This window comes from Mustela erminea, chromosome 17, assembly GCF_009829155.1.
Source record: "Mustela erminea isolate mMusErm1 chromosome 17, mMusErm1.Pri, whole genome shotgun sequence".
In the NCBI taxonomy this organism is placed as follows: domain Eukaryota; kingdom Metazoa; phylum Chordata; class Mammalia; order Carnivora; family Mustelidae; genus Mustela; species Mustela erminea.
Window position 1 is genome coordinate 63,630,871 of NC_045630.1, and position 72,089 is coordinate 63,702,959.

Genomic DNA, 72,089 nt, shown 5'->3' on the forward strand with positions numbered 1-72,089 from the left:
TTTAAAACAAATAATTTCAGACAATGGAGAACATTATGAGATTCATCTTTAGTTCTAAATTTAGAGCTTTCCTTACAGATGATGAGGTTGCTATTTATTTTTAGCTTGGACTCATGCCTACCCCTTAGGCATTCGCATTTACATATTAATTTATTAACCCCTTGGGTCCTGATAGGATGAACTGCAAATGAGGTCATTTTTGGTAGAAATAATCCTGGAGTGATATAAGACAGGGAAAGGTGGAAGAGGCAGGCAAGATAAACCTGGCCAAGGATGGGTGACGGTTGCAGGGTCCCTGGAATTATCTGACGTCATTATCAAAGTAGAGAATAATCCCAAGACCAATTACGGAATTAGGGGAACTTGGGGGCATCTCGTGGATAGAATGCCGCAGGGTGTTTTGTCTCCTACATCTCTCATCTCGGGGGTTGTTTCCTCCCCCAAATCTTCTCTGGTGGCCCTTGAAAGCGCTCACACGTCTTGAGCCTGCCTCCATCACTCACTTGCACAGTATTAATAGGATGTTTGGGGGTCTTGGGAGCAGGCAGTACCTTTCCTTGAATTCCCAGCATCCTGCTGAGAGCCTGGCAGCGGGACTCAGCACACATCCCCCGGCCTTTTCTGAATCTCACCTCCAGCACTGTGACACCCAGTTGGGCTAACTGATCTGCGGGGCTTTGCCGTCCAAGCAGGTTATGGTTTTGACAGATCTGGGGCAGCCCAAGGCATGCTGCTCTGTAGCTGACTTACGTTTACACGTTAAAACATGAATGACCCATGCAAGAGGGACCTGCCCTGCCCGGGCAGAATGAGCATCCTCCTGGAGCAGAAGGAAGCCTAAGGCTGCAGAGACAGGAGTCTGGCCTGCAGCTCCCACAGCTGCTGCTGCTGCTGCGTCAAGCCTGCGATTTCCTCTAAGGTCTGGATTGGTCCAGGGAGCAGAGAGGGCTGGCAAAAAGCCTCTATATATTCCTCAGAGGGAGAAGCTGTTCCAGACACTTGGGAAGTTTTCAGAGTCTTGCTCTGCTGTTTAGAATTTGTGCTCAAAACTGAGGAGCTAAGCCACTTGCCAAAATGTGCAAAGGACTTGCGGCTTTGCCCCACTCATGCCTGGAAAGGTGAGAACCAAGTTATTTTGGCTTAAGAGATAGAGATGACCAGAATCTTGGCTGAGGGGCAGGGTGGGTGGATATCCAGGGGTGATGGAGAGCTGTGCTGTTTTTTCTGAAACACCTGTGTGATTGTAGATGGGGCTTGTCTTCTCTCTGCCGACAGCACTGACACTTGTAGGACCTGAGCTGTGGGAGGCAGATCCAACAGGGGCTGTCTCGTGCACCATTTCGTATCCAGATCTCATTTCCTCCAGGGAGATACCGAAGCCATGGGTGCCTGGTCAGGGTCAACAAGTGCATGATTAAGAGAACGGATTCCGACATCATACTGCCTGCCTTTGAATCCTGACTCTACTACCTACTATGTTTTGGGGTTGGGTGATGTATTTACTCTCTCTGCCTTTCAGTTTCCTTCTCTGTGAAACAGAGACGCTGGGAGCATCTACCTCAGGGGCTGGTTATTAGGACTGAATGAATTACTGGATCTTAAACTCCCAGCACACAGTCTGGCACAGCCTAGAACTGTGTAAATGTAGGCCTGTATTACTTGATGCACGTGGATTGAGAGAGGGAGGCCGGTTTGCAGTGAGGAGGGGGGGTTTCTCATTGTTCTTTGTGTCTTGATCCCATTAGATGGTAGTAGTTGGATTCCTGGAGAGAAGAAAGCCCCTGAGGCACAGAGGTTATTTACTGGCTAGTACTCTCCTTTTAAATACGTGGGAAAACACCTTTGAGATTCTCTGGTTATCCGTTAAGCTGGACGATATTCTGGAAGGAATCCTAAGTATCCAGGCTAACAACCCAACAACCCTACCTGACGCAGGGAAGTGGGGATCTTATTTCCTAAGAATGGAGTTGATTACACGTGGTTTGAGTTTTCACCATTTAAAGGAAATAAAGTGACCCTTGTGCAACCCAACTCCATCCCTAAAGACATTGGCAGTGTTTGCCTAAGAAGGTTGTGTTCATTGGGCTGTTTGTGATCTCTCCTGCCTCTCAGAAGCTCAGATCTGACTCCTCTTACTGTTCTATATACCTGATTCACGATCAGCCATAACACTGAATTGCTTTTTGTTACCTTTCAGCGCACAGTGAAATCTTAACGTGCCACGATAAAACTAGTGTTCATGTGAAATTCTTTAGGGTGGCCAAGGAGCAAGCATTTTTTGCCTCGATTGCCTGAAGATTTTAGTTTACTGGCTTGTGGTAGAATCTTGCAATTTTGGTTTCTTATTAATTTTTTTCGTGTTCTGTTTCCACTGCAAAGAGAATCTTCATTCCAATTAAAATGCTGCCTGAGAGGAGTGTTTTGGAGAAATGGGACTGTGGAACTGTGGATCTATCAGCGCACATTCGTGGAAAAATCTGAGACTATCTATCCTGATTTTTCTAGAGAAAAATCTAGACTATCTTTTTATCCTATTCATTCAAGCATGGTGCTTGAACGAATGCATCCAAACTTACCAACCCTGGTCTCCTCTCTGTCTGTCATTTCCCAGCTTGCCAGTGGCCCTCTCTCCAAGTATCTCTACGCTACAGGAGGAACAGAGGTGGACCTCAGTGCTTACTTAGATCAAGATGTTTGAAGAGCCGTATAGCATAAATTAGGATAACGTACATGCTTACAAAATGAATCTGTCTATAATGGAAAGCTCTACCAAAGAGTTGCCTTGGACATAAAATTCAGTTTACAAAAGCCAGATTAATATGTTGTGATCGATTGTAGTGGAGAGAGGACTGGCAAAGGAGTAAGAAGCAGATTCAGTTTTGTCATTATCTAAATTTGGACCCATGAGCAGGTTCTTTCACTTCCCCAGGATTCTCTGTTCTCATGTAATCAATGAGAGTTGGACTGACTGTCTCTCACCTTCTTTCCCACACTGCCGTAGCTTAAATATGTTTAAGACACAGTTTAAATCAGGAGCTATCAAGAGATGCAATTAAAGGGAAATTTATCCGAATGAATTTCTCCCTAAAAGTTTAGGAGCAGAAAAGAGTCAGTTAATGAAAACTCGTCCAGAACCCAGCCCTGTGCTGAAATCATGGCAGTGGCAGAAGCGACCTACTCTAGGATTCTAATGATGATTTACAAGAAAACAAAATTTACTCCATGTGCCAGGAGAGTCAGTCCTAGAAAACAGTCCTTGTTCGATGTGTAGAGAAGCATTAAGCCAGAGTCAACTTTGACATAATCATAGGAACTGTTCTTTCTTTCTTTAGATCTTAAGACTATTGCTTATGAAAACCCAAAGGGGTCCTCACAAATTTTTATATATTCAGAGAGACCAGTAATCCAAACATACAAGCAACAAATGGCCACAACCCCAGACTTCTGCCTCGTGGCATACTGAAACCAGTGCTGTGTTGGTGGCAATGTGACAGTCCTTGGAAAAATTAAAAAGCGGAGTCCATTCAAGTTCGTATTTTTCACCCACAGTCTTCAACTTTGAATGTTAGGCTTCTTCTGAAGATGCATTTTATTTCTGGGTTCTCTGAAATAAACTTCTCTGAACAAGTTTAAGTTTAAAGTAAACATGGCTCTTCCAAAAAAGACAAAAAATTCCAAAATAAAAAGTGTTATTGTGATGATTCCTAAAAAAGTCGTTAGTATATTATAAGGCAGTCAGGGTGATTAATATAATTGTTCTCTTTCAGTGCTGACAAGTCCTGTCACCAAGTTCACAGTCTCTGTTAACCTAAAAAGGAGAATAAGAGAGGAATGAAAACTTAGATACTGACAGAGAGTTCCCCCTGGGATAGTAATGAAGTGTCACAAGCCCTGTATCTCTGTCGGTGTCTGCTGTAGCTCTGATTTCTGTTGAAGGTTATTAAGCTGCTGGTGGTGAAATGTTTTCAGTTCACATGAGAGCATCTGGTCATCTCAAGTTCGTGGCAATGCTGGGAATTTCAGGAACTGTGGAAAGTTAATGAGGAAGGTGACATTCTGTTTTTTTTTTTTTTAATTTATTATTATTTTCACTAGACATTCCATTTTTTCCTCCTCTTCCAATTTATATATAGGTATACGTGGGGGTAATTTAGAGTAGAAAACCACTTAATAAGCAGGGCCACTGACCAACTAATTGTTTAAGGTCGTTAAGCCACATGGAAGCACCTTGCTGAGTGGGCCAGGTTCCTGGGTCTGCAGGGTTAAGTAAATACTGATTTTCCAAAGGTATGAACACATCCTTGGGGCAACTTTGGAGGAAAAAAGGTGGCAATGAACTTGAACAAGTCACAGCTCAGTGAAAATAGGTGAAAGATGACCAAAGAAGCCTACAGAGAGAGTGGCAGTGACTCTAGCTAACTTTAGGATCGTGCTTTCTGGGAATAAGTATGAATGTAAAGCTTGCTGTAGTTCATAGAGAGTCTTCTGATACAACCACCTATATTCCAATGAAACTTTATTATGTTAACAAAGTAAAGGAACTATTTAGTAAAATTGAGGCGTGGTGAGTCACTCAGAAAGACTTGGATTCTTATTGATGAGACAATATTGATCATTTTTCTGGATTGCCTTTCAAAGGTCCATACTTGCCTTAGGCATAGAGACGAAAGACCCTGACCCTGCTCTCAAGGAACTTGCCGGAAGCCCTGTTGGGGAGACTGCTAGCAAGAAATGAGTCCATGATGTTGAGATCCACTGCGAAGGAGTGAAAGCATGGAGTGTAGAAAAGCAGAAGAGTGGGAGGAGTTGGGGTGGGGGCCCAGAGAACTTTTGGTGGTCAGGAAAACTTTGCAAGAAATTACAATAAACGGTACTTCACCCAGGCTCATGAATGAAGCCTCAGGAAGGAGAGTTTACCCGGTCTATGGGAGAAGAGCCGGGAGCCTGTGCAGAGTCAAGGAAGGGAAAGGGCCCAGCGAGCGTGGCTGCTGTTAGCACCTCTTCATCCGCTCTGCATTATCTGTCTGAGGCAAGCAAGGAGGGAACTTTGAATTTCTCATCAGTTCACCTCCGTGCAGCACATCCTGTATCTTGTTTCCTTGGGACTTGTCAATTCCCTCCACTCCTGTCTGTGAAGATGGAAGGGATTTGCTCAGCGGAGAGATATTCTCCCCACCCCCCACCCCTTCACCTAAAGAATTTATTTACTAAATAGACAGTCCGTACTTGGCACCTAGTAGGCACTTAATAAATATTTTGTCAGAAGAATGCATAAATAAGCTTATAACGAGCGAAGAAGACAGGGCTGCTCCCAGTTTGGCTTCGTGTTTCTTCTGCTTGGAGAGGGTCAGGGAAGGACATCAGCAGGGCTATTAGAGGCTAGAATGGGGAGAGAGAGTCTGTTCCAAAACAGACTCCCCAGGGAGCGGAGTCCGGTTGGGAGGGGGAGGAAGGTGGAGAGGAGGCCTTAGGAAAATCTTGTTAAACACGTGAGTCCTTTTGTTTCTGGTGGAAATGGGCCTGGAGCTCTTGGTGAAGCTCCTGGAACCATCACTTCGGCTCCGTCTCCTGCAGTTACTGTCCCAGCTTCTCGCGTTGATCTTATCCCCTGTTCTGAAGAGGGTCTCTTGCTAGTCTTCCGTTCAGTCTGGGCCATGTTGGAACACCAGATCTCAATTCACAATACTTGTGGATCCCAGAATCTTAAGCTTGGGAAGATCCTTGAAAGGTTATGTAATTTTTTCCTTCTTTAGCAAAGACAAGCCACTAATCGGAAACAGCTGATAACTAGGGACCGGGCTACTGTTTCTGTGGCTCAGGGTTACGGCTTTTGTCTGTCCTGCTGGCCAGAAAGCAAAGGAACTAAACTTTAATTAGTTCAGTCCGGATCAATCCTTAGTAACAGGAACCAGACTATGGCTGGAGGCCAGAAGATAGCAGGTTCCTATCTCTTTCTTCCTTTAAAGCCCCCATTCAGGTCCCAGATAACATTGAGCCTGCACTCTATTTTCAAGGCTGAGTCACCCAGAGGAGAAAGACAATGAAAGCCTGTTTTCTACTACCTGAGGAAGTAACTCTTAAGATTACGCGTTTTAGGAATACTTAAGAAAACCCAGGCAAGGTCACAGTCTATCCCCAGCCTTAACATCAGCAGGGAGGTGGGGCAGAAAGCACAGGGTGCTCATAACGCTTCCTCTGTTGCTCCCTAGCTGTGTGAACTGGAGAAAATCACTAAACCTCTCTGAGCTTCATTTCCTCATTTGTAAATGAGGATATTTTTCTTGTTTCGGAGAGATGCTGCACCCCCTATTAAAGAATTAATTTCCTTCCATTCTTTCCCTCTTCATGGGTAGTCAGGAAATCATTTAAATCTCAAGTAGGTGCCAAGATCTTTGATAAAACTTACTTATTTTCATCATTCCTCATCATAACCTTGTCTTTTTAAATAATAAAGATGGATGTGTCAGATAGTACAGTATACGGTTTCAGCCATCATTCTTTCAGTAGGTATCTCCTCTAGAAATATACCAACTTTTTCCAAAACATTAATAGATGTTAATTTTTACTAAACATTAAGAGACATTAAAAACCAAAATCATACTTAAAAATGAATAATTCTTTAGTGTTAGTAAACATCCGGTGAGCATCCCAATATCCTCAGTGGCCTTTTTGCAGTTGGATTGTTTGAACAGGATCAAACCAAGGTCATGCTTATTGTTATTACTGAATTTTATTATTATTAAATAGAAAAGCACTACCCATTGATTTAGCGCTTTTTCTACAATTAACTGAGCTCCGTTATGTAAAAGCACTTCTTATAAATGTCCTTAAGGACACGTGGAGACTGCTTTTACCTGGTAGGGAGTCAGGAGCATCTTCATCTTACTGTGAAGTGATTTGACAGCAGGTGTGGCGAGACAGGGCGCACTGTTCACACTCGGTGACCTGAGGGGCTTGTCTCCAGTTCCCTTTGTCCCACACTCTTCATCTCCCTTCACTGCCGGGAACAGCCTCTCAAAGAGCCTGCCGGTCTTCTCTACTCTACTGAAGGTTGTGCACCATGCCAGGGGCTGGAAGCCTTCTGGGATGCAGATCCTTACTGTGCTACTTTACTTCTGGTGGTGGAGGGGAGCCCCTGCTGAGCTAGCTCACGGCCAGTCACCCTGCCCACCACATCCCGCCTACCGCCCCCCCCCCCCCGACGCCAGGACTGAAGCACAGCCCCAAATCTCCACTCCAGTGCAGAAAACACATAAAACCCAAGCTCACACTTTGGGATTAGTTGAGAGACCCTTAAATCTCTCCTTAGTCAATAGGACTCCTGTCTTGTATTTCTCTTTTCCTTGCCATTATTTGCAGAACACAGTATTTTTACTTTTTTTTTTTTTTTTAAGAGAAGGAGAAAGCACACATGTGCATGGGGTCGGGGAGAAGCAGAGGGAGAGAGAGAGAATCTTAGGAACCCAACACAAGACTTGATTTCAGGACCCTGAGATCATGACCTGAGCCGAAGTCAAGAGTCGGTGCTTAACCGACTGAGCCACCCAGGTGCCCTGTAGAACACAGAATTTTCAGATGCAAGTGTAAAAGGCTACAACACATGGGAAGGGTCCTGGGTGGGGAGTGCAGGTGTCCTGAGCTATAACCTTGGCCTCTGCTAAGTAGCAGAGGGTGAGTCCTCCATCAGGTGCCTCTCCTGGCCTCATCAACCTACTTGTAATGGTGACGAGTCAGTTCTATGATCCTCTCCCCTGCTTCCAGCCTCACTACTTTATTGCCCTTAATTTGGATGCCATGCGTTTTGAGGAAAGATTGTACTTCTATTTGAATTTTGCACCTCATCCCAATCCCACAGGAAGGCCAGGGAACTAACTTCTGGATGTAGCTTGAAAGCAGCAATCACTTAAAAATGGGCAATTTTCTTCCAGCCACTTTGGATCTCAAAGGACTAAATTAAGAACCCCGTATTTCTTAAAAAAAAAAAATAGTTGTGATACATTCAGAATAAACTTTCAGTTTGTCAAAAATACATATGTATGGGCATTGGAATATGACTCCAATTTTGGTGAATTCCATGAAAGGAAAAGATGGTTTCAGTTTCTTATAAATTCGAGGGTAATTTAGGTTCAAAGATCATGGGTTCTAACAGCCTGTGATTTTTGTACTTTGTTTACAGTTAATCTCAAGAGCGTAAGTTCCTGGAGGGCAGGCAGGGCAATGGGAGGTAAGGACACAGACATGCCTGGCCTTGGGGATGGAGTTCCATCGACTGCTTTCACACTAGGTCACTTTTTTCTCCCATGGGAAGAGTGGCCCACTCATGCCCTTCCCAGGGCTGCCCAGAATGAAACTCCCCCTTCGCCGTAGCAGTTTAAGAGTTTCCATCCTCGAGGCCGGAATGAGAAGGGTGAATCAGGATTTCTAGTCCTTTCTGTATGTAAACAGGCTTCATCTACCACCTGAATAGATCCTGGAGTCCCGGCAATTCTCAAAGCAATGTGGGGACCGCACGGATCCATGCCAGGCAATAGTGCACCGTGATTGTAACTTCCACCTACATGAGGTCATGGAGCTTGCCTCCGCTGCAGGCATTAGAAACTGTCTTTCCTGGAAAATCTGAAGGTGTAGCCAACCTACTCACAGGACACATGTGTCATCAACCCACTCATGTGCATGTTACCGGGTTGATTCACTCTGACCAGAGTGCTCCTGGAAAGTGCAGACAGGGCATTTCTTCGCAATGCCTTCTCTTCCGTTGCCATGTGCAGATAACAATAACTTGGCCTGTCCCTGTTTCTCCTTCAAAGAGGAAATGTTCCAGGGTTGAAAGGGTTCACCCAGGCAATCTTTGAATACTTTGGGCAGTAGGTGTTTGATCATCACAGTGGCTCCATGAAGAGCAAACGAGGCTAAGGTCACGTGTCTATAGTTTACACGTTCTGCCTTCTCCTATCTGACTGCTTCCCCGGACACTTCTCAAGCAACACCTAGCCCATCTGGAAAAATCTCACTCAGCTCCCCACAACTCTACATTCTAGAATAATGTTGGAACTACCCTCTTAAAGTCAGAGGAGAATCGGCATGCAGTAAAGTAGTTGAAAAACGTAAAGTGCTCTGCTCTGTAAGTGCTTATTATCAGTAGTGAAGTGTGTGGAGCTGATTTGGTCAAGCTACTACTTTTTGACATTTTCTTGTGCAGAACATCTGTTTCTGGATGAGGCACTTGTCTGAGGGGATTCGGGAAATTTAGAAAGAATCAAGATGTTCCGCAGACAAAGTAGTTTCTTGTGTTTGGCAGCGTATTTGAAGTCCTAGTTTACAAGAGATACCTGAGTTCAAGGCCGCAGGACGGGATGACCCGGGCACTTCGGGACAAGGTCAACAGCGTACGTTATTCTCAAGACTTTCTTGGAAGCACCCATTGTCTAAGGTCTGGTGCTGGTGCTTTCAAAATGACAAGCTACAGAATCTGTTCCTGAATCCCCAAATCTAAAAACATGTATGTCTCTTAAACCTGCGTGCATGTCCGTACTCACACACACACACCCCGGATATTTTTATACCATGGAAAGAAAAGATCTGTTGAAATCAGAGATCCCTGTAAATAAACTGAAAGTGAAGCTGTTCACAGAGATGGATGTAGATTGATGGGGATTTTTTCCTTCTCTGACAAATACGTCTCCTACCCTCGTGGTTAACATTTACCCTTTCTCCTTTAGCTGGCAACATCAAGGGAAAAACCATCTGTGAGTTGGGATTTTCTCAAAATTCTCAGCCAAAGTTTCAGAAGCCTTTTAGATTTTTTTTTTTTTAATTGCCCTCTAGCTTTTATATTCCAGATTCCGTAAGAAGAGCTTCACCTTTGTCTGCCTTCCTGGTGCACACAGCACTCGGAGGTTTGTAATCAGGCCCATGTGAGTGGCAGAGGCCGGCCTGCGGTGAGGGAAGGAACACGGAACTTTCATCGGCCTCTCACGGAGCACATTTTACTAAATGGATCCTGGCTTACAAGCAAGAAAAGGGCAAGAAGAACTAAGACAGCCAATGATTATGACAGTCTAGAAATGAGTGTTGCGCACAGTTTTGACCGCCCAGATGCACGCAGTAAAATCAAATGCCTGGAATGGATGAATTCTGCTCCTTGAGGGGAGATGTGATTTCTTTTTCTTTTTCTCTCCTCTCTCACACCACCAACTCAGAATCACAGACTGAGAATAAGATCAGGGCCCCAGACAGATTCTTCCTTTCACAGGTGAGAAAACAGGTCCAGACCTGTTTGGGTGACTTGTCTAAGATCACCTAGCTGGTTAGAGTTGGAACTAATTCAAGGTCTACAGATTGACTTTCAACCTTTATTTTATTTTATCTGATGGACTTTAATTTATGAATTTGGGGTGTTTTCACTTTTAAAATACTTATTCCTCCATAGACACCATCTTTCAAAAGGTTTCGGTTACCAAACAAACTGTAGTCTTTAGGGAAAGAAAAATTACTATGTACCAGCTGCATAGAGCTGCCAATTAGAATAACTGAACAGCGTAAGACAGGCTCATTACATAGCAGTTAAGAGCCCAGGGGCTGAAATGAGATTAAGTTTGACTCCTGCCATTGTAATTTATCAGATTATTTTGGGCAAATCCCCAAACTTCTCTGTAACTCGTTTTTCTCATTTGCAAGGTAGGGGTAATATTTATGCTTTCTTCATGGGATTGCTATGTGCACTAAATAAGGTTATGCACTAGATGTAGTGAGTAAACCAGTAAGTTGGCTGGATATGCATGATTTCTCTTAGTGCATGGTTTTTCTTAACCATCTTCAACTGGAGAAAACTTTGCAGCCAAATCTCGGAATGGGGCTAAAACAGGGAACTGTAAAGCACCCGAAACCACATGAGACAAGCCCCCTCCCAGCTCCTCTTCCTCATCCGTGCCCGTTTCAATGCCTTGTCGATTGTTTCTCTGACATCCCGAGTAAATACTTCTCAGGGGCAGGCCGTGTCTCAAGGCTTTAACTAGATCGTTTATGCCGTTTAGAAGATATTGCTCTTCCCATCTATGTTCTGTGGCATGTTCCTAGCACCTCCCTGGTCCTCAGGGTTTTTTTTTTCCCTTGTTGTGTGTTATATCTGATGGTCTCCTAAGAGCTGTGACTTGGATCTGCAAGGCATACAGTTACACATGCATTTGTCTCCAATCCCTCCTGCTTTTAGGCTAGAGGAGGGTGCTCAGCCCAGTGACTCCCACTTTTGCATCTTTCTGGTGGCACCTTGGGTGACCATCTGCTTGGTTTCTGGTCTTTGTTTCTATCCTGAGCCCAGATCTCTAACTTAGCAGCTCTCTTCCTATCCCAGCAACCACACAATTTAGGGTGCCCCCACTCTTCAGTTCTTGCTGTGTGAGGACCGCAGGGTGGACAGCATCGCTCCCTGGGAGGAAAGTGAGGGAACGCTGTAGCATACTGGAGAGAAGTGTCCAGGATTATGACCCTGCATCACACTCACAGACTTTGAAAGCTTCTTTAGAATTTTTAGAAAATCGTCTTAGGAAAATGTGGACTTCTGTATTAAACATTGGGAAGGATCTTTGGGGAGCTGGAAGAGATGCAGGAAGAAAACACCTATGTCGGGGAGCAGACTAATTCCCTGCCCTCCGTGGTCATGCAATTTTCCAGCCAAAGCACCCATCCTCAAACATCTACATTTGATGAACACATCAAACACATCCTGAACACATCAAACATTTGGGCAGAGTTTCTCTGCTTTTCCCTTGAGGAGAAGCTAGCCCTCCATCCTCTGAGCTCTCACTCACAGAACTTTTTTCATCTTCCTTCTAGTTCATACCACTTTTTCCCCTACTTTCCTCAGATTCCACTTGGGTTGGGCATTTGACAGTACCTGATTTAATTCTTATCTTAATCCTGCAAGGTAGATGTTATTAACATCCTTGTTTCACCAATGAAAAAGCACGGATAATTTTTTAAATATTTTATTTATTTATGTGTGCAAGCAGGGGATGGGGCAGAGGGAGAAGGAGAGACAGAGAATCCTAAGCTGACTCCTCACTGAGCACAGCCTGATGGGGGCTCGATCCGAGGACCCTGAGATCATGACCCAAGCCGAAATGAAGAGTCGGACGCTTAACCATTTGAGCCACCCAGGTGCCCCAGAAACACAGATAATTTAAATGTCTGGTCAGGAGGTTCACTTGGTGTACATGAATTCCAGTGTGCTAGTTTCAAATCTAGGGGGTAGTCCACTGTACCATAGCTGTATCCCAATAAAACTATGCAGACGTACCTTCTTTGTAAAATGAAAGCTACTTGAGGTGGGAACAGTTTCTTCTTAATTTTGTAAAACACTTTCCTACGTTCTGGTACAGTGCCTGAAAGATGGGGAGGGGTCCTCTATTCAAGTCTGATAAGAGAATGAACCTGGAAATGAGCATATGAATCAGTAACTGGATAGTTCTTGAAAATAGAAATCTTGAGGATGATAAGGGGTTGTTACAATATTTTGGCGGAGGGAGAGAAGAAATGGTATGAAATCAAATCCGTTGCTTCAGACAAGAAATAGTCCTCTTTTTCCTCACACTGGGGTCATTATTTTGCTCAACAAACCCTTTTAATCATTTGGCAAAGAGAAACATTAATCCAGTATTTCTGATTATTTGAGATAATGAGTTTGGATCTGTTACATAAAGTCACAGTGAGAGGACAAATTGCATTCTGGGAGCCATAGTTTTTACTAAGTGATGGGGCACATGTTACTGATGAGGAAGGTCCTCGCACATTTTATTTTGCCTCTCTTTCCTTTCTTCCTTCTTCAATACTCTTTATTGCCTACTTTATGTCCTTCTTTTATAATATATAAAATAAGTTTAAATAAGGTAGGGGCCGTGTACTACTAGAAACTTTTTAGTCTATGAATTCTTCTTTATAATTTCGAGCAGAATGACATGGAGATGTTCAAAGGCTATGAGTCACACCAGTGTAAGAGAAGCCATCGTGGGAATGCCGCTGACCCCTCCACTTTGGGAACTCAAAATAAACCATAAATTTCTGTCTTCCTCAACTGGAGGATGATGTTCCCACTGTTCATTATCTGGCTTCCAAACTGAATTACCAAAAGTCCAGAAATCTTGCCAACAATATTTTGAATAAAACAGGGAATTGAAGGTCAAAGGGAAGAAATCTGCTTCTATCCTGTCTGCTTTGTCCCTCCATGGCCTCTTTCATCACCCCCAATAACCTACTCTTGAGTGATGAATGTGTCAGAGACAGGCCTTGAAAGCATGGGAAATATTTCCATTTCCACAGGAACCCATGGGTAGGGAGTAGCCAATGCCTGGGAAAAACAATACTCTTTTTTTTTTTCATTTTTAAATAGCAGCACAAAAGTGGTGATACTAGAGTGTAGATCTGAGCCACGCCAGGAAGCAACAGGCATCTCCAGATTGGCTTTCTGTGTCTCTCCATAGGAGTGTTTTCCAGCAATGAACCTTCTCTGTGCCCTCAGAATTAGTTGTAATATTCTGTGGTGGAGGCCTTCTGAAAGGAGCTGATCTTGCATGTTAATCAAACAGATCTCTGTTGAACATACTCTGTTCTGTTCCATTTCATTCCATTCCATTCCATCCACCCAATGAACATTTAATAACCAACATCCGTGGGCAAGATGCTGTGCCAGAAATAGTAGAGCAAATGTAATTAAAGGATAATAAGAGCAGGTAACTCTTGCACTACTGGGTATTTACCCCAAAGATACAGATGTAGTGAAAAGAAGGGCCATATGCACCCCAGTGTTCATAGCAGCAATGTCCACAGTAGCCAAACTATGGAAGGACCCAAGATGCCCTTTAACAGACGAATGGATAAAGAAGATGTGGTCCATATATACGATGAAGGGATGAATACCCAACATTTGCATCAACATGGATGGAACTGGAGGAGATTAGGCTGAATGAAATAAGTCAAACAGATAAAAATAATTATCCTATGGTTTCACTTATTTATGGAACATAAGGAATAACATGGAAGACATTGGGAGAAGGAAGGGAAAAATGAAGGGGGGGGGGGTCAGAGAGAGAGATGAACCAGGAGAGACTATGGACTCCAGGAATCAAACAGGATTTTAGGGTTGCCTGGGTGGCTCAGTTGGTTAAGTGTCTGCCTTCGGCTCAGGTCATGATCCCAAGGTTCTGGGATCAAGTCCCGTATCAGGCTCCTTGCTCAGTCCTGATTCTCCCTCTGCCTGCCGCTCCCCCTGCTTGTGCACACACACTCTCTCTCTCTCTCTGACAGATAAATAAATTAAATATGAAAAAAAAAGGGTTTTAGAGGGGAGGAGGGTGGGAGGATGGGTGAGCCCAGCAATGGGTATCAAGGAGGGCACGTACTGCACGGAGCACTGGGTATTATACGCAAACACTGAATCATGGAACACTGCATCAAAAATTAATGATGTGCTGTATGGTGACTAACATAACAAAATAAAAATTATTTTAAAAAATAAGAAGAGGGAGACAAACCATAAGTGACTCTTAATCTCACAAAACAAACTGAGGGTTGCTGGGGGGAGGGGGGTTGGGAAAGAGAGGTAGTTTATGGACATTGGGGAGGGTATGTGCTATGGTGAGTGCTGTGAAGTGTGTAAACGTGGCGATTCACAGACCTGTACCCCTGGGGATAAAAATATATTATATGTTTATAAAAAATTTTTTAAATAAAAGAAAAAAAATAAGAAGAGGTAACTCTTACAGAATATTTACTCTGCTTCAAGTGCTATTCTGAACATTTCAATGCGTTAATTTATTTAGCCTCAGAACATATATATGAGGCAGAAGCTGTATTATCACCATTTTACATAGAAAAATGGAGGCTCAGAATTTAAGTAACTTGCCCAAAGTTACCCAGCTGGTAAGTAAGAGTTGGAATATAAGCTCAAGGAGTGCAGACCTGTGCCCTTACGAGTTATAGCAACTTTAGTGTACTGAGTTAATTTCAAGGTGCTCTGGGAGACCAAGAAAATAAGATATGGTACTCACCTTCAAGAAGATTGCTATCTCACTGGAAGTACAGACATCTGGAGCTCTTAGATCTACACTCATGGGGGCTGAAAGCCATTGTGTGAAAATGTGCTGTCCATGACTATGCAGGAAAAATGTGTTCTATCCCTTGCTCTGTAACTTCTTAGAAATCTTGGAATAAGATCTTGTGAGATCTTGTAAAAACCTTTTAATTTCTATGAACCTCAGTTTTTACTCTTTTAAAGTAAGAGAAGGGCAAATTAAAAGCCCTCTAAGATCCCCTGAGCATGACTCTATTTTGTGATTTTATACTAGAGAAGACAGAAAGCAGTCTAGGCTGGAGTAGTTACCAGGTTTTAGGAAAAGAGAGAAATTTGTTTGGGGCCCAGAGTATTAGAACAGCTTTAAATTGCCGTACAGATGGTGGGAGAGGAAGACAATATGCTTGGGAGATAATGGAGAGACCAGCAGGAATAAGATAGGCGCTTTCCTTCATCGGCACAGGATTTTTAGTAAATCATCATCATCATCCCTGCTATGGGGACATGGTAAATATGCCAGGCATTATCGTAAGTGCTTCATATATAGTAACTCTTTTTACCATCATGAGAACCTGATGAAGTAGGTACCATTATTGTTTCCATCTTACTGATTAGAAAACTGAGGAGAAGTTTAAGCTTTTAAACCTTACCAAAACCTTTTAACATAAGGTTTAAAAACTTGCCAAAAGTCAAATATGTAGTAAGATAAATCTGGATGGTTTGGCTCTGTGCCCTTAACCACTATGCTAGTCTATCTCTTGCCTTTTAGATTTGATATCAATTTGGTTCTGGGTAAGAGCCCAATACTTCACTTTGTTGTCCCTCTAGTTGCTTTATGAACTTTCGCAGTTATGCAACCTGGGAGAGGATTTTGCCGCAGTTGGGAGGTGGACGTTTTCTTTGCCAAGTACGGGGAAGAGATTGAACACAACTCAAGTGTTATTTGTCCCTGTAATAATGGAACTGAGATCTGGAAAGTGTTGTATGAGATCATCCGGTCAGATCCAGGTGGTTCCCTACGACTTAAATTTTCCAAAACAGCTAGTTGCTTGTCTTTTCTTGATGACTTTTTTTTCAGCAATGGAAATTTTGCCACATATAGTTCACTATCCCCATGGTTTCATCACCACATGGTGACTGAGTTCTCCTGAACACTTACTGTTTTAATTTAAGCAATCTTGTGTTTGTGTGGGGACTGCTTTTTCACACATACAGGTGACTAGTTTTGGATAGTTTAAAATGGATACATCATTATTTATGTTCTTTGCTTGAAACTTCACCATGCCTTGAAGCCACTCTTCAGCCCCCTGCTTGGGTCTGGAGATCGTTTTGGATGAAATCAGGAACTCTGGTGCTGAGGGTCAGTTCTTATAGACACTCCTCTCTCTCTCTCTCTCTCTCTCTCTCTCTCTCTCCCTCTGGGGTCCTACCACCTCCCTGGAGTCCTGCAAAGGTGTGTGGTGGGTAAAGGTGGAGATTTGATGAGTTGTAGAACACTGAACTGTAGTCCTCTGACCTTGTCTCAGGAATGCTCTCTTGCCCCTCTCTCTTTCCCTGCTTCTTCCTTTACCACTCATTAAAAGTGGTCCTCTTTTTTGGGAACAAGCCAGCATATCTCCCCAGTGAGTTTAGGGTCTTGGAAAACAAAAGCCAGACATGGAACACTACCTTCCATTAACACCGGCTGTCGCCCTCCCTCAGAGGGCTCCCTCAGAGGTAAGAAAGCACAAAGCCCTAGTTACCTCAGGCATTGTCTCAGAATTGCAATTCAGGGAAAATAGATTCTTGAAAGTAAGAGGAAAGCTCTATGAAGAAGAAAACGTGAATTAATGCTTCAGTAAATTAATATGGTATGCAGAGTATTGTTTCCATAAACATATTGTTACCTTTAAGAATTGCTGCAGATCACCTGCTTTCTGCCTATTTGCTGTGAGGAGTGACTGATGTAGGAAAGACATTAGGGTTCAAAGATGATTGCTGAGAAAGAATTCTTGAGATGTCCTTGGTGCAAAAAGGTGATATTATTGGAGCACAGAGACAAGACCTCTGGGCAGAAAGAACTGCACTGGGGTCATGAGGAGTGAACCATTACATACTTCCAAGTTAAGACGGAGTTAGGGGTAGTGAAGGCCTCCCAGGTATTTTGGAAGCAAGGTTTCTAAGATCCTGAGGAGGCTAGCTATTGTTAGGAAAAGGCCATTTGTTACTGTTTAGCAAAAACTCAGTCATGAGACTCTCAGATGTGTGTCAGTGGGCCATTTTTTAGGTAATGATTGCCAACAGCTATCTTAGGAGGTAGAGATCTAGTTTCCAAAGGAATTTTCTTATGTTAAAGTAGATCTGCGGGATCCTGGGATGAGGCCTACAATTGCCCTTTGCCCTTAGCATCAAGGCGGCTGTGTTCCTAGAGAAATGTCACTCTGCCTGTTTCAAGGACTTGTCAAGGAGCTGTCGGTAGTAAGGAAATTTCATAATTTTTCTTCTGCCTTTGTTTCCTACATCATGATCTCTTGACCAGGCAGAGAGCATGCACCTGGATGTGGGGATTATGTCATTGAAATGAAAGGCCAGTGACCACATCACCTTCCACACTTGGATATGTCAGGGATCTGGGGAGACTAAGTGTTTCTCCCCCAGATGACTGAGGAAGAGGATGTGTCATCAAATAGGACGGGGCTATCTCAACCTGCTTTTGACCAACAGGGAGCAAACAGGGTGCCACAAAGATAAACCTTTCCACACCACCTATAAGCAAGCCAAGCCCTCACTTCTGTTTTTGGTCACTGCTGAGACCCTCCCGGCTTTGTACACCTAGCTTTCCTCCTGTCTTCCCCAGAGTAGGTCCACCAGAAATTATTTCTGATTTTTCCTCATTCTCTCCCTTTGTTATCTTTGCCATTTCACCAACAAAGTCATGTTGAAGGCCTTGTCAACCCTTATCTGGGGTCTCAGAATTGCCACTCAGAAAATACAAGTTCGGGTAGCAAAGCAAACTGCATTGTTTCCATCCCATCCCCTCTCAACCAGGGAACAAAAGTCAGGGATTTTTAAAGACAAAAGGGAATGCTTGTACATGGTGTTTACAAAGAATTTCTATTAGTGTTGGTGGTAGGAAACTAATCTTGCTGAACATAATTGGTTGCTAAGGATAGCACTAAGCAAAAGCTCTTACTCTAGCAAGTCACAGGTGTTCAAGCTGAGTCCTTGGAATATGTGCAGTTTGGCCCAGTTGAAGGTTCATGATAGTATCCTATGAGAATATGTATAAGGCCCGATTCTTTAATGGACTCCTGGCTCCATTTTTAAATCTGTGGACATAAGTAACTCCTTTTCATTTCACCTTTCACAGCGAGAAGTTCTTTCATCCAACCAAGAGAAAATGAGCTTAAAGTGATCAAATACTAATAACCCCAAGGTTAAAGGAAACTGCTACAAACTGTAATGCTAGGTGGTATAAGATGAAGTTTCATAAGTAGGTAATGAAGACCATGGTGATGATGGTGATGACGATGGTGATGGTGATGATGATGATTTTGGTAATGGTGGTGGTGATGATAGTAATGGTGTTGATGATGATAGTGATGATGGTGATGGTGATGATGGTGATGATGGTGATGGTGATGGTGATGATGGTGATGGTGATGATGGTGATGATGGTGATGGTGATGGTGATGATGGTGATGGTGATGATGGTGATGGTGATGATGGTGATGATGGTGATGATGATGATGGTGATGGTGATGATGGTGATGATGGTGATGATGGTGATGATGGTGATGGTGATGATGGTGATGATGGTGATGGTGATGGTGATGATGGTGATGGTAGTGATGGTAATAACGATGGTGATGATGTTGACCACCACCACCATATACTGCAGGCCATTTATGTTCCAGGCACCGTGCTAATTTTTACGTACATTATCTCATGCACCCCTCATAGAAACTTTTTTGCCAAAGGCACTAATGTTATCCTTTTACAACTGCTGATGGAACCAAGAGATATTATATAACTTGTATAAGGTCACACAGATAGTAAGTGGCTGTTGAAAACTAACCTGAATCAATGTATTCATATCCAGCTATCCAGTTCTTCTTGGTAGATAAATGTAGCTATTGATGGCTAGATATAGATGACGGTTGCTTCTTTCTCCACAATTATGCTACTGGCTTATGAAAGCAAGATCACTATACATATAGGGAAAGCCAGTTGGGCCAAACTTATTTAGGCAAATAAGTGTCAAGAAGCTGGTGCACAATGTTTATATAACTTGTCCTCTAATTTCAGTAAAGTCAGTAAAGTCCTCATTCTTTGTGCTCTAGCCACAACTTGTAGGAAAGATTCAGTCAGACAATAATACCCTGAGGTAGGATTCTAATACCCTTGTAGGTAGTATCAGGCAACAAGGAATCTCAGAATCAAGGCTTGAATGTAGGACTCTTCTAGGAATCAAGCTACAGGTGCCATCTTGAAGGATGAAGAGATAATTCCATTTGTATAACCTTTCTGTAAAATAGCTGGGGGTTTCCACAACAGGCCACAAGTCCACATGACTAGAATGCCATTATTGTGACTGGAGAGAGGCCAATGTGTAAAGAACAAACCTCCATGTCAAAACTCATTTCTGGCATATTCTGTTAATTGGCAAAGCATCTGCCATTGATCCCAATCAGTAAGGATAGCCAAGACACCTATAGCAATCACCCTGAAACATTATCTCTCTAGAAAGCTTGCTGACCCCCATTACAATGTGAATTCCTTATTAGGGCATGTGACTGAAGCTAATTCCTACATACATAAGGTTACGCTGTAGTGATTACAACAAGCTGACATTTTTTCATTTCATTGTTTTGGTTCCTTGTTTTGTGTTTAACTTATTCAACTACAATATAAACTCCATGAGAGGATCTTATTTTTTTTGTTCCACTGGGGATTTCAAAAACTTATAATAGAGTATGGTACATGACAAGTGTTTAATAATTTGTTGAATAAATAAGTGAGCAAAAGGAGAAGTCTGCTGAGGCCAGTTTTTTCTGTTTCTGCTATGATCCTATGAAATAAAGTCAGTTTATATAAATAAGTACCCTGGTTGACTCCCTAGTCTTCACTGTGGATTGCCTTGAGGGACCTGCAGATACCAAGTTAATCAGGGGCCATCAAGGTAGGAGCTAGAATGTAAGCAAGGAGTGACTTTTTCTATAGTTCGTATTGAAGTAGGTTAATTCAGGAAAAGTGGATGCGAAACTGATACATTCTCGCTCTACCGTAATGACCCAGCACAGCTTTCTCCCTGCACTTGAAAACTGGTCTTGGCTTTAAAAGACCATGTTCGGAGAATCCTGGGGAGTTGAGAGTTTTTGTACTCTCCAGCCATGGGGACTGGTTGCCAACAAGTGTTTTAGAAACTGTTGTTTATCTTTTCTTGGTATTCATTACACTTCAGGAGCCAGGAAAGGGCATGTCCTTTTTAGACTTGTGGTGTTTCTTCAGAAGGCAGCAGCCTTGGGCACAGAGGTCTGCTCTCAAGGTGAATTCTCCGCCGACGCGCACACCTGTCCATGACCAGCAGGGGGCGTCGGCGACACAGATTTAAGCAGAATTGACTTTAAACTGGATTGTCCTTGAGACGGGACTGGTTGGGACACCTCTTTGGGAAATGTAAAACCCCTGGTCTGTACTTCCCAGAGGTCCTCCATCTTGTGTTTCCTCCTGACTCTTCCCGAGATACGTCTGCAGTCTAGCCCGAAAACTGCCTGTGATGACTGACAGTCTTCCAAGCCACAGGACTGGTCCAGCTTCCTGGCTCTTTCTGTTTCTTTTAAGTCCTGATCCATTATGGTCTCACAGTAGATTCTGATCAGACTGTCAGGGGTTGTCATTGCCTCCCCGCCCCTCTCATGGGAGTATTGCCGGGTCTGGCGTGAGGGATGGAATGTGCATGCTCAGTTTGAGCCTTACCTGCCCCTCCACCTCTTGAACGGAGAACGATTGAATTCAGTTGACTCTGAGGTTGAATTTAGTTACTTGAGAGTCCCTGTCCTCACTCAGTGGCTTTTAACCTCTCCCACCCAGCAATTCAAATTAAAAACAGCCCAGTTCTCAGGGACCTCTTCTGCGCCACACCCCAGTACATCACTTAACCCGCAAGGCAGTTTTAATCTTAACGTAGAAATTCAACTCACTCGTTCGTTTTTTGATTCGTCGATGTACAGAGCAGGTCTTTTTTGAGCACCTGGTAAGTGCCAGGCCCTGAGAAATGTGCTGAGACTGGAACTGATATTGCTGGAGACCTGTCACTTTAATGGGAGAAAGAGACAAGACCCAAATAGACAGAGATGTGTGTGCAAATTGATAAGGGCCATGAAGGAAAAATACAGGCGGCTCTGTGAGCATCGTAGGGACAACTGTGGGACCTATCCTACCATTGCACTGCCTGCACGTTTTCACAGCGACACACACTTGAGCTCATTGAACTTGGGGCCTTCAGTTGTTCTATTCCATCCAGTGTGGTCAGTGCCTAGAAAAATATCGAGCATATAGTTGGCATGTACATGAGGAGACTGAGGAGACAAGGAATCATGATTCACTGTAACCCTTGAAACACCTAGCATAGGACTTTACATACACAGCTGGCTCTCCTATATTCTGCTTGAACAGAACTGTTTTTAAAAATTAAGTTATATTTATTTCCATTTCGGTTGATTGCTTGTACTGTTTTTCATGCCTGTGCACCTTAAGGTAATAACTTGGACTCAATTCACCCATTAGAAGGAAAGACCTAGGTGGCCCAGAGCCTTTTGAAATTTGATTTTCTGGCCACTATACCCACAGAAGGCACAGATTTAAAACTGCAAACTACAATTGCTTCAAGCCTTTCCAGTTTGAAACCACGAATGTGAGTCATCTACAGAGAGAATTATCTTTCTTCCAGCCTCTAATTAAACTTTCACCCAGGTATTTCAATTGATTTTATTTCAAAACAATGTTTTCTTTGTAAAACCAAAGGATGCCGAGATGGGGAAGAGACGGGAAGAGAGGCAAATTGTTTCTTGTTCACTGGCGTTACTGTAACTCAGCCAGGAAACAGGCCGGGTTTATGGTCAAACAGAACCCAAGACCGAGTTGAAATCATCAACGTGTCAGAAAGTTTTCTCCTCCGGACGGGGTTGTTTTTGACATTAAATTCATGTCAGATACACGCAAGTTGATTTTTAAGGGAGGGAGATAACATGATAGGTTTGAGTTTTCGTTTTGTTTGATTTTCCACTTGGTTTATTTTGTTCCCATATGTGTGCGGTGGGAGGGGCTGGGAGGAAGAGGCAGGGGGGATGTTTCCCCGCTTGTTCCAGGAACTCCTGAGGAGAAAAACAAATGTAGTAACACTGTTTATCCTTGCAAACAGAATAAAAGGTTTCAAGTGGTTTCAACTCTAGCATCTGACAACTCCTCATCCTGTAAACTTTGAGTGTTTTAGAAGAAGAGATGCCGTCATATTACTTATTCTCTGTATTCCTGCGAACTCCTAACTAAACCAAATGGCCTGCCCGGCCGCCTGCCTTCCAGACTCTTTAATGTCTGATGTTTGAACATACAGGAAGTTCGGAGTCTGAAGCCATCCCAAGAAGTTTAAGCAAAGCCCCGAACGTCCTTTCTCCTTTATATCCCCAGGGCAAGTATGAGGAAAAGAGTAATCTGATATACTGGTATGTTTGTCTACCCTGAGGAAATGGAATATAATTTTCTATAGACAGTTGAAAATGGCCATTGATTTCTAGATCATCCCAGGAAAAAGTAATTTAATCAGTGATACCAACGAAACCGTACTAGGGTTTGGATTCGTTCTGGTTTTAAAAGGCTTTTCTGTGGGATGTCTTAGCAATTTAACCACCATTGACAGTGTTTTTATGGGAAAACACATCTTGAACGAGTTAACAAAAGAAAAACTTGACACAGATTGAGTTTGTAAGAGAGGATGACACCCGTTTACTCACAGACCATCTTTGAAGCCACTTTTCAATCATTTTACCCCCTTCTTCTTGTTTTCCTACCACAATTGCCCTAGGCTGAGTGCTGTACAGAGGTTCTTCTGTAGCCCCTCTGTTCATCAGGGAGGGCAGGCAGAGCGAGCCCGCGTCTTCTAACAAGACTTTCTGTTCTCTCTAATCACACATTACACTGAAGAAATATAGAAGAACCAGTCCTGTGTATCTTCAAACATTAGGCACATTCCTCTCTTTTTGCCTGGAAGGTCTGTCCTTTTCTTGTCCACCCAACCAACTGCTGCTCCCATTCTGCCTCCTCTGAGAAGCTCTCTGACCTGCCCTTGGGCGCCAGAGCTCTGCTGCTCTCTGGACACCCTCTCCTTGAATCAGTGCTTGGGCTCTCTCACAAATTTGAGGCCACAAACAGCTATCAGGACCTTGAAGGCAAGGACCAAACATTGTGTTTGTGTGTTTACTGCCTACTGCTGACATAGTAAGCATGCTCCAGCAGTAATGGATAAATGAAATTTAATAAAAATACTCCACTCCTTCCTTCTAATTACCCCTTCATGTCCATCCTAGTCTTTGACCAGGGAATCATATACAAATATCTCTCTGCCTTTTACAAAAGCAAATAGCTCAAATGGAGCAAAAGGCGTAAGGAGGGAAGGAAAAAAAAATTAAACAGAAGTTGAAAGGAAAAAAAAAAAGCCAAAACTCCAAAACTTTAATAATCAACCAAACAAAAAACCAAGCATCTGGGACACATTCAAGACATAATCCTTATCTAAACATCAGTGAGTGAACTACTGAGTCAAGGTCGAGGCTCAACACGGTCCCATCATGCAGCCCTCCCCTTAAGGGCAGGGACTGAGGGCAGCTGGGACCAGAAGGAGAGTGTAATGGATGGTCTTCGAGAGCTGGGTGGGATAGTACGACTGGACGGCAAAGATGGACCCGGTGTTTCTGGCAGTCCTACTGGACGCCAGCCAGCAGAGGGCAGCCACAAATATTGCATGCCTTCCCCCCACCCCCTGTCCCTGCCCTAGGAATGTTTTCTTTCTATTCCAGATAAATATGAAATTGGTGGTTCTTGTTTCCAGAGCTAGAATATGGCAGGCGGTGGGAGTAGTAATTCTTAGTAACTTGTGGGAATCTTTTTGGATGTTTTAATCTGGTACTTGAAGCTAGGGAACGCGGGCTGAGCTCAGTTGGAAAAAGGATTATGCAGTTAGAACTAACTTTGAAGAAGCAGTATTATATGCCAAATGCTCTGCTAAGTGATTCACATGATTAGCATATTTAATCATCACGAAAAAGAGGATGTACTATTTTATCAGTCCCGTTTTCTAGGCAAAAAAAAAAAAAATCCAAAACATTAGTTAATTTAAGCAACCTGCTGAGCTTGGATGCAAAATGACACTTATTCTTATTCTCCTGTGTTATGTAAGCTCCCCCGCGGAACTTGCCCGGTTTCAAGCAAAGTGCCGGGCTTGGGTGAGCTTGATCTGCTGGGGTGTGGAATGGACGCAGAAGGAAATGGAAAGAAAAAGACGTTTAGACGTGATCAAATCAAGATCTTACTTTGGAATTTGTATTTATGATACTACAGAAAACTATGATACTGATTCAGTATTTATAGGTTTTTTGGTAAGGTATACAGTCCATTTACTTAACTTTTCCTCTCTTGGTATCCATGATTGTTAATCCCACACATTCTATGTACTTAAATGGTCTCATCCCTGTCTCCATGGGAATGGATGGGGAAAGTCTATTTATAGCAGCAAAGTCCTATCGGGCCACAGGATGAATCCCGTCATAACTCTTGAAGATTTGGGTTCAGATGAGCGTGGGCTTGGAGACACATGTGAGCAGACTTGTGAAGAACAAATTCAAGGTATTTTTAGTTGACTTTGGTGAATGCTTTTGAGTGTTGACGGTGTCACCATGCATTGTGATGCCCCAGAAGGTGAAGGTATTTAGGAATCGATGCCCGCCTTCATGGGGCTCTCACACCCAGCTTGGAAAACACGCATGAATCAGCTATCATGGTGCAACGTGATAAATCCTGTCTTAAGACCTTGTTGTATAAAGTGCTAAAGAAATTATGAAAAAACAGCTTTGGGGGTCTCTCCATCTACAACGGCTTGCCTTACAGGTTAATGTTCACAAGTTGCTTGGTGCTCTTTTGAGTTCAGACTCACCATGAAATGATGGAAGACTTAGAAGGTTAGTTTTGAAACGAGGCATGAAAATGATTGTGTCCTTTGGTAGAGGAAGGCACGGAATTCTGACTCCATCTACTTACCAAAATGTTGAGGGTAGAAAGCAGTGATAAAATGCTTCTATCATCGGTCCTTTGGCAATGAATGCTCATCTCCCAAAGGCTTACTGCAAAAAACATAGGCCAGTAGTCATTATGGAACAAGGGGCAAGCAGTTGGGGGAAAAAAAAAATGAAATCCATCTAAATAAAGAACACTTTTAGGGAAGACATCTTCAGGCAGAATAATTTAATTTTATGGCTGGAGACAGCTGAAGAAAACATCTTGATTAGCTCTGTCACTTTATAGATGAGGGAACTGAGGCCTAGTGCTAAAATATATATATACATATATATATATATATATATATATATATATATATATATGATTTTTTTCAAATAGTCTACATCTAATTAATGGCAGATGTGGGACCAGAGCCCTCAGAAGAGAGGTACGCAGGGGAGTAAGTAGCTCACCTGTGAACTCTGGAGTCAGGTGGTGTGGGCTCCAGTCCCATCTCCACCACAGACTCGCTGGGTTATCTTAGGTAAGTTATTTAAACACTCTGACTTTCAATGTCTTCATCTGTAAAATGGGAATAATACTGTAGTATTCGTCATATATAAAGTGAAAGAATATATGCAAAACAGTACTTAAGATGAAATAATGCATATTAATATTAATACATAATAATAATGCATATTAATCAGGGCCTTAAAAGGAGCTTGATAATTGTTAATTATTAGGATTCATGTGTCCCATTTCTACATTAGTATTCTTCCTGCCACAACAGTAAAAATGGGGCCTTGTTCATTTTTGTTCCTTTGACACAGAAAGAAATCTGAGTTTCAGATCTGTATGCTCGGACGGTGTTCCTATTCCTCCTTATATCTTTTTTTTCAGGGCCAAGGAGATTAAGATCAAGTTGGGAATTCTCCTCCAGAAGCCAGACTCAGCTGTTGACCTTGTCATTCCATACAATGAGAAGCCAGAAAAACCAGCCAAGACCCAGAAGTGAGTCATGAGCATGGATTCCGCCACTTTCCCCAGACGATGGCTGTTTCTCAGATGTATAGCACCATCCCTCCTCTGGGGAGCTCTCCACTCTCCGTTACTCATTGACGATCGTAAGATCCCTCAGATACCTGGTCTGTAAATAAGCATTTTTCTACTCTCCTATGTCAGGACCATAACAAGCAATACCATCAGGTCACTTAACAATAAAGAGAAGGCCCTGCCTTGGGACCCTGTTTGAGAGAAAGCATACTTTATAAAATGGCAACAGCATTTAAATAACTCCCCAGCCACTCACCACACAGAGGCATGACAGAAAAAATACCTGATCACCCGCTGCCTGGGGTTCAGGTAACCGCTCCTGACCCGGTTACTTAAGATCCCTGGATGCTTGGGGCGCCTGGGTGGCTCAGTTGTTAAGCATCTGCCTTTGGCTCAGGCTTAGGTCATGATCCCAGGGTCCTGGGATCGAGACCCACATCAAGCTCCTTCTAGGCAGGAAGCCTGCGTCTCCCTCTCCCACTCCCCCTGCTTGTGTTCCTGCTCTGGCGATCTCTCTCTGTCAAAATAAATAAATATCTTTAAAAAAAAAAAAAAAAAGATCACTGGACGCTCATCCGCTGAGGAAGGACCCAAGGCTGCTTCCTGGGTGGGAGGATAGAAATGGAAACATCTCCCTCAGGAAGATGCTAAGACCAAGGCAGACAATTTAAGCCAAATAGCTTCTTCTCCAAATATGATTCCTTCAGAGGAACAGAAGATTGTTCCTTGACAGAGGAATTAATTCTTGCCTGGTCAGTTCTATGTAATGTATATGGATCACTGTTAACCCCAATCCATGAATTAGTATTCCTGACTGGACTTCCATAGTCCTCTCTCCCTTCTCCCTCACCTTCCCACACATACTTCCACCAATTTAGGCAAGGGGTGAGACTATGTAGGGTTAAGCTGTATGGCATGGGGTGCAGCTCCCCATTGGCATGGACTCTGCCATGACGTGGTAACTCTACCCTGAGCACCACTTGGCTTCCCATCTTCCCCCCAGCCACGCAGCCAGTCCTTCCCCCCGATGCCCTCCATCTTCCCCTTCAAACAGTTTCATGGGCCTGAAAATCAAGAAAGGAGAGCAGGAAGGAGGAAAGCCAAATGTACTCGCATTCCTCTGTTCTGCTATCGGAAAGCTTCGAGGCGATGGCGGAAGGGTGGTAAAAGCACAGGAATCCCTTTTAATCTCCGTTTCTTTTTAAATTTGACATCTGTATAAACTGGTCAATCTTCTCTTGGTCCAGATGACCTTCAACTTAATATAGCTGGATTGGTTGGGAGATAAAAAGACAGGTTCCTCTTTTTAAATCTTTTTCCATCAACCTAAGTGGATGGTTCCATTCCCCTCGTCTTACTTCAAAGTGATCCCCAACCGGAAGTGAGGCATAATTGAGTTTGGTGCATTTAGAAAGGGGAAGCTAATTCAGTGGGGAGTGGCAGGCACCAGGCACTGGAGGGGCATAAGAACCACATTTTGCAACAGCAACAGATCAAAAAAATCTATTTTGAGGTAAACAATGGGGTGGTTATGGATCTGTAGGAATTCACTTTAAAAAGGATGGCTCTACCTTTCCTGCTTTGATTCTCTGCTTTAAGGTTCCACACAGACACTTGAACTATTTGGCTTAAAAGGGATTCGGACAGAAGCAGTTTGGAAGGAAAGCTGGGGTTGATATTTATTGGATATTTTTTTTTCTCTCATCTTCTATTTCTTTTTTCTTCCAGGAGTTTGAATTATTGGGGGTGGGGGGGCCTGCATGTCTCTACTGCACTTGTCAGTGACTACTACAAGGCTTTCCCACCTTCTTCTAAGCCCCTAAACCCGTTCCACCTCCTGGGTTTGGCAGGTATCCGAGCCTTTTAACTAACAGGAAAAGACTGTTTTCTGCATGAGCTCAATCAATCTCTCTTCTCCCCCGCTTAAAACTTCTCTGTATTTTTGTACCCGTGTTCTTCTCTCAGAGAAGAAAATAAACCTTCTCCAGACTGAAGGTATTTTTAACCCTCTCATCTTTAAAAAAAAAAAAAAGCAGTCCCTTTTAAAAAAAAAAAAAAAAGCAAAAAGCATTCTCTGGGATGCCTGGGTGGCTCATTCGGTGAAATGTCCAACTCTTATTTTTGGCTCAGGTCATGATTTCAGGGTGGTGAGATCAAACCCTGTGTCAGGCTCTGTGTCAGGCTCTGTGCAAGGCATGGAGCTTGCCTGAGATTCTCTCCCTCCCTCCCCCTCGACCCCTCTAGCCCCCCTCTCAAAAAAGGCATTTTCTGTTTTTTAAAATGTTTTTATTTTTCTTATTAGAAAAAGAGAAATCTAAAAAAAAACAAAAACAAAAATAACAGGAAAGAGTTGCCTAAATTCCTACCACCCGTAGCCAGTGTCTGTGTTCTTAATTGCTCTTCTCCCTCTGGGACCATGTTCCATTCTGACAAAGAACTCTCTCAGCGCCCCCTTCCTACTCCTTCCCCTTTCTCTTGTGTTCATCAGGTAGTTCTAGAAGCAGGATGTGTCCATCCAGAAGAAGCTGTAATACAACCAAAGCATCTATTTGGGGTCTTAGAGATGGCAATCTAGGAGACACAAAGTCGACTGCAATCGAAGATGTGTTCCCAAGAGCCAGCATGAAGTGCAGGCTTATAAAGGCAAACCACAAGGTTATGTAACTTGCTTTGGAGGACTTGTGACTGACCCTGGCAGACTTCTAACTATCTAATGCAGGATGGTCTGCTCAGCTAGCAGGTGTTACATGATCTCTGTCTCAGTCTGGAGCAGTAGGACGTGCTCCAGGAAGTGGTCCAGGTGCGACCAACAAGACGAGTTTGGAGACGAGCCCTGCTTCCTCAACGTCCGCTTGACTCTATTCTTGACTCTACTCTCAGCCACTCTTGCTTGGTTTTGAATCTCCTTTCACAAAAGCCACTGCTTCCAGGATCTTCTATTCACTCTTGCTTATCTGGTTTAAAACTTATCACCCAAAGGAACCCTCTCTACAGGTGTGCCTTTTCCCCTTTGCCAGAGTTTGCTCAACGGTTGGCCTCCTGAAAACTCTCTTCCTTCACGTCTAACCCCGCCTTCTCTCTCTCTAAGGACTCCCACTTTTGTCCACCCTCTCTGTATGTAAGCATTCCCTAAGGCTATGCTCTAGGTCCTCATCATGAGTAATAAACAAATCAGTACACCACATAAACTTAGTTTGCAATAACTGTTATCATGGCTTGTCATAGAACCAATTGGGAAATGCCCAGGAGCTGATACAGATATTCCTATGGTTTATTTTATATTCTAGATGTTCCTTTTCCCTCTGGCCTATGCCACTATTTTTTTTTTTCTTTTTAAAGATTTTACTTATTTGAGAGAGAGAGAGAGAGAGAGAGAAAAGCACAAGCAGGGGGAGCAGGAGAGGGAGAAGCAGGCTTCCCACTGAGCAGGGAGCCTGACGGGGGGCTCAATCCCAGGACCCTGGAATCATGATCTGAGTCAAAGGCAGGTATCTAACCAACTGAGCCACCCAGGCGCCCCTGCCGCTATTTTTTTTTTTAATTTAATTTATTTATTTGACAGAGACACACACAGAGAGAGAACACAAGCAGGGGGAGTCGGAGGGAGAGAAGCAGACTTCCCGCCAAGCAGGGAGCCAGATGCAGGGCTCGATCCCAGGACCCTGGGATCATGACCTGAGCCAAAGGCAGATGCTTAACTGATTGAGCCACCCAGGTGCCCCGCCACTAATTTTTAACCACATTTTGTTGGTGGCGTTTTACCACTTTATAACTCTAGGATGACCTCCACATATTAGCAGGACCCCCGCCTTGTAGAGGAGAAGAGTTCCCAATTGTTCCCGCACCCTTGCTCTCACTGGGTGGACTGCTGTCTGAGCATCACTGCCAGGAATACAGCTGGATGTACAATGTCTGGCCACAGAGACCACAAAAAGAAGCAGGTGTTTTTCATCTGCATCCCCGTCCTCAGCGCCAGGTCACTGTTGGCCGTGGGGCACGGGCTTAACAAATTTCCATGAATGGACTTGAGCAGAGTCATGACCGTATTGCCCTGTGGGGAAGGAAGGGAGAGCAGAGCAGGCATTAAGGGCCGATAAATAACTGGGATTTCATTTCCCTTGTCAGGAAGAAGAGCACGTGAGAACATTACCAGAAGTGTTTAAATGGGTGCCAGGGGCCGTGTAGATTTAAAATAGAACAAGGAAAGGAAACCAGTGGTGTTGCAAGAGGTTAAAAACTTCCCCATGGTTACAGCTTAGGAAGCGTCAAGAGTTGCCCGCAGTTGGAGTAATGGGTTGCGGGGCTGCCATTTTCGGGTCATTTATGGCTTTCATCAACCAGACTAACTATGGGCCCATGGAACCGTCGTGAATGTTTGCATTCCACGCATGCTTAGTGCATGATTAGTGCTGCAGGTGAGCCGTGGGCCAGGTGGAACAGGCGACATTCTCCATGACCGACAAACTCTACCTTGAGGCAGTGAGTACGTTGTGGCCACGTAAGAGATTCAAAAGCGCACAGGTAAGAGTATAGTAAAGAGAGAGAAAACTTCCATCGAGGTGGCCACTTCCTGGACCAGTTGGCATTTACACTGGGCACTATAAAACACACAGTTAATCATCTCTATAAATGTTTATTTTGCCTTTCATGCGAACTGGCTTCCTCCGCCTCCCCCCCCACACACAGACTCCGTGCCCACTCTCTGTGGTCACCAATGACCTTGCAAACCAGGGCACTTATTGGCCATTTAGATCTGCATCTATCTTGTTTCCAAAGAAGTCAGACTTAATGAGGGCTGGCAAATTCTGAGAATCAGGACAGGATGAACCTCTGCTCCCTCCTAGGCTGGTGATCAGAACACTGGGCTTTATGCAGTGGGGCACGCGTCCTGCTCCACTGTGTCCTTGAATCAATTTGGACTAATTTAACCCCCAGGCGGGCTCAGCACATGTCCTTTTCAGGAATTTAATCTCGGCTGTGATGTACTGCTGCTATTGATCATTAGTCTGGTTCTAACAAGACTGTTTGGGACAAATTGGGTCTGGTAGCACGCTTTAGTGGGGTGCACCTGCTTATGTCATTTCTTCTTCCTGTGCTCCTCTGTATTAACCAGAGGAAAAGAGGGGGAAGGAAGGTGATCTCATTTTATGAGAATATTTATAAAATCAGAAAACGATTCAGAGAATGAGCCCGGCCTTCCTCCTTTCTCTGCTTCTTTTGTCCAACTATTTACTGTCCTGCTATTTCTGTCAACAATCAATAGAACCGTGGCGCATGTCTAGCAGAGCGTTGAACCCCCTGTAGTGAAGAAGTTAAGATGTGTGAGCTCTAATGCTAAGAATGTAGGTATGAAATAATATACACATAGGAAGAGTTATGAAGACGAACCAAAAGGAGGTATGACCTCTAGAAAACAAGTCCTTTTCTGGTTAGAAATAAAATGAGACAGAAGAATTCTTGCAATCCTTTCCTCATGTCATTTCTCTTTCCTGTGCTCCTTTGTACTAACCAGAAGAAAATGGGGTGGGGAGGGAGGGTCGTTCACTTATTAAAAATAAATTTCCGAAGAATTGGTGTGGTGCTCTTAATCGATGACACCTGTGTTTCTAGCCAGGAAAACGGAAACCATGTGAGTTTTTTTTTTTTTTTCCACCGTGTTTAATCTTCAAATAGTAAAAACGTAAAGCTTTATGGAAAGTCAAATAATTAAGACTCCAAATCTGTACATATTCTGCAATGAAGAACACAGAAGTGAAGGCTATATTCACAGCACTTTAGCCAAAAAAAGCTACTGCCATCTTGGACTCCTTACATAAATAAAGTGATGCAATATTTAAGCCAGGACAGCACAATAAAAAGTAGAACTAGCAACTGTCTCGTCAACCTCAGCTGCTAATCTGAATGCTTAAAACCCCAAGATTTTTTTTTTTTTTTTAAGACAAGCAGGAATGTTCCTGTGCTGTCTGAAGAGTAGATTAAAACAAAAACAAAAACAAAAACAAAAAACGAAGTGCTAAGGAAGTTCCAACCTAGGAAGAACACCTTCATTGGCCTTAATATTCCATTTTTTAAAAATTTATTATTTGACAGAGAGAGACACAGCGAGAGGAAACACAAGCAGGGGAAGTGGGAGAGGGAGAAGCAGGCTTCCTGCTGAGCAGAGAGCCCAATGCAGGGCTTGATCCCAGGACCCTGGGATCATGACCTGAGCCAAAGTCAGATGCTTAATGATTGAGCCACTCACTCGCTGGGCCCTAATATTCTAATGCCTGCCTTGTTAGTCTCTTTTGATTTGGCAAGGAAGAACTCACATGACAATGCAGGAGTTGGAGGAGGGGAGCCCCAGGAGGGCAGAGTCAGCCATTTTTCCCAGACAACAGCAGTCTGCCTTGACACAGTCCTGCTGTGAGAGAAGAGCTGGTGGTTTTAACGAGATAACTGCGGGGTTTCTGCATAGATAAATGTTAAAATAAAAACAGCCTAAGGGGAATTATGTGTTGGCTATCACCTTCTCCTTTTGAGTCAGCATCTAAAGCATTTATGTACAACATTCTCATTCATGATGTATAACCAATTTTCTTCTCAGAGAAAATATTTTAAGAATTATTCTCCTATCCTAACTGGGCAGGAAAAATGCATCCTGATTTTTAAAAATGTAGACATACGGTGATCACTTTTCCACCATGAGGCAGCATCCCCACATTTCATCTTCCACCAGCTGTAACAATGGCAATGGGATACAGATGTGGAATCACATGCCCTTTGCTGATTAAATTGGGCAGCTAAAGGGGAGCACTGGTGAGGCACAGAATGTGAGTTCAATCCCTATAATGGGGCCACTGGATTTCATTCCGTTACATTTGGGAAAAAAGGTCACAATTGGGAATACTGTCATGGAATATACAAGAATGCCAAGACACAGCTTCATGACAAATAGACTTTGCTTCTAAAAAGAGAGAGACCTAAACAGATTGTGCAAAAGGAGATGAAAATACACCTCTTAGGTTGCCGGGGTGGTTAAGTGTCTGCCTTTGGCTCAGGTCACAATCCCAGGAACCTTGGGATAGGCGTCCCTGCTCAGTTAGAAGCCTGCTTCTCCCACTTCCTTTGCCTTTCCCCTCCACTCATGCTCTCACTCTCTTGCTCTCTCTCCCAAACAAATAAAAGTCTCAAACAAGGAAGGAAGGAAGGAAGGAAGCAAGGAAGAAAATACACAATATCCATGTGTGAAAGCAAACTCAGCCCACCAAACTTGATTTATTAGAAAGAAAATAACAAACTCCCTTGTCCTGAAGATGGGTCATTGGGTGTATCATTTCTGAGTAAAGCAGGTCTAAGACATCGTCAATGAATGGTTAATTCCTTCTTCTCATGGCTGTTGCCTTTTTCTTTCCCCTAATTCTTGATTTAGACCTACCTTGGATGAGGCCCTGCAGTGGCGTGACTGCCTGGACAAGCTCCTGCAGAACAACTGTGAGTTGGAAATGTCTTTTATAAAAGCTCAGGGCAGGGACAGAGGCAAAATGTTGCCTTTGTACTGTCTGTGTCCTTCTTCTCCAATTCTGACATTTCTTCCATTTTTCAAAGTGGTCTCACAAGGTAAGGATGCCAAGGGAGTGTGGTTATCTAGCTCATAAGAAGAGGAAGATCTACTGCATTGGAAGAGAATGTGAAAATAAAATGTCCTGAGGACTCGGGATTGCATGTTGTTTTCCCATCGTCCTGCTTACCCACGTGGCTTGGCACATGTGCTTCTTAATGTTTTCATCAGGAAAAGAGAGATACTGCCTTTTCCAGCTTAGTGTCATAATGACTTGACAAGGATTGGCTAGAGTAGTGTGCAGACCACTGGATTAGGAAGCACAGGTTGGATAGTATGTCTCAATGAAAGCTGCTATTAACTGTTTTTCTGGCCCAACGTGGGTTATTCTCTCCCCAGACCTTGTTTCCTCTTCTGGTGCTTGCTGGTTGGATGTTTATTCAAGACATGACTAAAGTGCTATTAAGAACCCATTTCCAAGCTAATACCAATACACCTGAGCACTACTTGTCTTTCCCCTAATGCAAATTCTTACCCATTCCCAAGGCCGACAGATTCATTTTCAAGTTTCCAATGTTTAAGCTGCTCCATAATACTTAGATGGCTGGTCTGCAGTCACACTGAAGTGTTCTCCCTCGGGAATTTCTGCATGCAGTCCCTTTGGTTGGAATACTTTGTATTCATATCTCTAGCTGTAGAAATTCTTCCTCCCCTATAAAAGCAAATCCAAACACAAAATGCCTAGTCTTATCCAGACTGATCTCCCTCTGAGCTTCCAGAGCTTCTGCCTGCACAACTTTTCTCCTGCTTAATACATGCTATGGTGTGCTTTTTCATAGGCATCTTCCTCCTATGATAAATTATAAACTCAGTGACAGCCAGGACTCAATCTTCTTTTTTTTTTTAAGTTTTTATTTATTTATTTAAGAGAGAGAGAGAGAGAGAGAGGGAGTACAAGCAGAAATGGAGGAGGGACAGAAGGAGAGGGAGAGGGAGACTTGGGCTCTCCGCTGAGCAAGGAGTCCTACACGGGACTTGATCCCAGGACCCTTAGATCCTGACCTGAGCCAATTACAGATGCCTAACCCCCTGAGCCACCCAGGCACCCCCAGGACTCAATCTTTTGATCTGAATAATCTCCCAATAAGAAGTACACAATATGGGGAGAGTAATTTGTTGAATAGTTAATTTTAAGAACCCATATTTCTACATCTTTACCCCAAGAATGGCATATGAAACTTTGTTATATGCTTTGCAAAAATATAGATTTTAAAAATATTTTTCACAGGAGCATCATGATCAATAGGCCCAGAGCAGAATTATATATGATTTTTTTTTTAAATGTCTTGGTTTTGGTAGGGAAGCTTCTGTTTACCTGAGACAGAATCATTATCTTTGGAGGCAGAACAGCCAAACCTCAACTTTGTAACTTTCTTAATTTTATCCACTTATGATTCTCTTTTTATTGCTTGTGTTAAACGTAATACCCTGCCCCAACATATGTAAAGTGTTCAGTAAATGTTTATTGGCTTAATGTGTGGATGAATGAATTCAATTTGCTTCCCAGATCCAGAAATCCCATGTGATCCACCAAGAGAAAAATATATATGTCTATCAGTTTACTTATTTCTTGTCTTACTTAATGGTTTTGGGGCCAATTGCAATCTCACAGATGATATATTGATACATTATGAATCCCAAGTATCCTGGGTGCAGCTATTTCTTGCTGTAGTCAAGAAACCCTGAGAAGTAATAGAACTATTCTCATGTTTGCAAAACCACTAAGGAGAAGGATATATATTTGTGTGCATATATACAATCCTTTTCAGGTCACACTAATCCTTCAGGCCACACGTTTATATATTTCAGGCTTGTAGGAAACAGGGAGCTATTGATAGAAGAAAGACGGGGGTTGAAGTTAAGTCAGAGACAGTTAGTGTTAACACCTTAGCATTTGTTGAGGGACTGAAGTCTTTCAGGTTGCACATAGACAATGACCATGGTGTGACCTTGAGCCATGAGATTCTCACAGTAATGTGTTCTACTTCTCAGTGTGGAAAATATGTATTCACATGTGTGTTCTTGTGTAACTATCTACATATAATATTCACATTTCACTTAATCATATATATTTAAAAGTTATATATGCATATATATGTGTGTTATACAGTATGGATCTCTGTATGTGTGTGTGTCTATATAATGTCCATATAATCTTTAATACAATGTCCATATAATCTTTTCTTTAAAGATTTATTTGTTTGTTTCAGAGATGGAGAGAGAGAGAAAGTCCAAATAATCCCATATAATTTTAAGTTCCACATAATTATCCTCCTAAGTAATTAACATTTTTAAGACTTGGGCAATTGATTTCCCCAAGTGATAAGTGGAAAAGCATTTGATAGTCATTCAGGTCAAAAATCCTTCCTTTGAAAGGATATCTGTATATTCAAACTAGCTCAAGTGAAAAAGAGAGTTTCTGATATGAATAGAGAGATCTCATGGAAACACAGGAGAGGCACGTCCTCGGAAAGGGGACACCATTAGTAAAAAGACAACCTCTCCCTCTCCAAGTATAGTCCTCTGCTCTTACTATCTCTCTGTCTCTCTCTTCCTTCTTATTTTTCCATTTCCCCTTCTGCCCCTGCTTCTCTCTCTGACTCCCCTTCTTGCTCTGTGTCTCCCTATTGACACATTGTCTTTGATCCCTGCTTCTCACTGTCTACCTGTCCCTACAGAAGGACTAATGGAATGATTGTCACACTCAAATAATTCCACCCTGGCACCATCAACCTTCAGAAGCAACATTTGACCTATTCTTCCAAAAACCAGCTGTCATGCCTTGTGAATATTATTTAAGCCACATTTAAGCAACTCGGTTCTCATGAGATGTTTTTGTTTGACTCTACTAAAACTAATAGTCTATAGTGAGAAATCTCTAACATTAGCTGTGATTGATGCAAAATACGTAGCAAAGAAATACACATTTGAGAAATCCATGCATTTGAAATGTCAGTCTCTTCTCAGATGTTTGATTGGATAAATGAAACCATTTAAACATGGCACCTCCATTGTTTATAAAGAACATTTGGCATTCTGTTCCACTAATGTAGGATATTCACTCACAATTGATATAGTTCCCAAGTATTCCTTAAATCCACATTTTTCTTGAGTGGAAATGAAATCAATTGGTACCTAACCTCTTCAAAATAAGACAGTTAAGGTGCTACTCAATCTTTTCTTCTCCAACTAACAAGATTTCTCTTACTTTTCCTCATTTAAAAAATCATTTTTAATCCTCCAGTGTATTTGACTCTGTTTTGAAAGTATGTCAGTTTCTTACACGTTTTGTATTCAGTTCTGTAGTTGACGCCATCTGTTTTCATTAGGTCCATGGGACAAATAACCAGTGTGTTGTTCATTAAACACAAAAACAGATTGCACATGGGAGCTTAAATAAGACGGTGACATTAAATTTCTCCATGTGACTATCTTTAAGAGCAGAGGAGGAATGAAACACAATCTAATAGAAGAAAGATTTTATGTGAATTCTTTTTTTCCCAGGAGCTCCAAAAGGTCAGCATATTTCCTGAGATACCCTTGAGATATGAACTCCTCCATGGGGAATGGAATTGCCTGTATCTAGCCTTCTTTCCACACCCTTCCCCCTTCTCCTATCTTCACATTCACCTCTTGCTTCTCTCCCCTTGGTTTCCAATATTCTCCCTTCCCTTTTCTGGCTCATCTATGCCCTTGGCTTACTGTCAGTGGCAAATTTCTTTAAAGCAATAATAATAATAATAATAATAATAATAATAATAATAATAATATAAGCACGAGCTTCCTTGTATTATTCACCGTGTACCAGGCACTGTCCAAAGCACTTGCATATATTATTTATTCATTTTTTAAAATATTTTACTTATTTATTTGACAGACATAGATCACAAATATGCAGAGAGGCAGGTAGAGAGAGAGGGGGAAGTAGGCTTTCTGCCGAGCAGAGAGCCCAATGTGGGGCTCAATCCCAGGATCCTGAGATCATGACCTGAGCTGAAGGCAGAGGCTTAACCCACCCAGGTGCCCCTATATTGGTTTATTTAATGAGTGTAATAATTTTAGGACTTAGGTACAATAACAATTTCTATTTTTCAGAAAAGCAAACTGAGGTTAGGTAACTTGCTTAGGAAACAAAACATTAGAGTGTTAGCAGAAAAATTACTTTTCTTCTAAGTTTGTGTTCTTCAGTTCTGTGATTTGGAAACAAATGCTTCCCTTAATGGTCTTTATTCAGTTCAGCACAAATCTATTCAATGTTAAGCACAAGGGTGCCAGGTGGTTTGGCTGGTTAAGCATCCGACTTTTGATTTCAGTTCAGGTCATGATCTCAGGGTCATGAACCCCATGTTGGGCTCCATGCTGAGTGTGGAGCCCATTGGAGATTCTGTCTCTCTTGCTCCCTCTCCCCGTCTCGTGGCCCTCCTCAACCCATTCACACACTCTCTCTCTCTCTCTCTCAAAAAAAAAAAAAAATTAGGACAGGTTTAGACTAGGAAGTGGAATATGAAAGAGAAGCAAAAGTAAATGAAACTCAAACCTTGAACTTAAAGAATTGACAGCCTCTTGGAGAAGACTAGCATGTAAGCGACAGTCCCAACAAAAGAACAAAGCGAGCTTTTCCCTCATCATAATAAAAAATCTTCAAGAGCAAGTAGGAGGGTAGTATCCTCCCATATGAGGTAACATTTGAGTTGGGTTTTAGATGGTGATAAAGATGAATTTTAAATTAGGCATGAATAACAATGATAAAATCCAGTCCTTACTGAGCCAGCTATCATGCTACATGTTCAACACCATTAAAGAGCTTTACATGAACTACCAAATCCTTACAACCTTCTCAGGTGGGTTCCATGATTATACCTGTTCAACAGAAGAGGCAGCGGAGGCTCAGAAAGGGCAGGACACTTGCCCAAATTACCGTGGTTATGTGATGTGCCAAGATCCACCCCAGGCAGCCTTGACTCCAGACCCCATGCTCTGAACCAATAAGCTATGCAATGGAACCTATCAGCTAGCCACACATTAAATTTCACCATCTTTCCTTTAGGAGACGAGATTTATTCTAATCTCGTTTTCAGTATTTTTATTATACCAAACCAACTTGGCTTTGTCTAACACTCCTTTTATTTTATTTTCATAGGAAAATATAGCTGGCTTCATGCTGTTCTTGCATAGGGCTGCTGCACTATTTTGCTTGGATGTCCAAAGGGACACCATTCATGAGGGGCGGCTCTCGGACTGTAATGTGGGTCACAACCCAGATTACTCCCACAAGACCCGAGGTCAGGTGGACTTCCTCTGCTGCCTCAGCAATAGATACCTGGAGAGGTGTGTTGACAAGTATCCCGAGGCTGTGTGCAGGCTCGCCAAGGAGCAGTGTGGGGTTTTGCAGGAATGCATGCTGGGGGATTGACTGGGGTGTGAGGTGGACTGGCAGTGGTGTGGCCCAGAGAAGATGTGTGTGTTCTTTGCAGAATAGAGACATTCCTCCTAGGGTCAGTTTGGCTCTGACCCAAGAGCACTTCCTCAGAGGTTATGGGAATTGAACAGAGAGTATTGGGGAATGGGCCAATAGAAACTCAGAGGCTAAGGAGGAGAAGGTATCTGGAGAGTGATTTGTGGGTCCTATTAAGGGGCCATTCAGAGAACTCTCAAGAGCCAGTTGAGAGAAAGAATAGCTTTAAGGATCTCCTAAACCAATAGAGCAGAAAGCCATTTTATGAGTCTCCGTTCAGAGAGAGTGCATTGATAAAAAGCCTTGAAATAATACTGCGGAATTCAATGAGTGATAGAACCAATACCTAGGAAATGGACTTACTTCACTGGAAAGTTATTTTCCAAGCTGCCCCCATCCCAGATGCCTGGTAAATGTTAACATTGTTCTGGAGTCCTGGCATGTGTTCTCAGGTCATAAATAACAATGCTTGGGAGGACTGGGATTTTATCTATACCTTTAGCTGTGGAATGGGTGATTCAGAATGCCTGATGGGTTGTAGGGCCATGGGCCAGATGAGAATAAATTGGCCACAGACTTATTCTGCGAAGTTATAGTTTCCTCAGTGGTCTTGCGTGGGTGCTCATAAGACTTCATTCCTGCTGTCATTTCCAGGCAGCAAAAAGTGCCTGGGAATCTTTCCATTTCAACAGAGACTATCCACCACCTTTTGTTTAAGAAACAATGAAAACTTTAACCATGACAGAGATCTAGGCCTTCTTTCAGCATATATGTTTACTCCCGTGTCACTAAATTATAACAAACGCTGCTAAAAATACAGTAAATTCCTTAGTTTAAAAAAAAAATATATATATATGTGTATATATATATATATATATATGTGTATATATATATATATATGCAGGGAGAGAGGGAAAACACACCTGATTTTATCCAGGCACACGTAATCGAACAGTTTTGTAGTAATTCTGCTAGGTAGGTTTCTAAGAGAAAATTGTTTATCATATATATCATTGCCCCGAGATGTATTTTTAGATGTTGATCAATTGAAAAAAAAAAAAAAAAGTTGGGGTTCTTTTTTGTTGTTTTTTGTGTTTTTGTTTTTTGTTTTTTGTTTTAGATGAAGTACAAAAAGAGGGCATTAAAATGCAAGTATTTTGTTGAGCCAAAAATTGCTGACAACTCTAATCCAAGTCAATTACCACCTACCATCCTGTTTCTTAGAATTTAATGTGGTTGCAGGGGACTATGAGGGGCATGCAGACTAAACCTATACTGAGGTAAATTGGAAAAAAAACAAAAAGAAGAAGAAGAAGAAGAAGAAGACAGCCAGAAATGCTGGTTTAATCATTACACATGCTGTATGCAGGCCAGATGAAATCCATGCATCCAGTGAAGATGAATGAGTGGAAGCTGAGTCTGTCAGAAGCAGTACGGAGAGGTGGTCAAGGGAGAGGTCGGTTGACCGAAATGAGACCAAAGGAAATGAATTCAGTTCATGCACGTGTTCCCCAAAGAGAATGAATGGCGAGTAAGTCTCTCCTGATGGGGAGTGAGTTAGAGCGACACTGGACCCTGATATGTCCTTACGGAGGACGGTCGTCCTGCTTCTGCCCCAGGAGACAAAGTGATCCGGAGAGCTGGCCAGTGGTTGTGACATTCTTTGCAAAGCTAGAGTTCTTCTCCTCCCCCTTCAGAAATCTAGTTTTCCTAGATACGGACATGGGTTGTCTCTACAGCTAGGCATTTGTTGGACTTTGGGTTTAAAAAATATATATACGTAGGAGCTCCTGGGTGGCTCAGTCATTAAGTGTCTTTCTTCTGTTCAGGTCATGATCCTGGTGTCCTGGAATTGAGTCCAGCATGGGACTCCCTGTTCAGCAGGAAGCCTGCTTCTCCCTTTCCCACTCAGCCTGCTTGTGTTCCCTCTCTGTCAAATAAATAAATAAAATCATATATATATATATATGTATATATATATATATATACCTAGATTTAAAAACAAGGAAAATATTGAACCTACGGAGTGATCTTTCCTTCATTCCTCTCCAGTGCCTTCCTAGACCTTTACCCTTGCCTTCTACTCATCTCTCACTGTGGAGGTTAAGAAAGAAAAAGTAATGCAAAGATCGGACCCAAGAACCCCTAATATACATACTTGTTTATGTATGTATGTATCACATGTATGTAAACATTTTAAAGTAAGCTGAAGTCTGCATGAACCACCGCACACTGAAAACACAATCACAGTAATTGTAATTATATTAAACTTAGTATGTTTTAAATACTGACCTATGATCGGTGGGCAGAGTGAACTGTTTGTCTCATGGCAACTTCACTGGGTCTTTTCCCACACATCCTCACATCTCAAACTAAATAGCCCTTTCATGGGGCCTTCCCTAAAATCAAAACGATCTTAAGAGCCTTCTGTCACTCTGTGACTCTCTTTAATATGGCTTTTGCTTAGTCGTGTCAATGTTTTATGTGTTTCTTCATTTTCTTTCTATTTTCCCAACATCCATAAGCTTCATTGGGGGGGGGAACCATGATAACTTGACTTACCATGCTGACTTATCATAGTGCCCGGAACATATCTGCTCAAATATCATCTGTAGAAAAAAAAAAAAAAAGATTATAAGTCATTTGCGTGTGATAATCAACATCGGTGTTATGCTGCCAGACCAAGTTTCAAATGCATTTTTTTCTTTGTGCTAATTGATAAGTATCTGGGTGGTATTGACGTTCATAGTATGCCTTGATGCTGTGCACGGGTAAGCCTTCATCACCAGATACAGACTGCCTGGATTTGAATCCCGGCACTGCCACTTACCAGCTGGTTAACTACGAGCAAGTCACTTGACTTCTCTTATCTCATTTGTGAAATAGGACATTAATAGCACCTGTCTTTTACGTTTATGGGACTAAATGAGCTAACACTTGTTCTTATGTAAGTGATGGAAATACGTAATAAATGAGCCAAGTCTCTACAGCAGCATACAGTGTTCATAAACAAGCAGCACATGTGTAATAAATGTATAATATGTTTTAGATAAATCTACAATACATGTATTATATATGTAGTATGTATGCATTTATCCATCCAACCAACCTTTCCCCTTGCTAGATGGACTTGCCAGCTTCAAAAGTTTCCTGAAGTCTGAATTCAGTGAGGAGAACCTTGAGTTCTGGCTTGCCTGTGAGGACTACAAGAAGATCAAGTCCCCTGCCAAGATGGCTGAGAAGGCAAAGAAAATTTATGAAGAATTCATCCAAACTGAGGCTCCTAAAGAGGTAGGTCTTGATGGGTAGGTGGGTGAGTGTGCCCACTGTTCTCCGAGCTGGGCAGCAGAGAGGATGGAAACGATGCTCCTGGCACGTCGTGAGCAGTCGGCAAATAGCTGTGAGGTGAGTGGACGTGGACACCCCGATCCCAGGCCTCCCTCCATGTGTGACTTCAGACGGGTCCCTAATTAAAGTCCTCCCATCCTCAGTCTCCTTCGCTGGAAACAGCTCACATACGTGCATGTTTGTGTACCTAGAGCATGTTTAAAACGGAGCTGTCATAACTTTAAAAATTCTCCAAGTCTTGTATTTTGACTGAAAAATTTACCAGTTCATGTTGATGAGTCACAGATGGACCCATGTAACGCACTCGCACAGGCAAGTAGCAACCTCGATTTCCTGTCTCTGAGGCTTTTCACAGCAGGAACTGGTGGAGAAACACAGTGGCAAGAACCAGAACTAAGATTTTGAAGAGAAACGGCCACACATAGTTCAATATGCAGATGATTTGTACATTGCAAGTTGTCATTTGATCATATCTAAAAGTAAGGCAAGAATACGTTCCTAGCTCAGTGAACAGAGGCATGTTTATTGGAATGATTCATTAGAGGAAACCTCTGAGTAGAAAAGTAACAGATAAATAGCAGTTATTAAGAGCCGGATACAATGTGTTGGGAGTTTTAAACACATCCCTTCTTTTTTTTTTTTTTTTTTAAGACTTATTTATTTATTTGAGAGACATACAGAGAGAGAGAGAGAGAGGCAGAGGGAGAGGGAGAGAGGACCTTAAGCAGACTCCCTACTGGGTGTGGAGCCTGACCTTGGGCTCCATCTCATGACCCTGACATCACGACCTGAGCCAAAACCAAGAGTTGGTTGATGAACAAACTGAGCCACCCAAGTCCCCCAAGACATCCCTTCTTTTAAACATTAAGATTGGGAAAGAGCTTTATACTTCTCTGATACTCAATCATTCTGAGTAGTATTACCTACCTAGCTTAGACTATACTCAGTGTAAGAGAAGGAAGAAGCATTGCTTTAGTGTGGCAGGAAGAATAATGGAGTGGGAACAGAGTGGTGCACATCACAGCCTGTCCTTCTGGAGTATTAGTGGGCATGGAACTTGACCCCATGGGGCTTGGAGTCTTCACGTGCAGAGGCAGGCCTCAGATGTCAGCTCTGAGGCTGCTCTGTATCATCTTGCCCCGTCCCTGCAGATAGCACTCTAGCCCCTCTCACCATGGAAAATCTCACCACACTCTCAACTCCTCCATCCTAGACCTTGGAGCACAGTTCATGCCCCCCGTCCAGCCCATTCTGGCCTGGAACTCCCCTATCAGGCTTCTGTCTCTGACTCTGCCTCACCAACATCCTCTGAGTCCAGATGGTTTTTCTCAGCATCAAGGACCTCTAGCAGCCCAGGAGAGACTCAGAATGTTCACCAGTGTTCCAATTCAGAACCACAGGCTGGCTTGGATTCTGTGTCTTTCTCTTCTATAGCCAGATAGCTTAAGGGTTCTTAAAGTACATGAAATGATAAAGAGTGATTTCTCTCAAATCACACTCAGGCACACCCATGCAGGCTGTACACTGCACAAATCCAGGGGACCATTCACAGGGACCTTAATATGAATGGTGTCCCCGGGACTTGTGTGATATGTTGACACCGCACTCAGGACATAGAAGCCACAATGCCTTCCAACCCTGCAGTCTACTGGTTAAAAGCCACATTGCTAAGCTTTTGAGTCCTCTCTCTACCACTGCCGACCTTGAGAAAATAGCTTAACATTCTGCTCCTCACTTGTAAGATGGAAATGTCAGTATCCGCCTCCGAGCTGTGAGGTTAAATGGGTTCACGGGCACAGAGCCTGTTAAAATAACGTTCCCAGCAAGGAGCCTGCACAGATGAAGCACTCAATAAACATTAGCTGCTATTCTTGCTGCTATTCTGTCAAAAGCATCGTTGCCTGGTTTGTTTCAGGAGAGACCAGTCCTTGCTCCTCCAGAGCCATGCACAAGGTCCTGGGTCCTGGCCAGGTTCCTTTCTCCTCTTAGCTCTCTCCGCCAGGCGTGAAACCTGGTGGAAAGCAAGGAAGGTTGAGGGATGAGGCATTAGGACACCTGGATTTGAATTCTGAGTCTTGGATGCAATTTACACGTCTTAGCTTGGTGACCTTGAGAAAGTCACTGATGCCGTGTGTGTGTGTGTGTGTGTATGTATGTGTGTGTGTGTGTGTATATGTATATATGTATATATATATATATATATATATATATATATATATTTCCATTTGTAGGGTTCTCATGAGGATTCGATGCGGTGTGCACATACTAGCTGCCGGTGGAGGGTCTGACCCCCGGCGGTGTCTAACACTGCTTGTGTCTCCATCTGATTCCTGCATGTAGGGGAGCGTCACTTGCCTTACCCCATTGCCTCTAAAACAGAAATGACGTTGCTCACTTTTTAGGATCCTCTGCCCCTCCTGTGTTTTACTGGTGACCAATTCCACTTCCCTCCCCACTTGTCATCAAATCCTGCAACCTGAGCGGACTCGTGACCCTGTTTCCTGGCCCACAGGTAAATATTGACCACTTCACAAAGGACATCACCATGAAGAACCTGGTGGAACCTTCCCTGAGCAGCTTTGATGTGGCCCAGAAGAGAATCTATGCCCTGATGGAAAAGGATTCACTGCCTCGCTTTGTGCGCTCTGAGTTTTACCAGGAATTGATCAAGTAGTAATTCAGTCGGGCTGTGAGAATCACCCTGTGAGTTACTTCCCCCTTAATGCCCTGCGTTTCCCAGCAGCCTGCGCATCTTCCCACAGCAGCTTCATTCAAAGATACCCAAACAGGGAAAACCCCAGGGAGCGCCGCTTACTCTTTCTGTGCACTTTGATGTTTATCTGTCCTTGGAATGCCTTCCTGTCTTGGGGTCTTCTTCCTGTCTCGTTCTTAATTAAGTTCTACTCAGTGTGTTCTTGTCAAAGCTCATCAGAATTGCAGAAACATTCTGCTAAAGGCATGCAAATATAAGACAAGAATATGATATCATTGAATGTAGGTCCATTTGTTTTGGGTAACGAATTCTCCATCTAAACCGGTCTGAAAAGAATGTGGATGTAGAAAGACCAATTTCAATTGATCTCATTTGTTGTTTTAATTCTGACCCGGGGCAACCACTCCTGTATTTCTGATTTCCATTAGTAAAAGGTGAAACGAATTTTATGAAGCAGCCATTATTTGATTTTTTTAAGCAAATACATTATGTAAAATATCAATTTTCCCTTTAGAGGGTCTTTGTGTTGGCTGGAGGTCACTAACAAGAGATATAACCACGAATATTTCAAAAATCAATCTGAACACAATCCATATTGATTCTTTCCTTATATCTCTCTTATACTCCCCACCGCCCGGTTACCATATTCTTTATTAAATCAATGACCTGACAACAGAGTATTTAATAAATGTATATATATGCCTTCAGTATTTAGGAGCAATGTTTCGATTTTCAAATTATTTTAAATCCATGTGAGTATAAAATTCCAAAATTTTCAAGTCCAATCATGTCAAATAAAACAGATGCTGTCCAGCACGATGTCCCTTACCTCAATATCAGGAGAGCTATCTATACACTAAGATGGAAAAATTCTGTCAAGCCTAAAATGGTTAATTACCCTATGATGCCATCTGTTTATTTAGAAAATGATGATTTTCCTCAAAATACCAAATTATCTTTATAATTTGACTACATATGAAGGCTTTCTAAGTAAGACAGAGTTTCAAAGAACCCTGCATTTTGTGAAATGATGTAACTTTTTTTTAGCATCCCATCTTGCCTCCCTACTCTGTTCCCTCCATTAGCAGATCGTATTTATCCTGAAAGTGCACAGTTATGCCCCAATGTACCTTGCACGCAGCTGACTGATAAGCCATGGTATTTTTTAGTAGTTTTTACCTTTTAATTATGTCTTTCATTATTGTTAAGGCTTGCTAGATCTTTTTCATTATCTTTAGTAGATTTGATTAAGCAGTGATTTACGTAATTTAGTAATAAAGAGAATCAAGCTAACCATGTACGAGGCTAACCAAGATGAGGATGTTGAGTTACTTTTGAAAGAAAGTAGCCGTGAAAGGTTGAATAAAGTTCTAAAATTTTGAAGGAGAAGATCACATTGTTCAGTCTTGTATTTCCTCCTTTCACATTCTTTTCTTCTCCACACACTCGTGATTTTCCAAGTTTATGGCCCATTTATTCAATTGTTTCCTAAGAATACTGAAAGCGAAGCAACCATGTTACTGTAGTCTCCAGGCGAACTCTGGTTGTGTTGGCTGGCTCTTCTCTGTGTTTGCTCTTTGGGAGGATAGCGTGCCCTTCTGAACACTTGCCATTTCACATTCTGAGAGTGGGTTGGAGTGAGTGGGTCCACTGCCAACAGTTGCCAGTGTGGTGAGAGTCCATTCATAGTTGGAAACATTGTTTACTTCAGAGATACTCGTCACCAAGCGGTCAACAGCTAGTCCGGATCAACACTATGAGCATCAAGAAGTCCTCCCTGCATACATTTGTGTAGAAGTGACACACAACTCAGAGCAGAACTTCCTGGCACCACCTTGCTCAGCATCTATCTACACTGCCCAAATTGGCATCAAATCTCCAGCCCTTTATTTTCTTATGCAGCTAGAAACATTAAGAACCCAAGGATCTAGGTGAATTATTGTTCTTGGATGCCAAAGCATTTTTAAGCAGAATGTTCATTGAATTGAAAATTCAAAAACTTTTTATTCTCATGATTTCAAAGAGCCAAATGTTTGAAAATACCCAGAAAATGTACTAGATATTACAGAGCTCACCCAGCTGGTTGACCTTACACAGACCCAGATCAACTGTATTCACCAACTGACTACACACCCTATGTCAGTGGGTAGGACTCATGAGTGTAGGGTAAGAAGGGCCTTCCCCTTTTCATAGGCTGAACTCAGGAGGCAAAGGACAGGAAAAGCACCACCACGAAGACAGACAGTGAAGGGAAAAAAAAGCATGAATGCTTTCCAGTCAAATGATGGCATGTAATATATATATTGGTATATATGATTTTAAATTTATAGTTTACACACACATTAGAAACTATTCTAACACATGAAGTGATAAAATTGAAAGGAATACAAGTATGACAACCTAAAACAAGAAAGCAATCATATCAAAATTGCCCCCCAAAAGTTTTTTCTAATCTTTTTAAGGTGCTGTTAAACTTAGGGAAAAGATAGGGGGAGGGTGCGGAGGAAACAGTGTTACTGGAAGTTTCCGTGGTAACACAAAGAAAATAACATTCTTTTAGTTCTGGGAAATTAGAGAAACTGGGATGGTCTTTCCAGGAAGAAAAAGAAATGTGTAACATCTCTTTATCACTCCCTCTCCCTCCCCACTTCCCTCCCCACTTGAGTAAGTTTCTGGGAAAGTGAGAAACTGTATGCAAGAGTCCTGCTGTGCTTGGTGCTCTCATTTTCCTCCCTCGTGGAAATGGAACTACAGTCGTAAGTGATCTGGGATGTAGAGAGGTAGCGGAGCCAAACTGTGGTCAATGGGAAGAGGAGTACACGCTTCTCACTCTTGAAGGAAACCCAAGATGAGGCCGGGGAGTGGCCCACAACCAAAGATTTTCTGCCTGGGTTTGATACAGTTTGGGGTTGACGTCAGTTTAGGGTCCAAAATGGACCGGAGTAAAGAGGTAGACTATTGATTCTAACAAAAATTAAGAGGCTGTGTTTATCTACTAAAGCAGGGCTCGCTCACGTGAACAACACACACACACTCACACACACACACACACACACACACACACCCCTTCTCCCAGACAGACCTTCTGAGATGGAGAACTGAGGCCTTTCAGTTCCTTTGCTTTCACATCAGTAACATCAAATATGGAAACGTTTTGCTCCCCATGCCCTGCAAACTCTCATTCTCTATTGTGTAAATTATACTATCAGTAGAGTTCAGTATTTAGTGCATAATGAGAAAAACTTGGTGAAAGAAATTGTTTTTATTTATAAATCTGTGGATTTTCTTGGTTGATGGGTTCTCTCTCTAGATTCCGTTTCAGCAGGATGGGGTTATTAGTTGTCTCCCCAAGAATAGTAACTGATCGGAAGTTTCAGTAAAAACTCGACCATCACCAAATCAATGGATGCCCTCAGAAGCATCCCCTGCCAGGGCTTTGTCAAATTATCTGTCCCATCACAGGTTTGATCATGAAAATTATTTAAAAGACCATCTGTATTTAGCAGTGCATTCTCCCTGTTTGCTGGGACTTAGCAACTTTGGGAGATAAAGGCTCAGGGGAAGAAAGGGAAGAGAGGACAGAAGGATAGTGGTGAAGAAGAGAGTGCCCACACCTAAGAAGTTAATCCATCTATTAGGAAACATTTAAGAACAGCTCCCTTTGACTGAATATCAGACCACATTTTGCTGTCATCACTGGGATTTGCAAACAAGGCATTCTTTGAGTCACAGTGCAGCTAGATGAGGAAATTCATTTTCAAATCCTAAAGAGTCTTGATTAGAAGGAAAAATAGACGTAGAGGATCAGCTTTCCCCACTTGGGTCACCTGAGCGGGGGAACAGAGAGTGGAGAACTGAGTTTCCAACCGTCTAAACCCAAGAGCCAGGGAACTCTGTGTAGGTTCTGGACGTGAGGTCCTCATGCATCTCAGTATATCCTGACTGACTTGTCATTAGACCTCTCTGGTTTCCGGTCTCCATTCTATTGGATAAACATGTACATGACACTTGGGAGGAGGCTCTTCAGGTAACAATTTACAGCTGTTGCTTGGGTTCAACACACTTTTCCCCAAATAGGGCACGTGGCAGTCCAGAGCAATTGATAGCCAAGGACAGTCCTCCCTCAGTATCAGTGAACCATCGTACAACTGAAAAGATCAGCTCTTCCAACTGAGGAGAAATTTGCAGCTTTGGAAACTCAGAGCAGAGAGTGAAGGGAAAAAAATGTCTTGGAAATATTATCCTCACCTCACAGTTTAATAATAGTTCTCTTATCTTATTTTTCTAGTAGAGAAGCTACACATCAAGCTTATTCAAATCCAGTTTAAGAAGCCTCTTGCAAGTTACTTGTTTTCTCACTTGAGGTATTTTCCCTCCCCACCCCACCCCTATACCCCCCTTTCTCTCTTCCTCCTGCAAGAGGAAACCTTTAAAATAGCAGAGTCTAATCACAGTCACGTCATAATGGAGATATTAAAAGCATTTAACTTCCTGTCTAGGAAAATGTATAAGCTAAGGCATAGACAAAACACAGCGGGAAATGCTGAGACATTTTCCAATGGAAAGAAGTAATCTGGATCATTTTTTGCTAAAAGTTCTTTTTATGTTATATAGTATCAGGATTTGGGAAAACTAAATTTTTTTCCAAATATTGGAACCCACATCTTCAGGAGACACATACCAGAGACAGGAGTAGAAATGAAAGGTTGAAAATCCATCTGTCGGCATTTATCCTGTAAATTTTTCATTTAGAAACAATTGTATTTATCTTCTGATTTTGTAGTCAATATGTTGTGTACTGTGTGACTCATACTTCTTGGTAAATAAAGCACCAAACATGTATCTGTAACCATGATCACGTATATTGTATTAAATATATATCTGTCTAACAACCTCTGTGAGTCCTTCTTCACTCCTGAACGTGCTTGATATGAAACTATGCCCTAAGATAGGCTTCTTTGCTCACTGTGATCCTTACACCACGTGAGCCCTCGATCATTTGGGATGATCTTTATCCTAATAAGCATCAATTACAATATCCCCCTACAGCAGAACTCAAGAAGGGAGATACAAAGTGCCCCAGACTCTCACACTCTGTTGACTACTTTCTCTTGGATTGGAATGGCAAATTACTGACCTCACTGTTGGCTGTTAGAGCTAAGAACATTGTATCATTTGGATCCTGCAATAGTCAGTGAGTATAGTCATTCCTTTCTCCCCTTGCACTGGTGAAAGAGCTGAAATCCTGGTGCTTTTTCAAGCAGCTCACGTCTATGACCTTAGATTTGATGCTCAGAGAGTTTAGGTGATGGGCTGAAATTATCCAACGAGGGCTGGGACTGGGGTTAGGGAAACTTTGTGCACAGAAAGGAGCCTAAGTGGGAGCAGATTTGCAGGGAGAAACAATAATGAGAAACATGTGGGAGAGAGAGAAATTGAAAATAATGTCTATTCTGGTCTCTGACAGTTTATTAGATCCCATTCCAAGTCCCTATGAAACCTAACCATATTTCATGTAGATGCAGTGGTCCTAAATCATTTCATTGCCCCCTATTCACCTCTATTCTCCTCCATAGTTTGGATGAGGGGTGCCTAGTGGCTCAGTTGGTTGAGCATCCAACTCTTGATCTCAGCTCAGGTCTTGATATCAAGGTTGAGAGTTCAAGGTCCACGATGGGCTCCATGCCTACAAAAAAAAAAAAAACAAAACACAACAAAAAACAAAAAACAAACAAAAAAAACACAACCACAACCAAAAAAAACCCTGTATATCTCTATCTTGGAAGAGTTTCTGAGAGTTTCCATTCAAGAAGTGCATGGAACGCGCTGGATCCTGGCCAAAGAAGTGGCGCTTGGAGACCTTGGAGGATTGGAGATTTATTTCACACTGACAGGCTCAGAGGAGAGTGATCTCTCAAGGTCTGAGCTCTGAGCATAAACAAAGGGGGTAGTTTATACACTTTTATTTCTGTATCTGTGTCACTCTTGAAGCTGTGGCAGGTGGGGCTAGGAGAAAACCTGGAATGGCCCTAGGACCAGGACTGGGATTCCCCTACCAGATTGGCTGGCCACCTCAGAACACAGATTTTCCTTATCAGAAGTATTACTAGATAGAAGATCATTGGTACTTTTGTCTTCCCCATGGAGAATTGATGTTCCAAGATCACTACAAATTGGTGGTAGAACAGACTGCCCTCTCAGACTCCTGTTTGTTCCACTAGACCAAAGGAGCCACACGTGATTCCTCAAAGCATTAAGATTACTCCTTCTAACTTGAGTAAAACAGGCTACACCAACACCGCCGAAGCGGGGGTCCATGCTATCATCTGCCGATGATGTAAGCCAAGTTCTCCAAGCCATATGATCTCCAAGGCACAATTTGCTAATTTTGCATTTTCTAAATCAGCAGTATCTGGAAAAATTAATTTGCTCATAATACACTTTGAACATATCTTAACTTTTCAGATGGTTTCCCAGTGCCTCGGTGCATTTTTCATTTGAATTAGTCTCATCTGGAAAATTCCTGGTCCATTTTCCATGCTTTTCTACTTTTAGGTCAAATTCTACCCTCTCAATGTTTTCACTTGTTAACGTGAACGAAAATTTTATTAGAAAGCAAAGCCTATGAGGAAGCAATCATTGTTCAGTCTTTGGCAGCAAAGGGTTCACAGCCAGACAGCCAGATTTCTTTCTATTTCCAAATGACTTTCACTTGGAAGAAGACTGAGCTTGAGGCAAGCAGACCAGGATGGGCATGCCTTCCTACAGGGGAATTTGGAAGCCTTAGCTATGTCTTGAAGATCTGGTGCCTTGTAACCCCCACTGGAAGAAACTGTCTGGGACATGTGGCATGGAGATCCCTGCCTTGCACTGTCCTGCCAAATGCCCAAGACCTCTGTGCTTCCAAGCAGAGTTCTTGGGAAACAGAAGACTTAAGGAAGAATTGGAGCCCAGAGGCTTTAGTGAATAAGGGTAAATGGACCTTGATGTTCCTTTATTTCTTTTAACTGAAAATTTATTTTGGCTGCTTTTTATTTTTTTTTAATATTTTGACTGTTTTTCATTTAGTAATTAAAGCCATAGCTTTCATTTTTCTAAATATTTTATTTATCTGCGAGAGAGAGAGAGAGAGAGCGAGCGCACAAGCAGTGGGGGAGGGGTTAAGGGAGAGGGAGAAGCAGACTCCCCACTGAGCAGGGAGCTCAATGACAGGGTACTCAATCCCAGGACTCTGGGATCCTGATCTGAGCCAAAGGCAAAAGCTTAACCAACTGACCCACTCAGGTGCCCCTAAAGACATAACTTTTATGTCTTCTTGAGTTTCTCCAACAATTGTACTGACAATGAGCTGAGAAGTGATACAGGAAGAATCCAGATTCAGAATATGTCAGCTCTGGAACAGACATGACAAATGTTTTGCACGCAGGGTGAGAGTGCGGTCTTCCTCTGTCCATGAAAATTTTCTTCAGTAGAGATGCCAACAATTGGGGTCAACCCTTGAAAGCAGAGGGAGCACTCTCTTGTCCACCCAGCCGGGCGTGGGAGGTGAACCAGATTGCCCTGGGGCATCAGTCCAGATGTCACACACAAAAAACCACCCTGCCATCCTAAGAAATTATTCTTCCCAATCTTCATTTTAAAGATGAGAAAACTGCAACCCATAGATGTGAAATGGTTTGCCCAAAGCTACACATCTGGATAAATAGCATGATTCACTGATGAACTGATTTCCAATCTGGGGTATTTTTCCTATGGAACAAAGGTCATGGTATGCCTCTCTCACAGATCCACAACCGTGAGTGTTCTCAAAGTTGATATCAAAGAACTGTAAGATGCCAGAGAAATAGTGGGGCTTTTCTGGCCCAGAAAAGCTGTGCTTCCCAAAAATATATGTCTCTCCTCTAACTCTATAAGAATTTCCTCAAACAAATGTCCTTTTGGGTTAACAAAGTACTCCTTTAAAAGTAAAATATCCTGTTAGAAAGTTACCAGTTACTCTACGCTAATGTGAGTACATCCAATAGGATGATACACATCCCCTATTTCTCAAAACCTTCCTGAAGACAGCCAGAGGGAAAGGATATTTTCATTGAGGGGAAGACAGTTTTGGTTGAGGAAGAGAGGTCTATCTTTTATAATCTTATTTTCTGAAATCTGGTCATTCCTCTATGGTCTACATGGCCCAATTCCCTGATGCACCAGATAGTAAGATTTATGGACACAGAACGGTCTTAGACTATGATATTCTGGCAACTGTTATGCATTGTTTTACTCTTTACTGGGATACGAAGAACTAGCAATGTTATCATGCTAAGTTCCCAACTACTATTTGCTATTTATCCCATTTTGTTAAGCATTGTCTGCATTTAAGTGTTCTCCCTCAAATGCAAATTCTCCTAAGAGGAATAACACAGAAAATCTTTAACAGCGTTAATGACCTGGAGAACACAGTTTATCTGATCATGTGATTCCTGCTCAAAATCTTCCAGTGGCTTTTCGTGCTCTTCAGCCTCCCAGAGGCTCCAGAAGGAAGAAAGTTTGTAAAGACTAAATTGTCCCTTCACTATCCATTGATTAACACCTCAAATTTCTGTATATTAATTCCAGTGGTCAAGTCTGAAAAGCAAAATACAATTTTTACTTTAAAAGATTTCTGACTTTCTATTAGTTTCTCATTTCAAATATTTTAAAGTAACAGATAATAATATGACCACTACTCTTCTATGGATGCCCTCAAATATTACTCCTAATCTTAGAAGTTTGTTTTAATGCTAAGATTTTGACTGCCATTATCCTAGAGAATAGCTTCCTAGATCTTTGGCCTAATACAGAAAAGTCTTAAACTAGCCAGCCTTCAGTGATGTCTTGTGGAACTCCAAACGCACCGTCCTATCTCATGCTCTGGGCCTCAGTGAGGCAGTTCCTTTTACTATTTTCCCTGTATCTCACTGAGCTAACACCCATGCATTCTTAAAGAATTAGAACATAGATACCATCTCCCCTGGGGAGACTTTCTTCATACCCATCAGATCCCACCTAACAAAAGTGGGAGACATTCCTCTATCAGTCATGCTTTCTCTAAAGACGTGTCCCTACCAGTTGACTAAGGTAATTGTGTGGAACTCTTAGGGAGTACTCTTCTTTGAAGAGTGTTGGAAAGGCAAAAAGGTCTGGCATTTTAACTTTTGGAAAAGTCTGGACCTGAGAACTTCCAGACACCTCTTTCCTCCCAAGTTCCTAGGATAGGCCCAGGTTTAAGGAGGTTAAATTCTTGTGGCTTGTAACTGTGTCCTTAGGAGACAATATCCATGGAACTTCTTGACTCTGTGGCTTTGCTCCTTTTCTGTACACATAAGTCAGAAACTCCTATGAGGTCTTTATTCTTACACATCCCCAGCTTGCTAACCATCCAAAAATAGTGAAAAGAAATGAATTCTTCTTGATTATTTTACAGCAGGTAGCTCTTGCGACTTTTCATCCTAATACCATTTAATGTTAATATCATTTTTGCTTCATTTTAGCAGCTGGGAAGGTATTGGGGTCTAATCTTATCCCTTTGAAACTGCACTTTACTCCTGTAAAATGGTTTAATGCATTTGGGTGTTGTACGTCTCTCATCTTGACAAAGTCTTCCCAGCCAAGTCCTTCCAGAATTACTAAGAATAGATAAAAGAAGAAAAAGAGGGTATATTTTTAGCTGTGTGAGGCACCTTCTATTTTATTTATCAGCTGTCTATAAAGTGTCTGCAACATGAAGATAAAGGCGTTTGAAATCCCAATGAAAGCATTTATTCAGATCTTAGCTCCTCAATAGGCAACAGGGCTATAAGAGATTTCAAAGATACAGATGGCATATTTTGGTAAAAACTAAATCAATATCCCTTTGAACTGTAAGTGCAGACTTCAGAAAATCATGTGTAGATAATATTAGGCTTTAGAGTTAGGGGGAAATGGCTTTTCTAGTTATAATCATTATTTCTCTCTAGTTGGCTCAGTATATGTGGCTTAGAGTCATAAAATTTGAGCTGTAGGCTAGGTTCTTCCTCTATTCCATCTTAAGCAGTAGAAGTAATTCCCCAAGACTCTGTTTGCTCATCTGCAAAAATGGGGCTACCTTGATTTTCTATCACAGAAATGTGATGAAGAATGAATGAAATCGTATGTAGGAAATGATTTTGCAAAATAAAATCTGTAAAATAAAATCTCAAAACCCCTTTTGGGTCATTTTGCCTCCTGTTATATCTTGCTGACATGAGTCATCAGGAGACTAATCAAAGAAAGTAGACACTTCTTCAAGTATGACCAGGAAAGACAACAATATGTCCTTCATTCTATCCCACTGCCCCTTTCCCCAGGTAATTCTCAACTGTGATATGGAGAAAAGTTGGGGTCATTTTTTAATCTTTGGTGTCTTTATGTCCTGAGAATCTAGAATATTGTAAGGGCCTATTCAGCCAGACCAGCCCCACCCCGGTTGAACCACCATTTTGTTGTAAAACTTAAATTGAGCCCCCACACCCACCACCCAGGGGAACTTACTTCAAAACAAGTCCCAGAAACCAGTCCCAGGTAACAAAGTCCAAGTACAAGGGTGGGTCAGATCAGGTGGAGGTATTTAATCAGAGGGGGCGCATACTGTCTTCTAGCTACCAAGGAGTATGGGCCCCCGCCCTTTGGGAGCCTTGTGGCGCCAATCCTAACCAAGGTGTGATAAGCTGGTTCAAGTGTTTACTAGGGTAAATTGTAACTCAGTTGGTTGCCTAACATCACTGTGAAGTTTCCTGTGTGTGTTACAGTCTCACTGGCCACCTGTGTGCAGCCAGGCCCAATCACATGGCCTTTGCTCTATAAAAGTTAGTCTGGAAAACAGGGAGGGGCCCTCCTTTCTATAGGGGTGGCCCCCACTGGTCTGTTAGATGGTTGGTCTGATTTCTGATGCTTGGCAAGAAATAAAGCTTTGCTTGACCTTCACTTTGTATCAGTCTCGCTCCTTTAATCACGAACCCAATATTGGGGTATCCAATTTTGGGGGCACCCAACAATATAATTTAACCATCTGGCAGAAACAAGATTGGTGAACTAGTCTACCAAATATCTACTTGCGTTATGTGGGTTTCTTCAGCACCATGGTCTTCTCGATGAACTAATAATGAATGTTTGTATAGTTTTTTTCTTACCTTATTTCACTTGATGGTCATCATAACTCCATGAGGTGGTTAAAGTAGATAGGATTAAAATGTTCACTTCAGGAGCATCTGAGTGGCTCAGTAGGTTAAGCATCTGCCTTTGACTCAGGGCATGATCTCAGGGTCCTGGGATTGAGCCCCACAATGGGTTCCCTGCTCAGCGGGGAATTGGCTTCTCCCTCTCCCTCTTTGGCTCTCCCTCTGCCACACTCTCTTGTTTGTGTGCTCTTTCTCTCAAATAAAGAAAGTCTAAAATAAAATAAAATGAAACAAAACAAAACATTCACTTCACATATGTTAAGTCTGAGCCTCATGAAATCTAAAGGACATGACAAGGTCACACAGTTAACATCAGCAGAGCTGAGCTGAGACTCGGGCCTTCTGGTTCTGGTTCTGGAGCTCCTTTTTTTATAGGAGACTGCAGTATGCTGTTAACTCAGCACTGGGACATCTTTTCAGGGTTGGCAAGAGTGAATGACCATGAATAATGTCTATGTGCTCTTTATTGAAGATGCATGGATGAGTGTCAGAAAAATGTGATCCTTCCTTTTAAATTCTTTTCTTCGTTAACACTAATAAAGTCACAGTTCATCTAAGTAGGTAAAAAGAGAAGGATTCAGGAGTGAATACATGAAGATTGTCCTTTAGTCTGTGGTCTGGCTTATTTACAAAGCCTCTGCCTGGTTCCTTTGTTTAAAAAGGTGTTTGATCTCAGATTACAGCCAGATGGGCCATCTGGTACCTTTCCCCAAACCTAGAATTCTTGACTGACGTCTGAGGTTAGACTCTCAGGTCTACTCTGAAAGCCTGAGAGTGGTTCATTCTACTCATGGCTCCATTGCTTTAGTGTTTAGTGACTTCTCACATCTGCAAGTTTCTTTGAAACTTTCAAATCATTTTCACCCATGTGACTCACTAACTTCTCCCTTCCAATTTCTTTTCCCTCAGAGTCTTTGCAGCGACGACTCTGCCTCTGGTGTTGCACTACCCTATTTTGGGATTAGGTTATACCATTTATTCTTGGATTTATTCCTTCCTTTTTAAAAAATTCCTCTTTTTCTCCCTCCTTTGACTCTTCTACTACTTCCTTCTGGTTTTTATTATACAGCTTCCTTCTTACTCCAAATTTAATTTGCTCCATTCTTGGTGGATAAACGCATGATTTTATGACATAGGAATTTTTAGTGCATTTTGTTCTTATGAGGAACTAACACTCCAAGAGAGTCAGTGATGAGCTCAAGGTCATGCAACTAGAAAGGAGCTGAGCAAGTATATAAGGTAGCTATGGATACTGAACTCTATGTTTTCCTTTCCCTCCTTAATTTTCTTTCTTCTGGTCTTAACTTCAATCCAGATAGTTTTACCCTGAAGAAGGCCTGGATTTTCTCTTTTCCTTCTTCAAAGGCATGTAATTCCCATGCACAGAGTGCATTTTCCATGTCCTCTCCCACAGCATGTCCAGTCCGTGTTGATATACCACACCTCTGTGGAAACCCACTGAATCCTACCCAAACTCAATTTTCCCTTAACAACCACAGACCATCACCTAGGGGGTCCCTGAAGAACTCATACTTGTTTAAGCACAAGAAAATAAGAGGCTATGCTGACAGCAACCAGAGGTTTCAGAGATTTTCTAAGACAGCTGCCATTCCAAATACCCTATTTTGTCTTTCCCAAAAGTACACTTGTCATACCATGCCTTCTGGTTTGGGGTTTAGAAAATGTATATACTCTGACTAAACTATAATTCAGTCTTGACAGACCAACTTTTGTCTAACCCTAGTAATGTTAATAAACCAGCTGTAGAAGCATTCCTAAGTGTCTAAGGACAAACAGCTGAATTTTCCAGATCCCAAAGGATCACTGGAACAAGTCACATAGTGCCTAAGACATTTTCTCTTAGAAAATGGTGGTCTAGTAGGATAAACACCAAGATCCTGACCCGACTCTGATTGACATTATTGCTTCTGAAGCTTTTGGCTGCACTTCTGGTGAAGTCAGGGGCTCCCCACTCCTTTGGACATCAATACTTTGTTCTCACCTTGGTACAGCATCTGTCACCTCTGTTCAAGACACATACACTCACTGTGTTCTGTGCACCTGTGCTGGTTAGCAATGTGCACATGAACTAAACCACGTCCCTGTTCTCCAAAAGGTTTGGATCTAGTTGGGGGTGGGGTGGGGTATATTGCATAAATAGGATTCCAAAAGAAGGTGATAAGTGGCACTCTATAGATCATGAATGTGGAATCCTGGAGGGAGCACCAGCTCTGTGTAGCACACAGTGGGGAAAGTCTGATCAGGTATTCAGACCACACTATCCTTTCTTTTCTACCTGGATAAGCTCACCAAGCAGAAGCTGCACTGCAGACCAGCTCACCTGTCCTCATGCCAAGTGCTCCCCCTTCTTCACTGCAGAACCTTGCCTCATTCTTACCCAATGGAGCCTTTAAGAATTAGCTGGAGGGTCATTTATTCATGAAGATGTTCTGACCATATTCCCTTTAAAGTAAGATGGATTCAGGGTGCCAGGGTGGCTCAGTGGGTTAAGCCTCTGCCTTCAGCTCAGGTCATAATCCCAGTGTCCTGGGATTGAGTCCAGCATCGGGCTCTCTGCTCAGCAGGAAACTTGCTTCCCCTTCTCTCTCTGCCTGCCTCTCTGCCTACTTGTGATCTCTGTCTGTCAAATACAAAAATAAAATCTTACAAAAAAAATAAAATAAAGTAAGATGGATTCTTTTGCTTGGTACTTTCCAAAATAATAATAACATAAAAATAATAACATACTTATTTATACTAGATGCTATACATTTTGCCACATAGATTCTGTCCACAGTAACTCCAAGAAATAAACACAGAGTACTTGTTACCACTTCTTTTTGGAAAATGAGAGAAGAGGCTTAGTTTCCTGCCCAGGGTTGCAAGGTATGTTGTATACATCGTATACATCTAGACTTGAGCCTGTGTCTTATTGTATTGTGTAACCCCAGGATGTAGGACAGGACTGCATGTGTGATAAATTATATTCTTAAAGGTATTTATGAGGGGTGCCTGGGTGGCTCAGTGGGTTAAGCCTCTGCCTTCGGCTCAGGTCATGATCTCATGGTCATGGGATCAAGCCCCGCATCAGATTCTCTGCTCAGCAGGGAGCCTGCTTCCCCCTCTCTCTCTCTGCCTGCCTCTCTGCCTACTTGTGGTAGGCAGATAAATAAAATCTTTTAAAAAATATTTAAAAATCTTTTAAAATCTTTTAAAGAAGGTATTTATGAAATGAATGAATGAATGACAAAAGTAAAGCTTACTTGATCTTCACTGCAACTTTGTGAGGCAGGAAAAGCAGATGGAATGATCCCCATTTTAAAAGGTCTCACAAGCAGAAAGGAAAACACATACAAGTCACGATTCCCAGACCAAGACATGTAGGCTTCCATGCCCCCTCCCCACAGCAGCACCTTCTCAGATGCCTTTTCCTGACCCTCCCACATGTCCTGAAGCAGAGTGGAGTTACACTTAGTCATGTCAAAGCTAAAAATCAAGCTGAGTTCCAAGATTTCATTATTTATGATCTCCTCCCTCTAGAACATTGAATTTTGTGTTCATTAATCACAAATATTCAGCAGCCACACACTGCTCGCAATTATGGGTTGTTAAGAAACAGCCCTGTTTCTTAACAACCCATAGAAAAGGATCTCCCTGGTGCAGACCAACTGGCATCTGATCAAAACAACTTTGGGGCCTCCCAGTTTGGACTACGAGGTCACAACTAAAGGAAGGCTTAGAAATACGTTTACTACATTTTATGCACTTTGAAAAGATAATAATCGGCAACTTGCTACTCCCGGACAACCGGCTCCAGAGTTTCTATCATTGTTTACTAATTTTATGGCAAAAGTTTCCCTAACTCAAAGCAATTTCACTGGGTATGGGGAATCCTATTACACAAAAATTCCTATAGAGATTAAAAAGCTCCTGTAAGGGCGCCTGGGTGGCTCAGTCAGTTGAGCGTGTGCCTTGGGCTCAGGTCATGATCCCGGAGTCCTGGGACCAAGCCCTACATCAGGCTCCCTGCTTAGTAGGGAGTCTGCTTCTTCCATTCTCTCTGCTGCTCTAGCTCTCTTTCTGTGAAATAAATAAAAAAAAAAAATCTTTTAAAAAATAAATAAAATGCTCCTGTAATTCAGGAATATGGTTATACCAGTCACTTCCTGAAATTAACACCTCAAATGAGATTCTGTTAGCTTTTTTGTTTGCTTTTTTATTATAATGAGATAAGATATATGGTTCAGAACAGAGGTTTCTATCTTGTTGTTGTATTGAGAATTAGATGTGGGTGTAAAGTGGAGGAGAAGAAAAGCAAGCTGCTCCCACGTGCTTGAGCAAAAATCCACAGGGAGAGATGGAAACCCATGCTTCTGATCCTGGCAGTGCGGGTGTCCTGCAGAAGCCAGGACCTGACTTAGCAAGTGGCGCGAGGCAGAAGGTGAATCTAGAATCCACGGAGCCAAAAGGAAGAACTGAAATAGAAGCATTTCTTTGGGATCTCAGAATTACAATTTGGGGAGCACAGATTTGGGTAGCAACCCAAACCCTGACCCCTAGGGGAAAAAAGCCAGGGTTTTTGCTTGCTTGTTTGTTTGTTTTGTTTAAGACAAAGGGGAATGCTATATGTTGTTTAGAAAGAATTTTGATTGGTGTTGTGTCAGAAAACCAATCTTGGCAAAACATCATTGATCTCTAGTTTTCTCCCTTAAAAAGAAAAAAAAAAAAAAAAATCGGCTACTGGAGCAAGTTATAGATGTCCTGACAGCATTCTTGGAATATTTGCCATTTAGCCCCAAAAGTTTATGGTTCCACCAGGCAAGGACACACATCTCCTTAATTAATGGCCTCTCAGCTCCATGTTAAAATCCCTTGACATAAGTGACTCCATTTTGTTTCATTTGTCACAAGGGTTTAGCATAGCAATTGCAGGGCCAGCTGTTGCTTCAGCCAAAGAAAGCAGAAGGCAGATAAATGACTGTGTAGAAGAGCTCCGCCTCCGCCTTTCCACATAGAATCTCTCCCGCAGCCCCCTCTAACCACAAGCACGCAAGGAAGGGAATTCTGCTAAATGTGGTTCACCTTGACCAAGGTGATCCATTGCAAAACCACTACTTTTCACCCCCTTGTCAGCTTGGCACCCATACACATTTCCTGAAAACCACATTTACTTTCCATACAAAGATGATAAAATCATACTTCTGCGTAAAATCGCAGGACCATCCCTGAATGGTTACCCTTTCCCCAGAAGAGGATACAAAGTTCCTTTTTGTCCTTGAGTGATATTCATTCCTATCCTAGTGGATTCATGTATCCCCTCTAATATCCCATAACTTAAATACAGAGACACAAGTTAATTACCATTAGCACATTTTATGCTGTATGATGAGACCGTGAGAGAGGAGGAGAAAATTTAGAAGTTACATTGCTTGGAATTCCGATGATTAGCAAATTGCCTTTCACCACTGCCCTTCATAGTTGTCCCAGATGGGGCTGCGGGGTGCCAGTGCTCACTTGTGGGTGTTAACTTCTATATGATGCAGAGCCATCTGTAAGCCAGGCTCAAGGTTTTTCTTCTTCAGTCCACTGGTCATGGGTAGAGTCCGCTGGTCATAGTACATCCTCAGATCCAGCTGGAGATAAGAGATGTGGGGTGAGAGAGAGAAGATAATGTAGGAGAGGGACCTTTAGTGGGTACTTCCTTATGTTGCTATTTTGTGCCTTCAGTCTGCTGGAGCCCGATCTCATGTATCACTTCCATCTAAAGATGAAGAGCTGCTGTACACATCTGACTGTATGGGCTGATAGGTCAGATAACTCCCAGGTCATGATGGGATGCTTGATTCCCATGGTCAAGCATTCAGCATCCCCTAAAGTCTAGTAGCAAACTCTAATGTAATTTACAGAAGATGGCATGACCACATCAAAACCCCAAAGGTCTTCTTTGTGGTTAACTCATAAGGACCCAAAAAAAGCTCTCAGCACTATCTCTACCTATCACTGAAATTTCAAGTACCATGAAATCTGCTAGGTCATATGGTCCAAGAGGAGCCCAAGATAGCTAAGATAGTCACATGGTTAGAGTTGGCATTTATAAGTACATTCTTCCACTACCCACTCCACATCTCCACTACCTTCAACAAGCATTTCGGTTGCTTGTGGTTCTTAGCCAGATGGGATGACTCTGAACCTTCATTCCCCAAATTCACAGTAGCCTAGACCTATTACAGGGCCTTCTCTTATTTTAGGCCCCATTCAAAACTACTGATTTGGGGGTTCCTCAACAAAAGGATTTATGTAACATGCCCAAATAAAGTATACATTGCCTTGAAAATTCAAAGAAGCTAATTAGTATAATGCCTTTTTCTTTTTCTTTGAAATTTTACTTGTTTATTTGACAGACAGAGATCACAAGTAGGCAGAGAGGCAGGCAGAGAGAGAGAGAGAGAGGGAAGCAGGCTCCCTGCTGAGCAGAGAGCCCAATGCAGGACTTGATCCCAGGACCCTGAGATCATGAAGTGAGCTGAAGGCAGAGGCCCAGCCCACTGAGCCACCCAGGTGCCTTTTTCTTAATAGTAGAAATTTTATAATTTTAGATTGTTCAGGTCTGAAGTAGGAAGTCAAGATTCATTATGTTCCCCATAAGGATATCCAATTTTTTAAGCAGAATTTGCTGAAAATTTTTTCTTTTTCCCACTGAAATTTCCCACTTTCTTTGATCTCTTCATAAAAAATTACTAACCATAGAGGCATGTATATAATTCTGGATTCTAATTTTACCAATTCTATATGTCACTAGGCTAATAAACCATTCTATTTTGATTACCATAGTTTAAGAATAATTCTTGAATGCAGATAAAATAAACTAAGTCTTCTGAACTTGTTATTTTTGTTTGAATTTGGTTTGATTACTCCAGGGGTTTTGAATATCCATATAAACTTTAGAATCAATATGTCAATTTATATTTTATAAAAATTGTTGTGAATTTAACTGGGATTGTTCTGGATCCTCAGATCCAGCTGGAGAAAAATTACATCTTAATAATAATGAGGTTTCCAGTGATGAAAAAGATGTATGTTCCTTATAATTGATTTTCTTTAATTTCTCTCAGAAATATTTTGGGAGTGCCTGGGCAGCTCAGTCAGTAAAACATCTGCCTTCAACTCAGGTCATGATCCTGGGGTCCTGGATTAAGCCCCACATTAGACTCCCTGCTCAGCAGGGAGTCTGCTTTTCCCTGACCCTCCCCTTCTTGTGCTCTCTCTCTTACTCTCCCTCTCTCAAATAAATAAATAAAATCTTTTTAAAAAAGAAATATTTTGTAATTTTTTGTAATGAGAATTAGTAGGCTTTTAGTTAAATTTATTCTTAAGTATTTTTTAAATTTTTAATTTCTATAGTTTTATTTCTAGTACTTAGAAATATAATTTTTATATTCATTTTGCATCCTGTGATTTTGCATATTTATTTTAGTTTTATTTTATTTTTTTGTAGATTCTTCATGTGTGCACAATGACATTGTCACAAATAGAAATAGTTTAACATGTTCCTTTTCGAGTTATAGATTTCTTCTCTTTCCTTGATTTATTCTGCTGGTTAGGACCTATGAAAAAGTTTTGAATAGAAGTAGAGAGAACAGTCATCCTTCCCCTGTTCCCAGATCTTAATTATAGGATTTTCACAGATGCACTTCATCAGATGAAGAATTTCTTTTTTTTTTTTTTAAGATTTTATTTATTTATTTGACAGACAGAGATCACAAGCAGGCAGAGAGGCAGGCAGAGAGAGAGAGAGGAGGAAGCAGGCTCGCTGCTGAGCAGAGAGCCCGATGCGGGACTCGATCCCAGGACCCTGGGATCATGACCTGAGCCAAAGGCAGAGGCTTAACCCTCTGAGCCACCCAGGCACCCCGAAGAATTTCCCTTCTATTCCTCATTTATAGGGTTTTTGCTATAAAGGGGTTTTTACTTCTGTCAATTTTTCTCTATATTAATTGTGATGGTCAGGGGTGTGTGTGTGTGTGTGTGTGTGTGTGTGTTTTCCTTTATTCTGTTAATTTCATGAATTACATTAAGTTGGAAATCCTCAAGCAATCTTAGATTTCTGGCAAAAGTTCTACCTCGTCCCAATGTATTACCCATTTAAAACATCACTGTTTTGGGGAAGCCTGGGTGGTTCAGTCAGTTGAGCATCGGACTCTTGGTTTCCATCCAAGTCATCCTCTCAAGGTCAAAAGATGGAAACTTACATGGCTCTGAGCTCAGCAAGGAGTCTGCTTGGGATTCTCTCTCTCTCCCTCTGCACCTCCCCCACCATATGCTCACACTGTATCTCTCTTTCAGATAAATAAATGAATCTTTAAAAAAGGTACGTGTCACTATTTCTGAACTGCTACTATTTTATTAGGGATTTTGTAACTGTTGTCATGAGGATATTCTATAATTTTTTTTTCACAATATCCTTGAGTAGTTTGGGGATTAGGGTTATTCTGGTCTGCTAAGTCAGTTGGAAGGTCTATAGTCTTCTATCATCTAATGAGTTATCATGAGATTAGTATTATTTCTTCCCCAAATTCTTGATAGAACTCAATAGTAAAATCATCTGGGGCTGAAGTCTTTTTGACAGAAGGAAGACTATCTATCTTTTCTTTTTGTCCTTTGCTTTTTTTCTTTCCTTTTCCTTTTCCTTTATTTCCTTCCTTCTTGTTTGTTTCTGTAGTTGTTTTGTTGTTTTGATGGCTGATCTTATTTATTTGTTACTCTTAGAACATCTCCTTTTCGACTGGACTCAAACTCAGAGGTGGACGCCATCAAAGAAGACAGACTTTTCTCTTGGCAGTCCGTTCCTGGCATTTTCCTTTGCCCCTTCATTCTCTTGGTCAAAAGTCTAACAAACATACTTTGCAGCCTCTTCCTTATTTTTCTCACCATGCTATTTCTTCAGAGCAATACACCCACGTTTGTGTGGCATGGTGCACAGAATATCAAGATGCTGAATCTGGGCTGCTTTGGTCCCAGGTTCCTTATCTTTTTTGTTTAGGAGTTTGCTCACAACATAACTTATCAACCATTTGAAATTTATTCAAAATTTTGTTCTAGTCCAGCACATGATTTATGCACTGAATATTCTCTGTTGGGCTTGAAAAGAATGGTTTTGGGGTTTTCTGTTCCACAAGTAGTAAGTGGGGTAGGTTGCTTGATAATGTTGGCCATAATTTCCATATTTTTTACAGATCTGTCTGCTTATTCTAATTAGTCAGTGAAGAATGGTAAAACCTCAAACACTATTTGTCTACTTTTTTCTGTCATCTTTTGCTTCATACATTCGAATCTTTATTATTAGGTGTACATACATTTAGGATAACTATGTCTTCTTGAACAAACATTAATTATTATGAAATGTTCCTTTTTTCTTCCAGGGATATTTTTTGTCTTGAAATATACTTTATGTTACATCCTCTCCAGCTTCCTTATAATTAGGGTTGGTATAATTAGGGTTGGTATTCTTTTTCTTCTGTTCACTTTTATATTTGCTCACATATTTATCATTATTGGTGAATGAAAAACACCAAAAATTTATTTAGATGAGTTATTTGAATAATTTGCATTTGCATTTCTTTTAATGGATATTTGTTGGTAATAAGTCTGTCAGCTTTTGTCTTAAAATGTCTTTATTTTGCTTTTACTTTTGATGGATATTTTCTGTGGAAAAAGAACTTGAAATTGAAATGCTTTTTTGCCTTGTCTTTTGGTTTGAATTACCCCTTATAAGATGCCAGCAGTCAATCTTATCTTTGTTCTCTGTATGTAAATTGCCTCTTTTTTCTGTATATCATTAATTTATAGCTATTTTCCCATGATGTTTACTTATCATTGTGAACGTTACATTTTTGATGGTCTGAATTATGTTGTCTTCTTTTTAAGAGTGTTGAGATTTTCCTGGCAGGCAGCTCATTTGACGGCAGACAGACTTTCTTCTGCAGAGGCTTGTTTAAAGCTTTGTTAAGCCTTGACAAGTACTGTTCCTGTTGAGCTAGACGAGGAAAATTCTTCAGTCACAGTCCTTCTGAGGTCTCAGCCATGTAGCCCACATGTTCTGCTAGGATTGTTTGGGTGTTTAGAACTGCAGCAACCCTAGCATCGTGTGGGCTTCCCAGTAGCTGTGCAGATCACAGCTCCCCACTGGCTCTCTTCTGTCAGTCCTGCACTGTGTCTTCTTGTGTAGACAAGTCTGACTAACCGTCCAATGAGACTCCTTTGCAGCTTCCTTGAGCTCCTTCTTTGTACAAGCATTTCTGGAGTACTCCACCAGACCTGCAAATCTCAGCCTGCAAATCTGCAGACATCCGAAACTCTATTTTCTCTCTCTTCCACGTAGCAGAATCACTATTCTGCTTTGATTCTGCTTGACTCAATGGCAGTTTAGAAAATGCTCTTAAGCAGAAAGCTGAGGTAAGCGTGGAGCTCAAACTGTGTATTTCCATTCTACCCAGGATCACAGGGTCACTGTCTGTATCAGATCCCTGAAAATATTTACTTTATACATTTTTGTCCAGTTTTATATTTGCTTGTGACAGCAAAGTAGGGCCAGTACCTGTTCTTCCAGAACAGTGTAAATGGGAAGTTCCCCTATTATGTTTTGTTTTTGTTATTAAACCCTGGGTGGTTTCTTTTCTTAACTGTGCATATAATAAAGTTCACTCTCGTTGCGTTATTTTGTGAGTTTTGAGAAATCTGGCAAATGTCCTCCATCATACAGAGCCGTTTCATCACCCAGAAAACTCTCTGAGGAAGGCCCTTTGTGGTCCAATCTTTCACTCTCTTCCTCCACCCTGGCAACCCCTGGTCCGTTTTCCATTGCTATTGCTTTGCCTTTTCCTGAACATCAAATTCATGAAATCAATCAAAAGTGCGACTTTTGAATCTTGCTTCTTTCGCTTTGCAAAATGAATTAAAGATTTAGTTCTGTTGTTGCGTGAATCAGTCGTTTATTCCTTTTTATTACCAGGCGGTGTTTCATCGCACAGATGTGCCGCCACTAATTTATCTATTCACTTCTTCAAAGTCTTCTTGGTTGTTGACAGTTTCTGAGCAACGATGGGTAAAACTGCTATTTACATTCATGTACAGGACTTAAGTTTTCAATTCGTTTCTGTAAATAGCCAGTAGTGGAATTGTTGGGTCGTATGTCCATGTCTGTTTAACATGTAAGAAAGAGTTTTCCAGAATGGCTGCTCCACTTCGCAATAATGTGAGTTCATGTTCTCCACATGCTTACCAGAACTTTGTGGTGTTAGTATTTGGTTTTGGTTTTGGTATTGACTTTTCAATTTAAGCCATTCTAACAGGTGTAAAGTGGTAATCAATGTTGTTTTAATGTGTGGTTTCTGCCGCTTTTCATAAGCTCATTTGTTGTGAATATATTTTTAATAAAATTGTTTTGAGTGTTACTTCTCTTAATTTTGTTATTTCTTTTAATTTTCCTTAGTTCACTTTAAAATCTAAAAATTAGATGGAGGGGGCAGTCAAAACAAAACGACCAAAATATGAAACAACTATCCTCTTTGACCTACATCCTCCTCCAGATACCTTTGAAAGGGTTTCTGTTCTCCACCAACTGACTTCAGTCTCCTTCAAACCTGCTCCAATCAGGCTTTCATCCATACAGCTTCACTGAAACCATTCTTCCCAGTATCACCCCTTGACTCCCACCGGGCACAGCTATTGGTAAACTTGGGGATATCAACTTCTTCAAAGTCAGCAACATTTGACACCATTGGTCACTTTGTTCACTTGACTTTTAGTTTACATTCCTGTCTTTGTTTCCAGCTGTCTTCCTAGTATCCTTCCTTGATGCTCCTGACTTTCCAGTTAAGGAGTGCCCTAGGGCTCAGTTCTTAGACTCCTTCTATTACCTCTGGGATTTTATCTATTCATGTGGCTTTAGATACAATCCACAGATGGACAGCACCCATCAGTTTGATTTCCAACCTTGATCTCTTCAAGACACACCCATCCAAGTGAGTTCTTGTTATCTCCATTTAGATGATATAATAAGCACCTAAAACTTTAAATAAACTTTAGTTCTTTGGGAACATAAACATTGTATTTCGTTACCATGAACCTATCAAGCTGGATGTCTATGGCTCCAAAGTGAAAGATTTTCTCCCCTTCGATCCTTCAGCCTCTCAGGCCCCCTCTCTTGGGAGTGGTAAGTGTTGTCACTGAAGAAATATACTTCCACAGACAGATTACACATCTATAAACAAATCCATATATTTCCCCTTCCCCATTTATATAAATGCTCACTTGCTATTTTGTACACTTTTTGTACTTACATATACATCATCTTTAACAGTACACTGTGTCAACATGCATCCATATATCTCCTGCTCTCTTAATTACTAGAGCTTTAGACTGTATTTAATAAATTCTAAGATGCACATTTATCTGTTTTATTTTAATGTATATGATGATGGACCCTGACTTATAATCACTGTTGGCCAGGTGGTGGTCATGATATCATTTACTTTTTCTGAGTTGATACAAATTTGGTCACAGACATTTTTATTGTAGTTGTTTATATTGAGTTGTGAGCATTATTACTAATACATGTGTACAATTGCCACTGAAATGTTTTGTTTAAGAAATATGCACCATTATTTGTCATTGAAAGGAAAATTAATTGCATATGAATTCATATGCATCAGACTCTGAAAACAGAGCAGCTGGGCATAAAGTTGGTATTAACAAAGAAATATTCTTGGTTGGAGAAATGACTATAATTTCATATTTTTAAAAAAATATAATACCAAATTGTTGGTAGGAGGCTTGTTTATGAATTAAGATAGCCACAAGTATGCGATGCTGTTTTTCATGTATTTATTGAGATACATGCAAACGTTTTCTTATCACAAACAAAGCAATTCATCTGAAGGCAGGAAAAATGATCTAATTTCAGAATAGATGAAAGAAACTCAAAAGCGATGAGTGGCTGGTATAACTAATTAATGCATTATGTACCTTATAACTAAGTCATTGTTTCATAGTTTAGAATGGCTGTGATTTTTCTTTCTTGATGGCACATAAATAATCGTGTTCCTTCCAACTATGTCATCTCAGATTTGATTAAATAAGGTAACCAGTTTTGATGCCTGATAGAGTAGGCTCCCATTCTTTGGTTTTTCCTTAGAACTGTATTGACTAAGAGTGTACCATATGCACTATGCAGTACTCCAGATCTCTAGGATGCATGTATTACATAACTAAGACCTTGTACCCTTTGACCAATAATCCCCGTTTCCTCCTCTCTCCAGACCACAGCGGCCACATTCTATTGTCTGATTCTATTAGTTCGTCTATTTTAGGTTCCTCAAATCAGTAGTGTCATGCAATACTGGTGTTTCTATGTCTGGTCTATTTCACTTAGCCTAATGCCCTCAAGATCCGTCCATGTTGTTACAAATGGCGGGATTTCCTTCTTTTTCTGAGGTTGAATATTCCATGGTTTATATATACCACATTTTCTTTATCCATTTATCTGTCAATGGACGTTTATGTTGTTTCAATGTCCTGGCCATTGTGGATAATGTTTCAAAGAACACGGGAATGAAGAGAATTTCTTCTTTGAGATATTGATTTCACTTCCTTCAGATATAGATCCATTAACTAACTATATTTTATAATTATATGTAGTCTTCATAAAAATAAAATGTATTAAAATATGTTAGGATTCACTTTATAGCCTTGCACATAATAAATCTTTGCAGATTTTCCAAGATGGCTTTAAAAGAATGTATGTTCCTCCATTTCTGGATTTGATGTTCTAAGCCTGTAAGTGTTCACATGTCTAAATTGTGCTTTTCAAATCACCAAATTTTTACTTATTTGTTATTTGTATGATCAATTAATTACTTGAAGAAGGGCCATTTATACATGATAGCATAACTTGTATCACACTAACTCTTCCTCTAAAAGTAACTATAAAATGTGGGAGAAATAAAAATATTTGTGAGATCATCAAAGAACTCCCAGAAGAGTCAGATATTGAAGGACACAATTCTAGAGTGAAGGAAAATATATTGAGGTTAAGGCCCCTTCGTCCATTGCTCCCTTCTCCTGCCTCTTAGAATCTTCTGATTCCTGGTAAGGCACATACATTCTCAGGAGAGAGTGGTAGCCTAGGGTTTTTAGCAGTGTCACTGGGCTGAGGGATTAAAAATTAGAGGCAGCCAGAATATGAGGGGCCAAGATCATGGAGGAGAGAAAAGAACTTTGGAAAGATGAGCCTAAAATTCAGAATGCAATTTCTCCTGTGTCAGTTGTCAGTGGTGGCTTCCTGTGTTGCACATGCATGGAATGGAGGCTAAGAATCCAAGCTAAATGTACCTGCCAAAGCAGAGATTTGGGCAGTGTTGGGAATTTAAAATAAAGTGTCACATTTAGACTTTCTAACTTAAAATTATGATGTAATTGTCCAGTGATGTCTTCTCATCCTTTTACTGTTCTGTTCTTTACCATTAAAACTTGGATTCATTTGGATTTTATTCTGGCATAAGGTTCAAGATAGACTTTATTTTTTGCCATATGGCTCTCCATGTGTTCCCAAACCAATTATTTAGTAATCAACTTTCTGCTACTAATTGGAGATGCTGCTGTCCCATATATGAAATTGAGGTCTTAAAACAAATAAAACTAAAACCAGAGTCAGGCATATTTTCTCAAACTCACCTCTCCCCTCGTGCTCCCATTTTGATGGATACCACTACTTACTCTTGACTTACACCAAAACCTTAGACTCATCTTTTACTCCTTCTTTGTCTGTGTCTTGCATCCATTTCTTTTACAGTCCCATTGTGTCACCTTCAAAAATGTATATGGACAGGCACCTGGGTGACTCAGTGGGTTGGGCCTCTGCCTTCAGCTCAGGTCATGATCTCAGGGTCCTGGGATCAAGCCCTGCATCGGGTTCTCTGCTCGGCAGGGAGCCTGCTTCCTCCTCTCTCTGCCTGCCTCTCTGCCTGCTTGGGATCTCTTGTCTGTCAAGTAATAAAATCCTTAAAAAAAAATGTACAGGGAATCTGGCCACCTTTCCTCACCTCTGTCTTTACCATCTTGCTTCCAGGCCGTTGGAGTCTTCTTGTGAGTTCCTAAATTAGACTCTCAGTGGCCCCTTGCTTTCTTTCTCACCCTGCTTTCTTCACTCATCCTGCTCTCTTCTCCATACTGACGTGATCCTGTAAAACATAAATACCTGGGATGACATCCAAGGTCATTATCATGACCTTACATGACCCAACGTCCGCTTTGCACACCCGTTCCCACCTCTCCTATGCATTCTTCACTAACTATCCCACTCTTCCTCAAATCGTTCACTGTCTTTT

The 72,089-nt window shown here is 41.7% G+C and overlaps 1 protein-coding gene across 1 annotated transcript; it reads left to right on the forward strand.

Annotated features, from left to right (window-relative positions):
* Positions 1 to 889: 889 nt before the first annotated feature.
* RGS5 (regulator of G protein signaling 5) lies at positions 890 to 50,370 on the forward strand. Its single transcript, XM_032318414.1, has 5 exons — positions 890 to 1,118; positions 26,213 to 26,323; positions 33,777 to 33,838; positions 42,545 to 42,711; positions 45,281 to 50,370. Exons 1-5 carry the CDS (start codon positions 1,075 to 1,077, stop codon positions 45,440 to 45,442), a joined length of 546 nt encoding a protein of 181 aa, XP_032174305.1. The 5' UTR covers positions 890 to 1,074; the 3' UTR covers positions 45,443 to 50,370.
* Positions 50,371 to 72,089: the final 21,719 nt, after the last annotated feature.

Coding starts and splice junctions, on each gene's coding strand:
- RGS5 (XM_032318414.1), top strand. CDS start 1,075: ATGTGCAAAGGACTTGCGGCTTTGCCCCACTCATGCCTGGAAAG. Junction 26,324..33,776: donor AAACCAGCCAAGACCCAGAA/GTGAGTCATGAG, acceptor TTCTTGATTTAG/ACCTACCTTGGATGAGGCCC. Junction 42,712..45,280: donor AAACTGAGGCTCCTAAAGAG/GTAGGTCTTGAT, acceptor CCTGGCCCACAG/GTAAATATTGACCACTTCAC.